Source organism: Thermobia domestica, chromosome 7, assembly GCF_964235325.1.
Source record: "Thermobia domestica chromosome 7, izTheDome1.hap1.1, whole genome shotgun sequence".
Classification (NCBI taxonomy): domain Eukaryota; kingdom Metazoa; phylum Arthropoda; class Insecta; order Zygentoma; family Lepismatidae; genus Thermobia; species Thermobia domestica.
This window is the reverse complement of record NC_137460.1, coordinates 302843032-302915120: the sequence shown is the minus strand read 5'-3', so window position 1 is coordinate 302915120 and position 72089 is coordinate 302843032. Positions and strand designations below refer to the sequence as shown.

The following is a 72089-nucleotide window of genomic DNA, read 5'->3' as shown; positions in this document are numbered from 1 at the left end:
TGTGGTATCTTTGTTTCGTATTCGTACGTCAGGTGTACGATCTCTTTTTGCGTCTACTCTATACACTTTCTACGGAATTTATTTACTTTCTGACCATTAAACTTGTCTTTTTGTTCTTTATTGGTATATTCATAAAGCTTAGTTTTCATTATTCATATTGTGTGTGTTATTACACTTCTTAAATTTTCTGTTTCTTTTTCGCAAGCATTCTCGTTTCAATAGCATAGGTGTACGAACACTTTCTGCGCTCACTGTATGTACAGTAAATACAAATTTATAATTTTTGACTTTACGAAGTATACAATGTAATTGTTCAATAATTAACATAAGCAGGCATTCATTAATTTATATTAATATAATAATTAATAAAACTAATAAGCGGGTGATTGATGACTCAGTGGTAGAGTTTTCATCTATGGTATTCTAACCCAGGACATGTGGGTTTTCGATGGCTAATTTTGTGTTCGAAAATTTTTCCGGTGGTAGGCCTACTCTTGGTTCCCTTTCTTATATTTGTTCCATCATCACTCATTAACGAATTTAGTTTATCAAAACTCTATAGCCATATATTCATTCTGTCCGTCAGTGAAACAAACAGTCTCAAGAACTATCTGATGGATTACCAATCAATTTTGGCCATGATGTACAGAGTCAATAGTTAAGAATCGAGTTCCCTGATGAATGTAATATTCAAACCGGAAGCGGTACAAATCAACCACTTCCGGTTTTAACGTTAATCATTATATAGTAAATATGGTAATAGATAGCGGGAAACGGTTTCCAGTAATCGACATATATAACATTCATGTAGATAGAATGTTACCCAATTTGTGCATCTGCTGAAAATAATGAGCTTAGGTATTTAGAGAGCATTTTCCGCTTTAGAAAATGTGTGCTTGGTAAAGAATGTAGAGAATTAGCTGAGTCAGGCATGTAGCTAGAATATGGTAATAGGAAGGGGGGGGGTCTGTCACGAAATACTGTGGTTATTTACCAGGGGCTCAATCATTCTAAATTATTTTTTTGGCAACATATATTGGTTCGTTTAGCCAAGATTTCTAATGGAGGGATGATATGAAATACTGTGGTTACACACCAGAGGCTCGATCAATCTAAATATTTTACTGACAACATACCCATATTGATTGGTTAGGACAATAAAATGAGGATATATTAGTAAGTATTTTAATAAGAAGCTATGAAGAAATCTCGAGTAAAAGAATATAAAAAAAGTATTGAAAAAGATATAGTCTTCCGAGGTCATTCGAACGGTGTCGAGAATTTTGCGTCTGGGAAATTTGCGCCCTACCTCAAGAACAAGGAAAATTGCGCCTGCAATGTACCTCCACCGGGAAGTTTGAGCCCTGCGAAATAAAAGAACCTATTCGAGCTTACGCATTTGCTCGGAAGGGCTGACATTACAGCATAAACAATCCTCCCCCCACAACCATGCCATTTGTGATTTATTTTCATTGTGGCTATATAAGGGGAAAATAAACTTCAATATAAGCCAAAAGAACACAACGGATCAACGCAATCACTGCTTCTTCCAGAGATGATTTTGGGGGAACACTGGCCTCCCCAGAGCTCTCAAAGTGCCCCCTCGGAGGAGACCAAAATAATACGTCTATAATATAATAATAAATAGAATAGTACCAGCAGTGACCCCCTCCGGAATACTAAGTGTGCCCCCCGGAACATTTTTTCTGAAAGAACGACTGAACGCAATTGTGTGTTTAAAGTGTAATTCCAGCAAGTAAACACACTGTACATAGTTTTCTTGATAATATTACTGAACTGATTTTACATTCACTTTCTTTTCTATATTTTGTGTCCTAAAAAGCCAAACAACTCGCAAGGATTGTGAACAGAGATATCTGGGTAGAGCTAGTGTTGTAAAAAAACGTTTTTTTTTCTGTGAAGTTTTTTTCAATAAAAAACATCGTTCTTTTTCATGTTTTTTTTCAAATGTCTGTTTTTTTTCTGGCAGCTATTATTTATTGATGTATGTTGAAGAATATTGAAATAATCAATAGAACTTGAGTCGAAGCCCTCATAACTTACAAATCGTTTGTTTCCTTGTACATATACGAGCAAAATCGTGTGATTATTCCTTTCGGACCCAGATCATTTTTGGCGTTTTCCTACTTTGTCAGTTAGTGACGTATTCCTCAAAAACCATTTACCCTATTGATATGGTTAAGACCTTGTTTTTTAGAAAAGGAATGTGGCTATTTTTTGGTGTACGTTACATTGCAGTGTTGCGAGCGGGTGGGAAATTACTGAGGGAAATGTAGGAGTGAAAATTTACAAAAAATCCCTAACCGAAATTCAAGTTTTTTTTGTATCTAGCACCACAGTTGCCATATGGGTCTAAGTCACCTAAAAGGATTCTTTGGTGCGTTGACAAGGTACAGTGAAAACCTGAAGTCGCTGGCTTCCATTCAAAGAGAGAAAGAAAAAAATCTGTTTCCATACACATGAAATTTTGACACTTTTTACGCCTCAAAAGCAAAAATCAACAGATATGCCGACGCTACAGCTTCTCTAATTATCCTATTTGAAACTTTTTATGGTGTGTTCTGTAGGCTAAAGAGAAGGCTTTCAGGTAGTGGTACATTTGTTCCAACGTAGTTAGCAAGAGGGAAATAATAGAGGGGAAAGGGAAATTTGCCGAATTTTTCACTTAAAACCGGGAATTAATTGTTTTGGCTGGAAACATTGCCATAAAACATACGTAAACTATCTGAAAGTAAACCTTGGTACCCTAAGAATGTATCTTACAAATATCATTGCGATATCTAACAAAGTAAACATGAAATTAAAAAAAAAATCTCATTCTAACTCAGAAATGCACAATTTTCTTACCAGTTACAGAACATGGTTTATTATAAGCCACAACTGTACTTCCCCTAATTATTCTACCGAAACTTTTTATAGTGCGCTGTGTCGGCTAAGGACGAGGCTTTCAGACAGTGGTACGTTTGTTCGAATGTAGCCAACAAGAGGGAAATAATAGAGACAAAAAGGGAATTTTTCCAAAATTTCCTCCTAAAATCGGAAATTAAAATTTTCTGTAGCTGGCAACAGTGCTAACAGACACACACAAACTATCTTAAAAGAAGCTTTGGTATCCCTATTATATACCCTACAAGTATTGTGACGATATCTAATAAAGTAAGCAGATCATTAAAAAATATTTCAGTCTACGTAAAAAAATCAATTATCTTTCCACTTAGAGAACAAGGTCTACTGTAAACCTCAACTGTACATCCTCTAACTATCGTATTGAAACTTTCTATAGTGCGTTGTGAAGGGCAAAGACAAGACTTTCAGATACTGGTACTTTTGTTCCTATGTAGTCAACAAGAGGGATATAACAGACAAAACACGTAATTTTCCCCTAACATCTTGGATTAAAATTTTCCGTAGCTGGCAACACTGCTACCAGACAGACGAAAACTATCTTAAAATAATCACTGGTACATTACTAATATATCCTACAAGTATCATGGCGATATTTAAGAAACAATGCTTTTAATTACCAAAAATATATTTCGATAAACAGAAAAGTAGGGAAAATCAAGAGTTAGAACCAAAATCCGAATTTTTTGTGCGTCCCTAATTACTCCACTGTAACGATATGTACCCGAGTTTGTTCAGTAAGAACAAATGTTCGACTGGCGTAAGTTGACTTGCATTGGGACGTATAAGTAGGTTTATAACAAAAATTTCGAATTTTTTTCAAAAATTTAAGGATATTTTAATTTCCGTAGTTGGCTACACTGCGCGCGAGCCCATCCAATTGATGTCAACAATTAGGTATCCATCCGACGTATCTACCTGACAAGTCTTAAGGAGGTCTCTCTACAACGAATGAAGCTACAGGGGAAAAGTAATAAAGAAATTCGAAAATTCGTGAATTTTTGACGGGTGAAATTTAAGAAGGAAATTCGACACACAGAAGAAGAAGAAACTAAAATGATAAACTATGGACCAACCATATTTGGCAAAAAAATATATACCGATATCTTAATTAGTGACCATACAGGAGCGGATTAAAAAAGTGACACACGCGTATGTGCCACTTTGGCCATGTGGGTCCGAAAGGGTTACGAGTGTACATTTAATTACATTTTTTTGACTACTAACTTGTGTTGTTGTAATAATTATAGTCTTGACTAATAATAATATCGTTGTTGTAAACAATCATAATCTCTCCTTTTTACATCTTAGTTCCAATACTGATGCTGAGAAATGCAGGGTGTTTCAAAATGAATATCGGGGAATTAAGTCTTCGTAGTATTTATTACATTTTACGCACAATTATAAACAATACATCAAATAAAAGAACACCTCAAACAGTTTTTGCTTCAAGTGTTCGATGTGAGCTTCATTCGTCACATGGCACACATTGAGTCAATAGGCGAGAAAGGCCCATAAACTTTCCGCCATATGGCACAAAACATTCAATTCATACAGGCGGTTGCACTGTAACTACATTCAGTCTTTGCAAAATTAAAACACACAAAGCTTTCTGGTCTCTAGTCTCCATCTTTGCTACTTGCTCTTACTAACGGCAGACAGAGGAAACAATGCATGGCATGCGTGTGTTCAAAACTGTTTGAGTCATTCTTTCATTTGATAATGCTTATAATTGTAAGTTAATTGTAATAGATACTACAAAGTTTTAAAACCCTAATATTCATTTTGAAACATCCTGCATTACTTCAAATTATGTCATTCTATATTCATGTCTTGTATGTACACTCATGTCCAAAATTATTGTTCCATGTCTATAAATATGTTGTTCTAGGAATATAATTTGATAACGAATCCGCCTGGTATTTCTTATAATGTTAGTGTGTGTATAATCGGTAAAGACATGTATGTGGAAAATTTCATGTCAAAACAGCAGTAAATAAGAACAATAAAACGAAAATGAAACTTTCTTGTCCATTTAACAACATTTTCTTTTACTCGTTCTCATTTTCGTATTTATAATTCTTTTCCTTTGAAATTTACCATAAATATACATTTTCAGATTATACACACAGCATCAGTATTAAAAGTACCCTGCAAAATCATTATCAAATTATATTCTTACAAGAAGACAGTTATAGATATGCGACAATCATTTTGGACATGAGTGTAGATATCATCGGGCCGGCCCAAAGCAATTTTTCGCCCGCGCAATGACGTAATTTGCCGCCTCCCTCTTTCTCCAGAAAGAACAAATCTTAAAAGTCACGATTTTAAGTATACTACTCCAGCATGAACAACGAAAGGGAGGAAAACTACACTCGCACTCAGAAAGGCTTATATACTTACTACAAATACAATATTGTTGTGTCTGTTTTTTTCTTTAAATATTAATCTATTATGTTAGTGAAAGATAAAGCAAATACATCTGAAAGATGGTAATCCATTTTATAGAATTCAATATCAAGTTTCAATCTCAACATATCAGTTTGCAATTATAGTGCAACTAGCTCTTTTACCTTTATTTCTTGATTTTCCTTCTACATCTGTTATTTTTTTAAAGTGTTTCCACCTTCAATGATAACGATCCTATTTGCGACAAAGACAAGAGAAGCTCTGCTAACTAACCAAAGGGGGCAGGCATTCGAGAATTGAGCTCCTGCATTTGACAACAATCAAGCAGTTTATTCTGGGATTTATTTTACCATTTGCTTTAGCACTGATCATGAGACTTAAACTAATGAGACCTAAACAGAATTTATGAATGTAGTATTCAAATAGAAGGTCAGCTTAGTAAATTTAGCTACCATGATCATGAAGTCTGTCTCCAACAAGAAATATTTATTTTAAATAAAATACTTATGACAGATATTGCAGCCCCGTGGAAATGCACGTGTTCACATGTGATAGAGCCAGCAATGCATATCATATATCAAGTCGACAAATTATTTATATATGATATTCAGAAAAATATTAGTAGGCAAATTAGTTTTAGTTTTTACCTTTAGACAAGTTATTTGCGTTTTATACTGTTCGTTATATTATTTTCGTACTTATTAAAGGCCTACTTTCACGAAAAAAAACAAACAAACAAACAAACAAACAAATGTTCATTTCTACTTTTATTTCTTCGTTGATATTGGTGAAACAATACAGAAACCCGGATTCTTAGTAGGTACACTACTCATATAAATTGTAAAATATTTGTACCGCATCAGTTTCTAGTGTTTAATTTATATTGCATTTTATGGTAATTACACCTACATAAAAATACTTCAGACTTAAATGACGTAAGATACATTACAAATGACTATTTGAAAAAAAACGAAATTTAGAAAAAAAACGAGAGGCAATGTTTTTTTTCTAAAAAAAACGTACATTTCTGAAAAAAAACGAACGGTTTTTTTTCTATTTACAACACTAGGTAGAGCCAAACAGCCTTTTGTAGATTAAATTATACTCTTTGATTATATTAATAAATAATTATATATCAGTCATTTATACTTTTATTGTAAATTTTGTAGTATAATGAAAAATTGTATTTGTATGGATTGCCCTTCAGTGAACTAAAATTGTATTTTTTTTCATTTGTTCGGAATATTATAACGGATGGAGTAACTCACTGAGACGATGAGAGGCAAGCCTAGTTCAAGTGTGAGTGGAAGTTACTTTACACAGTACAAAAATAAGTTGAATTGTAGGGCGCTAACATCCCAGTGCAAATATATAGCCGGCGCATTTTCCCCTCTTTTTGCGGTAGGGCGCAAACATCCCAGTGCAAATATATTGCTTGCGCATTTTTTCCTATTTTTGTGGTAGGGCGCAAATTTCCTGGGCGCAAAATTCTCGCATTCAAGGGAAATATAATGTCCGTGAAGTTGACAAGCCACTTATGTCAGACTCCAATTTCGACTTTAAACGTCGCTAGTGCTATGTTAGTGTTCGATAGTGACGCAAATCGTTAGCACTCCACAGATAACGTGTGCTTTTTAAATAATGGATATGTCTTCTAACTGCATGCCAACACGCCCACTTCTAAGAATCATCTCAAAAATGAGGTTAACCGTTAGAGCAAGTAAGTGCTCATTAGTACACATTAACATTAACGTTAATGCCTCCATTGTACGGCCCTTTGAGTAATAATTACACCACGTATAGTTTCAATGGGTCCCTATATTCTCGCGAACATTCTGACGTGCCCAAGTTAGTTACTTTTTTTTTTTTTTTTGGAACTATTGTTTATCTGTTATTGTTTATTGTTTATTGCTAGTCTGCAGAGTAGTCCTTACATTAATATGCCATTGTCCTTGATAATCATTGCGTATTTACAAGCAGTTTGTTATTACTGTTAGAAGATATCAAAAAACAACAGATAAAATCTACTACTTAACGGTTCATACTTTTCTTTTACAGTACACAAACGATTAATAATAATAATAATAATAATAATAATAATAATAATAATAATAATAATAATAATAATAATAATAATAATAAGACTATTCCAGCATAAAAGTTGTCAATTGCATCACACTGGCAACAAGCGACGCATATTTTAACTTCATAAAAATTCGTTTCTCACGATTTTCTGGAAAACTACGTATGATATCTTCATTCTGTCAAGTTGTTTATCTCAGTGTGATATATGTATTACCTCTGGACAATATCACAGTAAAACAAAAATTAAATATTAGGAGTGCATCGTACTTTTGGACTACATCTCATTAACCATGGGAAGATTGAGTAGTGTATACTTTAGGATGTAAGTTTCAGCTTAACGTGCATCATACATTCTTAGGATTACAAAAAGGAAATTTGTTCGTTTGCATTTGAACAAAATTCTTAGGATTACAAAAAGAAAAAATAATTTTTCCGAATTCCGGAATTTTTCTGAATTCCGGAATTTTTCCGAAATCCGGATTTTTTCCGAATTCCGGAATTTTTCTGAATTCCGGAATTTTTCCGAAATCCGGATTTTTTCTGAATTCCGGAATTTTTCCGAAATCCGGATTTTTTCTGAATTCCGGAATTTTTCCGAAATCCGGAATTTTTCTGAATTCCGGAATTTTTCCGAAATCCGGAATTTTTCTGAATTCCGGAATTTTTCCGAATTCCGGAATTTTTCCGAAATGCGGATTTTTTCTGAATTCCGGAATTTTTCCGAAATCCGGATTTTTTCTGAATTCCGGAATTTTTCCGAAATCCGGAATTTTTCTGAATTCCGGAATTTTTCCGAATTCCGGAATTTTTCCGAATTCCGGAATTTTCCGATTTTACTTTCCGGATTCCGGAAAGTAAAAATTCCGGAATTGGCCATCCCTAATATATATATATATATATATATATATATATATATATATATATATATATTTGGTCTAGGAATTAATTCGTGCGGGTGGACAAGAGATGGCGCAACGAACGGAGCGTCCCACAGTTCCGTGTATCCACACATGTGTTGCAAACCCCTGTCATCGCGTATCGTTCGTAGTATAGGGCAGTGGATTAAAGCGTCAACAACACCAGTTTGTAGTTAAGTGAACATGGCGCAATTTGTGCCTGATAAAGTGTTTTTGCGGGGTGTCCTGCTGCATTACTTTAACATGCAGAAAAGTGCGACTGAAAGTCATCGTATTTTGGTGGAAGTGTATGGTGACCATGCTCTAGCTGAGCTAACGTGTCAGAAGTGGTTTGCACGGTTTAGAAGTGGTGATTTCGGCTTGGCAGACCAAGAGCGAGCTGGACAGCCAAAAAAATTTCAAGACGAAGAATTGACAGCATTGCTCGAGCAGGATTCGTGTCAAACGCAGGAACAACTTGCAGCAGCATTAGGCGTTGATCAAACAACAGTCTCCAAACGCTTGAAAGCCATGGGAATGATTCAAAAGATGTCACATTGGGTTCCACATGAATTGAAAGACAGAGACGTTGAAAGACGAAAAACCATTTGCGAATTGCTGCTTCAACGACAGAGCAGAAAGGGGTTTCTGCATCGAATTATTACGGGTGATGAGAAGTGGATCCATTACGAGAACCCTAAACGAAAAAAGGCCTGGGTGAAACCAGGTGAACCAGGTCCATCACAACCAAAACGAGATATTCACTGTGCAAAGGTTATGCTGTGCATATGGTGGGATATGAAAGGTGTGGTGTACTATGAGCTGCTGCAACCGGGTGAAACTATGAATGGAGAACGTTATCGACGACAATTAATGCGTTTGAAGCAAGCTCTGGCCAGAACACGACCAGAATGGAAGAACAGACATGATAAACTTATTGTTCAACATGATAACGCTCGCCCACATGTCGCAAAACCGGTCAAAACCTATTTAGAAAATGTCGGATGGGAAGTTTTACCCCACCCGCCGTATTCACCAGACGTTGCTCCTTCGGACTACTACTTGTTCGATTGCATGAACAACGATTTGATTGGACAGCGGTTTACTTCTCCAGAAGATATCGAAACATGGGTCTCTGACTGGATCGCTTCCAAGGATGAGGACTTCTTTCGCCACGGAATCCGTACATTGCCTGACAGATGGGCGAAAGTGGTGGCTAGCGATGGACAATATTTTTCTTAAGGTATTTATGTATTTTGTGTTTGTACTACAGCTTCAATGTGTGCGTACCAACCGCACGAATTAATTCCTAGACCAAATATATATATATATATATATAGCCTATATATTTCGGTGCAAATGTTAAAATTTTAATGCATATTTTTTTATATTTTTCGTGCATATCTCGGGGTTGGTTTGTGCATGGAAATCCGGGCTCTAATAATAATAATAATAAGAAGAAGAAGAAGAAGAAGAAGAAGACGAAGGAGGAGTAGAATCCTGTATTCAGAAATCACAACTACAATGAAACTTGATCAAACTAGTTCTCACGGTTACTGGCACCTCTGATAAACCCTTTACGTACCAACACTCTGTACTCACAGAAATTGAAAATCCTTTTCTGTGTTTCGTGCGGAAGAGAGTTTGCTTGTGTACCTGTGGCGAAACTGCAGAGGAAACCTTTACAAGGTTCAATGAATTATTTCCTGACCGACCAATCTATCACAAGTACGTATCCGTTTTAGTACAGAAATTTCGCGAAACACAAAGTGTAAAAGATCGGCCACGCTCTGGTCGACCTCAAGTGGATGAGGGCACAGTGCTGGAAGTTCTTGGGAACGCTATTATAACACCCCAGCAATCCTTGAGTGAAATGAGTGCCTCCATGGGCATTCCCAACCCCACAATCGGCAAAATCCTGTGAAAATATTTGTTTCATCCGTATAAAATGCACACTAATCACGAGCTCGGTGAGGATTACTTTGATCGTCGTCTTGAGTTTTGTGAAGTAATGACTGCACGAATCGCTGCAAATAATCGGTTTGTATACAGCATTTGATTCAGCGACGAAAGCACATTCTTTCTTAATGGACGTGTGAACACCCAAAACATGCGTCACTGGAGCGATGCAAATCCCCATATTTTAAGAGGACATACTCAACAACTACAAAAAGTAAATGTTTGGGCGGGAATTTTAGGAAATCATATCATAGGGCCTCTGTTCGTTTATGGCACTTTAACGGGGAAAGATATTTATATGTGCTCGTAAATCTAGTAGACCCTATCAATACAATGGTTATTGAAACTGCTACGACTGAAAAGGAAAAGCAGAGTTTGATGCAGAAGGAATTATATTTCAACAGGATGGTTGTCCTGCATATTATGATCGCTTTGTGCGTCAGTATCTGGATCATAGATTCCCAAACAGATGGATTGGTAGGCGAGGAACAGTTGGGTGGCCGGCTCGATCCCCAGATTTCTCTCTAAATGACTTTTTCTTATGGGGACACGGCAGGCCCGTATTTATATATTTTGCGCCCCTGTGCTCTAAAGAATTTGCCGCCCCACAGCGCACAAACTTATGTCTCAAACAAGGAAACAAGCCGTGATTTTATAAACATACTAGTTCTTGTTGAGTAGCTGTTTAGGTATTACAAGTTACAGAAGTTACAACGTAATTTTAAATGGCCGAATTCTCTCAATGATGATTATAATGTGTTCTGCCAGAAAATAGGTGTTTGACCCGAAGGTCCTTGGGCAAGATGAACCCCTGGTAGTTTGCTGTTGCCTTCCATTGGATGATGATGACCTACGGATGAAAACGGGACCTACAGCTTAACTTGGTATCCGACCCACTTGGTGTCCCCCACCGGGAATCGAAGCCGGGACCCCTTGACTACATTGGGGACACATTCTCTCAATACTGGCATGTAATTATTCACGTAGGTTTCAATTTATTGTCCGAAGAAAATGCATTCTATTAATTCTTAATCAACCGTTATGACATTTTTATATTTCATGATTTCACTTGAATTGTGATTGAATTTCTTAAATATTTACTTTTTAATATTAAAATATGGAATTTGAAAAAGCTATTCAGTGTTTTTGACATAATTTACTTTTAACTTATCCCACAATTACAGATTATAGTGAGTTTAGTAAAGAGCATTTTATAAAACTTTATAACATCTAAGCTATAGCTTTAACCATTATCCAGCCAGCGGGGCCTCTCAAGTCCAGTAGCTTCATTTTTTTTTTCGAATTTCTCAATAACCATAAATATTTCGGTAACATAAAATTCTGAATTCTTTTATCTTTAGTAGAAGTTAAAGTCATGAACAAGGTTCAGGCTAATAGAATTGTAAGGCCCAAGTTGCCCGTCTACGTTAGAAAAATATCTTGCCCGTATAGCACCTATACTTATAATACAATAAGCTGTCTGTCTGTAGCGCTTTTCAGCTCGAGAACCATAATGGGTAGAAACATGAAATTTTGATATATTTTAAAGCTCTCACAGAAATGATCCAAATTACCTGTTCCAGGTTTCGAGGTCATACCTGAGCTGAGATATAGGGATGCAATTTCCCTATGAGAATAATATGGGGACATTTTAAAAATAATCGAAAACGACCAATTCCCAGTTATTGAGGTCGCTGAGATGAACATTCTATATTCCACAGTCCAGGGAGGGAACGATATTTTAAAAGTAGTCGAAACGATAGATATTAGTGTTGGATTCATAGTTTTCGAGGTCGCTGAGTTATCGATATCAGTTTTCATGATGTCAAAGTTCGTCCTCATCCTTGGGAGAGGATGACCTTTTAAAAATAATCAGATAAGCTAGCTAATTAATAACTACTGTAATTAGAGCAAATTAAATATATTAACATATTTTCTCGCACTTGCGCGGGATTCCGTGGGTTGCTAGTTTTAAATATTATTTTATTGTGAATCTTAAAACAAAATTTTGCCGCCCTGTGCTCGAGCACAGAATAACACTTACCTAAATACGGACCTGGGGACACCTGAAAACTGTAGTCTACAGAACGCAACCAACTTCATTACTGGAATTCAGGACCCGAATCACTACAGCTTGTCGCGAAATTCCACCATTTACTTTTTAGCACGCACGTCAGGAATTTGAAGATCGTTTATATTATTGTCAGGAGGTGAATAGTGCGCAATTATTAAGCTAAAGTTCAATCCAGTATTACACCATGTAATTGTACTCGGAATTTGATTATTGTGGGGCTAGGGGGATGTGTAGAATGGCCTCTGCATCTACACATGCTCAAACAACACAAACACAGACGAGGATTTTACGAACATCATTCAGATATTTCAAACGAATCACCACTTCATATACCTTTCTATTTAAAAATAAGTTGAGTTGAACACCATTTGTGATTCTAAGGCACGCCCTGGGGCGTTTTTTTTTTTCACGATAAGTAATTTATTTTTGAAACAATGAGAAAAGTGTTTGTCTCGTTTCCCATCTGATTTCCTGTTGTAGATTTCTATGGGTGGCTACAAACATTTCGATAGAAACTGTATTGACATTTTGACCGACCGCCATTTTGCATAGGGTTCGTATAGGGACTCGGGACTGGTACTATCTTCTTTCTTTTAACAATACCTTTCCAACGATATACTACTTGACCCCCTTGCCATTTGAAAATTTTGAGTTGGACCCCATCTGGAACTTCCAGGGGACCTTGCAACGACACTTTTTCACTCAAATCGTGTGCCCCTAAAAATAATGGGATACGTGTTCGCTGATTTTTCCATCTACCCAACCGTTTCCGAATAAATAACCCGGGGTCAGACTTTATAGACGCCCTGTATATAAACTTTCATTTGCAAACTCGGATGCAACAAAAATGCCTCCGAGTTACAAAGTTTGAGTTACATTTTCTCTTCCGTTCTGCCTTTATCTTTCCTTCCTTTTCTCGTTTGTCACTAGAGGACAGTGACGTGGCGTGACACTTTGACGATTGTTACCGGTTGCTGATACTACAAGTAACTCTTGTTTCTCAATAACAGAAAATCTAGTACTCACTTTTTCTTTCAGAGTATCAACCATTTCAAACTATAGGCATTGGCAAAGGGGTCAAATCCCACTTCATTTACTCTTGACCTTCTTGAACAATGTGACTCTTCAGGTTCTTTCATTTTTTTTACTAAATATTATTGAAACCTTTCTCTCAATGATCTTAGGTATTCTTCAAACTCATCTGTTTTCTTTCTGCAGTAACCTACATCATGAACTTTCTTTGGTAAGACATTGAACAAGATTTCTTATCTTGATGCTATAACAGAAAATAGTTCAAGTAAAAAATTGAAGTCAAAACTTTGAAAGGTTTGATAGAATTTTGCTACACAAACTCTGGTTTGAGAATCCTATTCGTCCGCTTTATCCATCATGGATTTAAAGACTCCTAACAGTTCATCTTTAAAGACATACAGCATATCATTTACCCTACTTCTATAGTTCCACACCCTGTGTTTGAGACTGTTGTCTTGTCTTGTCTTCTACACCCTTATTGGTGTTTTCTGAACGATCACTTTGCACCCACCAAGTTTTGTGCAACAAATGTATGATAAGGCATGATGTTTAGTTGATTACACCTGTAAAAATAAGGGGGAAAATTATTAAATTAACATGCAATTATGTTGATTTTTTTTTTTATATGTTAATGCCAGATTTTATTAAGTATTGAACCATTGCTTTTATTGCTTTCCAGTTGTTAGTACCAAGAATAAATTTATAGGAAAATGGGGAATGTCCCAAAGTCGAAATCAGTTGATGAAGTAATGTTGATCTGATGTCACTATATAGATCACACTCAAATAATATATGATTCAATGTTCCAATGCCCTTGTCACACCAACAATGGTATGTGTTCTTTTTCTTGATTTGGTATAATTTTGTTGGTATTAAGGCCGTGTTGAACAATAAGCGATAGTATATTATGACTTCACGTCTCGACCATGTGGATAATTGCTGTATTCGACTTGAGTTGCTATGATCCTTGATTTCCCAATATAATTTACCAGGAAGATCATTATTATTAATTCTCCATTGTGTGAAATCGGAATTTATGAAGTGGTTAATTACATTTTTAAAGTTGCGTGGTGCCAGTTTAATATAAGAAGCAAGACCTTCCTTACATGCATGTTTAGCAGCTAAGTCAATAATGGTCATATTCGGATCCAGGTCAACATGAGCTTTTCCAAATATTAAAGTTATATTAAAATTATTGTTCTTCATTTTTGTATATAAATATTTAATATTTAGTATGGTCCAAGAGGTATTTTTCGTCCAATGAGTTGAGTTCAATGCTAATAGTACACTTAATGAATCCGTACATATTGCCGTTTTAGGTAGATTATGTCTTTGAATATAGAGAAAAGCTTGACGGATTGCAAATGCTTCTCCTTCATAAATTGAGGTAAATTTCGGCAATTTATATTTTATGATTTTTGATTTGTCAGGTATGTATATTGCGGCTCCAACATGAGAATTTGGGAATTTCGAAGCATCCGTGTAGACTAAAGTTGTACCTTCTTCCAAAGTCTGAAGTGTCATTTGCCAAATATTTTTATAGATTCCTTTTCTTAGTTCTGGGTGATATATCTTCAAGAAATTTGGAAGGATGGGCGTTATCTGCGTTAAATTGACTTGATAGTCCCAGACAAAACAGTTGATGGACGGAACCTTTTGTATGTGAGCGTTGATGTGACTCAACCTCTTGAAAGCCTGAAAGAACCAGGGTTGTTTCTTTTTATATGGAGTTTTTCTTTTTCCCAATATGTCATTGATATAATCTAGATTTTTAATTATTTGAGAAGAAGATTTTCCCATTATATTTAAGACGAAACTGTAGGCTTGCTTCATGATGATGACGTGGATTGGGTTACATCCAAGTTCTGTTAGCAAGGCTTTTTTGGGGCAAAAGGAAGGCTGTGAAAAAATTAGTTTCGCCAGCGAGTAAATAATTTGTTCCAATTTGTTGAGTTGTGTTTGATTATGTGACATAAAGATGCTACCGTAAGAGATTTTTGCTATATATCCTTGTTTTAAAATGGTATTTAAGGAAATAGGATTGATACCCCATTTTTTTGATGATAAGCATCTTAGTAATTTTTGGTATTTCACTGCTTCGGCCAGTAAGTATTGTACATGGTGGTCCCAGGTTAATTTCTTGTCTAAAATTATTCCAAGATATTTAAGTGAGTTTTCCGAAGTAATTGTTACATTATCTATGTTTAAATTAAAATAGTTTGAAGACTTCTTCCTTGAAAAAATTACGAACTTTGTTTTATTCCAGTTAAGATCCAAACCGTTATGATACATCCAAGAATTAATTTGTTTTAGATTTTGTTCTAACTTTGGGATACTTGCTTTGATGTTAATAGATGGTAACGTTACTAGTATATCATCCGCAAAGCTTATTAATTTACATGGAGACCAATTTTTTCCCATTAAGTCCAAAATGTAAATATTAAATAAAATTGGACTGAGTTTGCTTCCTTGAAGGAGCCCAAGAGAAGCTTGTCTTGGCGATGAGTAAGAATTATTCAGCTTGATATAAACTTTTCTGTTAATTAATGAATTGTGAATTATTCGGATCATCTTCCCAGGAATTTGTATTTGATGTAATTTTTGTAGTAGTAAGTCTAAGTTCACATTATCGTAAGCTCCTTGGATATCCAGTGATACAACTAAAATATTTTGTCTTAAGTAGAAGGATTTGTAAATGTCTGCCGTAAGGAGAGATAAGGCATCATATGTTGAGAAGTTTTTCCTGAATCCAGTAATATTTGATGGAAAAATTTGATTGTGTTCTAGGAACCAAATTAGCCGATTCAATAATAAATTTTCGAAGATTTTTAATGAGCATGTCAGTAGTGCTATTGGCCGAAAATTATTGGTGTTTTGAGATGCTTTTACTTTCGGGATAGGAATTATTAAAATTTTTTTCCACTGTGCTGGTATCTTGCCTGAATTCCATATATTATTAAAGTAGTTGAGCAATATAGTGAGTCCGGAGGGAGGTAAGTTTTTATAATGATTGAAACAAATCCCATCAATCCCAGGTGTTGTATTTTTCCTTAGGTTATTAATTCCTATTTCTAATTCAGTCAGAGTGAAATTTTTGTCCAGTAAAGTATTTGTGTTACCAAATAAGTATTTTGTTAATAATAATCTATCATTGTTTACTGTACATGGAGTTAATTTATTATGAAACTGGTCATACCATGATGTATCAAACATTGATATATTATTTGTATCATTGGATTGATTATTTTTAAATTTCTTCCAAAAATTCCATATTTTAAACGATGATGTTCTTTCAGACAATGAGTTGCAGAAATTCTGCCAATGTTGACGTTTCACATTGTTAATTACACGTTTTGAGATAGCTTTCTGTTCCTGAAATAGTCTGAAGTTGTTTGGAGATTTTGTAGTAATAAAATTTTTGAAGAGTAAAATACATTTATTGATGTTTCGCTGACATTCTGTATTCCACCATATTGGTTTAGGAGATAATTGCTGTATATTGGTGTTCTTACTTGACGTAGATCTTCTGCGAAAGTAATTTTTTGGTGTTGACTGAGATGCCGACTGTTTGATGATTGTAAAGATGTCCGAATCGTTCCTCAGATTATGAAGGTTGTCTTGAATTATTTTTTGATATTCAGACCAATTAATATTTTGTGAAACATGCTGTAATTTAGATCGGAAGGTTAGATTGTTACTTTGGTTCGTACTAGGCGTTAGTTGTGACGTATGAGTTCTGAAGATTATGGGAAAATGATCACTATGACACGTGTGAAAGTATGTAGACCATTCAGTTTCTATATAGTGGACGTGATAGGCAAGGGTTAAGTCTGGAGCACTGAGAGAATCTTTCTGAGCTCTAGTAGGAGCGCCATTGTTTAAAAAAAGAAAAGGAGAGTCATTGAGGATGTTGAGAAATTTCCGACCAGCAGTGTCCGTTCTATTCGCTCCCCAGATCTTATGAGAGACTGTTGGGATACTTTTGTTGACTAAATAATCCAGAGCATTTTTTTTTTCTTTTTGAAGACTTCGAGGAAGAAGAAGCAAGTCCCAACACAATTTAAAAAAACAATTTATACCCTTTTCCAGCAGCGTAACTTGAAGCTTCAGTGCCCCCGCAACATTTAGTTATGCGCCCCTAGTTCCGATATATTTTGTGATCCTGGAGCTCGTGCGCCCCCTCCGCCACGAGGGTTGCAGGGGTGCTATTTACGCCTGTGCCCTTTTGTATAATCAACGGACTTTTCTAAAACTAATGGACATAAGAATGAAAATATAATTAACAAGAGGCTGCAGTTCCCTACCTCACCAACCATAACTGGAGTTTCATCGTATGTTTGAGCAACAAGTTTTCCGTATTGAAAATTAGTCAGACAGTTAAACTGCGGCACGATGAAGACGATTGCAGTTCTTTTTCAACACATCAAACTGCATCAAAGTCCAAATTCAACTAATAGTCTAGCGGCTAGAGTTGGAAATTTGTTGCATCGAAAATTTTCTATACTAAATTAAAAACAAAATATTTTCAACTTAATTAGCATAAATCCTAAATAATAATAATTACTCGAATTGGAAGGAGCGCAGGCAACATCTCTACTTCGCTCTAATTATCATTACCATTCCCCCTTGCTCTTGAAACAGTTCCCCTATAGCACAATGTGTTTCATCGAAAGGCATTTCGATATATTTAATGACACTTCAGGGACTGACAATATCTTTGCTCCTTCAGGCATAAGACAACCATCTAATTTATATACCGTTTAAACAGAAATACAATCTCAATTAAAAAAAAAATAATAATAATGCCCGTAAGCTCAAATTAACATTCAATGAGAAACTTTATTTTGAATCAAAGTAAACCTATATTAAATTTTTGTTAGATTATTCTATGGAATATATTCTTCTTGTTCACTGTTGCTGTATTATTCAAATTTAAAGATAACGTATTAACATACAAAAGTCGTGTAAAAATGATAGATTAACATATAAATAATGCACTAGAACATCAGTTTCACAGTAGCACGTATTAAATGCTATTAGTATGAAAAACCTGCTACTTATATTTGTCCGAAATTGTATGCTGTTAAGACAATGAAATAACCTTATGAATACTGAAACTACAGCCAAGTTTCTATCCTTAGAATGGGGAAGCAAACGAAACAGTATACTAGAGTTACCGCCCGCTCGATCCTCCACAGCGAGAGAAGAGCGAATAGACTCCTAAGCAGGCGATGAGTAGAATATACATGTTGATGATATTCTAGATTCTCCTTGTTTTGACAGGGAACGTTCCTATTTTTTCCTGTTCCACTCAGCCGAACGGTAACATAAGGGCTATTCCAAAAGTCCAAATACGAGCGTGCAGGATGATTGATTTTGAGTTTTACGTCCCGTTCTGCAGCGAGGCTATATGAGACGTGGACCTACTAATTAACGTGGAATCCGAACCACATGAGAGCGTGCAGGATGGTTCTGGCTGGCACGCTAAAAGGTGCTTCTGGAGTGAACGAACGCTATCGGGGTTCGCGTTACCTCTGAAATCTGCGGTATCAACAACAACAGTATGCTCCTATTTGGTGTTGGCATGTTGCATTCGTTCACAATGTAAATGAAGCATAGGCCATGCAAACTTATATAAAAAAAAAAAAAAAAGGAAAATGTAAACATCTTCCCATATCGATAATGAAATTTGAAGATATATGAAAACAACGAAAAACTGTAATATTTTTACCGTTACCGCCGGTAACAGCGGTAATACGCACTACACGTCCCTGCTAGAGGATCATCCTCAAGATCTTCTCAGAATTTTGGTCATCTTACCCTTGTTTTGAGTGTGTAATAATAGAATAAATGTTTCTTAGAGAAAAGGCATAGTGATATGAAAGAAAAATAGTTCAAACTACAAATGGACTGACAATAGTAGGGACCGGCGTATATCTCGCCGACTCAGCAAACATTTTTGGATGGCCAGAGGTCAATGACCTAGGAGCACTCCTCTAAATTTTGGGAGGAGTCTTTGACCCACCCGTAAATTTCGGTAAATTGACAAACTTAAAAATTTGAAATGGTGTTATAGGCCCAAGTTATGCACCTCTGTAAGTTTGGGTGATCCATCTCATTCCGTTCCATGGGTAAAAGAAAATTGCCATAAATTTCGGATATCCTTGAATTGTTTTATTCCTTTTGATAAGATCTTATTACTTTACATGATAATATGGATATGTACAGAGGTACTTCCTTTCATAGGATATCCTCTCAAATATTGGGAAGGATACCTAGGACAACCACTTAAATTTGGGAATTGTAAATAAATAAATAAATAAAAATAAAAATAATTGGTAAGTATTCTGTAGGAGCATAATATGTATCACTATTAAAATTTGGGTGGTTCAACTCCTTTGATTTCATAGGTTTAAAATTACCCTCCCCAAAAAAATTAATTTCGGAGGTTTTTGACCTCGCCTTTGATTAGGATTCATCACGTTATATGGTAACATACTTAGAGAAAATATTTTAAACATTCACACTAAGCCACAGGCTACAGAGCATTATTCTTCAATTCAAAATAAAGCAATATATATATTACAACGAATAGGGGGAGCGCACGTGCACCGATGCACCTCATAAATCCTGAAATATATAATTAAATTCTAGTAAATCCTTCCATCTGTCTTATTGTGGCTGCACCTTCCATTTTCCATTTTCTTTTATAATATGTGGGTAAATTCATGCACACCTGTAAATTTTCGGGAGGAGTGCCTAGGACCAATCGTTAAATTTAAGAATTATCAAAAACAATAATTGGTAAATGTTCTCCAGGATTCAAATATATATCACTCTAGGCTTGTTTATAAATTGCTTAGAATTCAAAATTTGGCAGTTTTTGTTGACCTCCACTTTGCTAATACCTTATTATGTCATATGTTCATAGGTGTGGGTAGGCTATAGGAGTCCATTTTTTTTATGACATGGCTACCTTGATGTCCTTCTCTAATTTTTTGGAAAGGGTACATAAGACCACTTCTTAAATTTGGGAATTGTCAAGACATAAAATTTGGTAAATGTTCTCTAAAACTCAAACATATATCACTACAAATTTGAGTACTCCTGCTTGTTCTTTTTTGGGGGTAAAAAAATTCCATCATATTAGTATTGTCACGTGGTCAGTTATTGACTTAATTTATGTTTTTTTTTTTTTTTTTTTTTAATGAGCGTTTAGCACATTATATGATGATATTGTTTATTGTCGTTTAATAGGACATGTGTACTTCGATACTACATTCTTAAAATTTGGGTAGTGTACATAGAACCATCTTAAATTTGTGATTGTCAAAAAAAAAAAAAAAAAAAAAAAAAAAAAAAAAAAAAAATTGATAAACGTTCCCTAGGATTCATATACAGGGTGTTACAAAAGTTTGTCACAAAATTTTGGAAATAGATTCCTCACATCAAAATGAGAAAAAAGTTCATATGGACTTGTTGTCAGAAGTGCATAGTTTCTTAGTTATAGGATGCCGAAAACGTGAAAAAATGAATTTTAAAGGTCCGTAGTTCCACTACTATAGGACCAATCGTAGCCGGGTCAAGAGGAACTAATAGGTGAACTGTCCAAATATCCATCTTTCAGAATCTTTGGTACTTGCACAATCATTTTTAGAGAAGCTGTTTGGGAGTACTTGATTACTCTCCACCTACCTCCCTAAAATGATTGTGCAAGTACTGAAGCGTTCTTAAACATGGATATTTAGATAGTTTACATACTAGTTCCTCAGTGATGTCTTGACCTGACTGCGATAGTTCCCATAGTAATGGAGCTATGAATTTCTAAAGTTCACTTGTTTCATGTTTTCGGCACCCTATAGCTCCGAAACTATCCACTTTTGAGCATAGGTCAATATGAATTGTTTTATTTTGATGTAAACAATCTGTTCCAAAAATGTTGACATATTTTTGTAAGACCCTGTATATAATTATGTAAATTTGGGTGGTTTAGCTTATTCCCATTCTATGGTAAACAATTACCAAAAATTCCCTTTAGGCTTGCTGTGTTGAAGGATTAGTAGAAAACTGAGATAAGTACAAAAATAATTATAAACATTCAGTAGCGTACTTCGAGTTTTCTATACTGGAAACATACTATACAGTATATATATATATATATATATATATATTCAAGCAAATCCTCCCCTTCAGTCTTAGCAGGTAGGCCGGGCCTACCCAAACCTTCTCTGGATCATTCGGAGAACTTTGCAAATGTGTGTCTCTGATATGTATATTCTTCAAATAGGTAGAAGAAAAACAGAAGCATGGGCGCAATGTAGGTTTATTATTTAATAAATATGACCTATGGAACGAAGAGGTTCAATACCGCATTCACAAAAGGTCCTCCATCTGCATCCAATTTTAGTTTGCATTCCTATTTCTGCGAGATGGGTCTTCCTAATGATTTTTTATCCGATAAGATTTCCAGTTAAAATTTTGAAAGTCCAGTTTCTACTTTCTTGTATTCTGGCTATACGACCAGCCCACAAACTTTCTATACATAATGATCCTGAGAAGGTTATAAATTATGCAGTTTCATGTTATGAAGCTTCCGCCATTGCCGTCCCTCTTGGGTCCGCATATTCACCTTAGGATTTTATTTTCAAATACTTAGTTTCCGTTCTTCTCTCATGGTAAGCGATCGTGTTTCACAACCATGCAACATAACAGGCACAATTATAGTTTTATTAATTTTAAACTTCAAGTTCTTCAACAGGAGACAAAATGTTTTGGACTAAATAATAACACGGCTTTCCTACCTTATTATTTAATAACCACGATGGAAAAATAAAACCAGTCAAATGGATATTATTAAAAATTAAAAGTAATCGATAATACTCCGGAGCATCGCTGGAGTCAGCGAGCGGGATTCCTGTCAGTCCTCTTGCTTCTGTCATTTCTCACTCTCGCATGTGGGATGGATATTTCTGATGGGTCTTCTCCATGTTTCCCTTTTAGACCTTACTCCCTGAAGTAATTTTTAACCATGTCTATCCATTTCCTTCTCGGTCTCCCTCTACTTCTCTCCCCACTCATTTCTATTGCCAACACTCTCCTGGCCACAGTGATTTGTTCACATTAGATGACAATACTACTGCAGTCGTCTTAGATATCTGTATAGCCTTGGTTGTTCCCCTCATCCTCTCTTCTTGTTATCCGACAGATATAACACAACATTTTCATTTCGGTAACATCTTTCCTGTACTTCCTTCTCCGATTTTCGTATGATAATGTGTACGTAGGGTGTATTTCTTGTGACTCCACACCCAGTACGATACAGGGGACGCTGCTAGTAATTGGAAGGGAACAGAATAGTAATGCGACGAGTGTAGTCTGGGAATGTTTTGTATAGACTACAGTACGTTTACAATGCCAGGGTGACTCCAGTCAACAACTATTGTGCAATTTTAGTAGTTCCGAGCGTACGGAAGTATCGTTTATGGTTACCGCCAGTGGCCTCCTACGTTCCCGCATTCCTCTTACACAATTGTCGCTGATACCTGCTCATCGTCACGTACTCCTTGGTGCACATGAAAATGAAATTTCTACTTTATGTTTTCGAACACCCCGTAAAACATGTTCACGATATTCCAAGGTTACGTATGTTCGGATCAGTACTACTTATCACACCTTCTGTAGTAACTTTGGACTACGTTCGTTAATTCCTACTGACTGTTCTTAAATTGTTTCCACCAGTGTTTTAGGCGTAATGTTTGGTAAATGATCTGTCATTCGAAGCTCGTAGCCATGCTGGTGTTCTCAGGCAGCACCCAGAAATTTTTGTTGGAAAGGGTCCAAATTTTTTTTCTGGAGGGAAGACTCCAATACTAAACACCACTACGTCTATGTAGTATTAAACGAGTATTATTCTGCACTCGAAAAGACGGTAAGTAATTGTAAAATATTTCCACAGATTTTTTTTTATGTAAGAGAAACAGTACAGGTGAAGTGTAAAATTAAGTTTTCATGCTGCATCAATCATTTCCCTGTTAAAGAAGTATAGTTTTATTAAGAAAATGAATATGGGGGGGAAAGTTCGAACCGGTGGATCCCTTGCGCCCCTGTCTGGATGTATACCCTATAGCAGTAATTTTCAACTTCCAAATGTGAGACGTAAGAGTTGGCTTTTACGATCAAAGGCAAGAGAAAGAGGACAGACTGAAGCAAAAAGGGAATGATGTAGACAGAAGACCAAGCTGGCAGCGTTAGATTAGTCATGAATTCAGGAGTAGTGTACCTGGAAAACCATCAACTACGCCTTGGTTGTTGGCAGCAAAGCTAGCGATGACTTATCTTTCTTCTGTGTGAGGAGCTAACAATCCAAATTATTATCAACTGTAAATGTCTGCTCTATAAAATGTATTTTCACTTCAATACAAGAATTAGGTCTGTACAAGAACACTTCAAGTACACCGAAATTATTTCCTTAACATATGCTTTAGTGACGAAGGTTCTTGTATCAATTACATTGTAATTCTATGAAAGAGAAAATAGATAAAGCAAATTTTAAAATAAGTTTATTTCGCGAGAAAATATATTTATTTTTTTAAGAAATAAAATACACAGTCAGTAGTGAAAATCTTATTTTATGTAACACATACAATGCTCTCAGTCTGTTATCTTCACAGAACTTTCATAGAAATGTTAACTTTCATAAACGTGTTTATAATCCAAAACCTGTCTTAAAGGTATTTATTACCGTTCATGATCTTTCTGCAATAAGAACACAATTCTGCAAATTATAATGCATATTTTATTATTTTTTACATTTTATTTTGTTTATTTACACACTTTTCGTGACTTACGGGAACAGATTCTCTATAAAAGAAGTAGGGAAGAACGGAATACTTAAGTATTGCTTGAAAGTTTGGTGTCAAAGGAAAAATGAAATTATAATGAAAGAAAACAGTAAAAATGACAACTCTTCACATCATATCATATTCGTTACGTTGTGTTCATTAGCGAAATTCTGAAGCTACTTCGTTCAACGTTGACTGATTTCTCTTACATACTATCAACCCTACAAAAATGTGAACGCAACATTCACTACCCACAAACGAACAAAATAATAACGAACTTTCATTTAGTAACCCGTTATAACTCAGTTTTACTGAAAATATGTACAAAAACTTACATATTATTCTTTGTATCTTATATAACTCAGCAAGACCTTCAAACATGCTGAAGCTTGAAACTAATCTTATCTTACGATAAAAATCCATCTTTTTTTCTTTTTTTTTTCAGTTCAGATACAGTTTAAAGTTATTATAGTTAAACCAAACTGTGAATAGAAAAAGAACCATCCTTCAATAAGAATTCAAAAATGTTAAGCGGATAAGTAATCATAGCAGTGAGTTTGATACTAATACAACGCACCACGTAGGATGTGCATTTTCATTTTAGAACTATACTAAAAGTATGTTAAAATCTGCATAGTACGTATTCTTTAATAAATGAAAAATATATAAATTAATCACCAATCAGAGCTTGGTTTGTTTTTAGAACGTTTCAAATACCTAGCTGCAACCGTCTGCTGAGATGCTGGTTAGAACTCAAAAATGTTCAACACATCTCTTGAAAACACTTAATCTTCAGTATGTGATCTTGATTTAGCCCTGTGGATATTTTGTTCGCATTGAAGATATTTAGGTGATAAACTAAAAAGAACTTCTACACATATCCATATACAAATATCTGTGATTAAAACATACTATAACCTAGAACTACTATAAAACCGCAAAGATATGCACAAAAATGACGTGAAAAAAATAATCCCACGATGCCAAATGAAGACCATATTTGAAACTAAGGATAGAAATTTTTTCAAGAAATGTGCGGAACACATCTGAAAAGGGTAAGCGGACAATTACACGAAAGTAACCGAAATAATCATAAAAATAAACCTAGTACCAATTGGTATTTCACAATTTTTCGCGTACAAAGAGCAATTAATTTGCGAGTGTAATTAAGAGTGACCCATTAATCTGACCAATTCTACAAACTCGACAAAGCACATATCTCAAGACAGAATCTAATTATCAACATCTCAGGCATACACATCACTATTTGGACATAAGTTTCCAGAGACGTAGCAAAAGTGTGTAATTCTTTAAAACAGAAAACACTAGTCTAGGTGATGAACTCATCCAAAAATTAACACGATAAAACTAAAAAACTCTTGACATTATGAACATTTCAAACCAACTGTTCAATACAAATCTTTTTGGAAATCCCAAATGGATGACGCTAAAAGCAAGACCATGTGTAGAATTAACGTTTTTAACTTCTTAGAAGTATTCACTTTGCTTCGAAAGTTCGTGTAACACACACACACACACACACACAATCACACACACACACACACACACACACAAACAGTTCGAAGCCTATTTCTTGGCGAATGAGATCTTCATAGCGTGCGACGGCGTTATCTTGAATCCCTGGAGAGCGTCCTTCGCTGCAGCTGACTGCATCTCGTTATCAAATTCGACGAAAGCGATGTCGTGTCGGTTAGGCACCAGTCGCACCTCCTTGAAGCCAGGGAATCTAAAGAACAAATGAAAAAAACATGTAATTCAAAGTCCGTTGCTTCTTTCACTCTCACTCTAATTCTATTCAGCAATCATATGAATACTGACACGCGTTGCAAAATGACACGGCAACTGGTGTTATTCTCTAACTCACGACTGAAGAGACGAAAACTCTGACCTTCTAGCATAGAAACTGACAACGTAATTCTACGTTTGTTAACTAGTACCAAGGAAAGCATTGAAAAGCCTGATTTCGATGTTGTAAAACAGCACCATTAGCATGTGTTAATGGCAGTATTTTACATTGGTGAAGATTGTTGATGCTATACTATAAGCCCTTGCAAGATGGAAAATAAATTTATGATTGAAGAAGACAATATTGGGTATGTAGAACTAACAAGTAGGAAAATAGGTCGGAGGACAGCTATCTCTGATTATGAATATGAGCAAATCACAGCTTCTAGTATGACGGAAAGTCAGCCCGAGTCATAACTATGAAACGAGTGTGTGGTGAATAATTTGAACCTGGGAGCAAATTATGGTGTAAAGAATTCACTTGTAATGCAGAGACAAGTAAGAGATGTGGTTTGTAAGCTTAGTGGTGCAGTACAAGTCTAGGACAACTGTCACTAACTTTCATAAATCAGCCACTAACGTTCATAAATCAACTTTGTGCCACGCTGTGTAGTACTGCAACGTGTTACAATACAAGAAAAAGAAAGTCCAACCTGGGCTCATAGACGATTTCAAGAGGAAAGAATAAGTTGGGTGAAAGAGCATGTAATCTGAAAGGAGAAAAGGAAGCGAGTACCTTCACTGATGTTTAGATGGGCCAGATGGATGGGCATATTGTTGACATGATACCAGAGACAAGGATCAGATCTTTTCCAAAAAGGCAGTAGGGTGGTAAGTCAATAATGGTCTGGGGTCGGTTCGATACACCATGGTAAGACAAATCTGATTTTTCATTTCTTGTCGTATGAAGCCCATTGCGCCATAAGATAACCCGCTTCCCTTCGCTAATGTGATTAGTGGACCTTTGAGGATGTTTCAATAGGACAATGGTATTAAAGATGAGCTAATTCTATCAAATAATAATTTTAACACAAAAGTGTGTATGTAATGGATTGGCCTACAATCACACCGAACCTGTATTCAATGGAAAATATTTGGGGTGTGTTACGACGACTGGAGCTAGACAATACGGTAATATCAAGTCTTGGAAAGATGCTATTATTGCTGCATGGAATCCAATTAACGTTTCCACTTTATACGAACTAGTGAATCGCAGGTTTCTTCGCATTTTTAAACTAATAATGAAAAATGGTTTACACATGGGGTACAGAAGTATACAATAATCGTGTCATTTTGCAACAGCGCACCTGTTCGTATAAACATTGTTTTTAGTATTTCTAACCATTTTGCCATATGATATACGTAGTAATTGTTTGATTTACTGCGATTTATTGTCAGTGTTTTACTAAATATCCCATCATACTTTTCTTGTTTTACGAATGTTTTTAGTCCAATATGCAATGGACGTATCACTTGCAACGCACCTTACATTCCCTTATTGCTCCTCCCTCCAATACAGACGGACATTATGGGTAAACCAAGTTCACTGAAAGGGTCGTTCTACGAAAATAATTTGTAAGCACTTTAGTAGGTAGACTTGTACGATGGAAGAACAAGAATCTTGGCCAAGACTGATGGCTGCCCAATTTTAATATTAGTTAAGACGAAACTCCACAAATTCTATCTCTGTAAAAGTCAAAATATCCATGGTAATTTAATTACCACACTAAGTTATCTTCCAAGCACATCTTGGTTCCCGATAGGTATTTAATGTATATGTGGATATTTCTGATGCTTCTGGCATTGTAACAAGGTCTTCACCCAAGACACACACAATATACTTTCAGCACAACATTCAGCCTTGTTCACAGCTTATTTTATTTTATGTAAATATAAGCAATTCATATAATTAATCCAAATTCTGTAAAAACTATTATACATAAGCAATGAAATTATATTAAATGATGAAATCCTTAGTTTAATGTTACATGATTAGACTGTGTAAACTAAAAAAAAAAAATTTTAAAAATGATAAATAAGAGCAAATGATTGGAAAGTTTGTGAAATGAAGTGAAAGGAAATCCGCGAATACGATGTTTTCCACCACAAACCTTCATGGCTATCGTTCTAACCATACATCGCCTTTGCTTCGGGGTTAACCCTAACAATAATGTAATTAAACAAAAGCTTCTACATTAAAGTAATGAAAGTCTGTACTGTGGCGTTGCATAGACTTTAGAAGAATAAAAATGTTGCGGGCCACAGCACTAAACTTTCTTATATGAAATCATGTTCAGCATTTCTTTCAGAAAACTTTGTCTGGGAGGCAAAATATAAATTTCAAGGGGCTGTACTGGGATACTATTTTGTTATTTTGATAGTCGCAACAGAATTGTTCTTAATTCGGGGGACGGTTGTTTGACTAGGAGGGGCTTAACCTCGCAGAAGTAAGCCTAGAAAAAACACTGATTACGTTATACTGCAATTATTAATGTAAACATTTACTTATAAAATATGAACAAAATTTTAAGATATTCTCGGAACACTTCCAAGAGTAAACTACAGCTTATAGCCATTTCCATCAGAAACTACTGATACCATATTTTAGGGCAATTAATGAAATATGACCAAAATCGTCAGAGTTGTATATGAGAAAATTATTACAGAAAAATCTCACCCCTAAGAGTAAACTATCCCTAACGAACTTTTCCTGAGAAATCACATATGCCAAATTGTAGTATTGATAATGAAATATTTACGAAATATAAATAAAATATCATGAACACTTTCTGAAAAATTGTATCACACCAAAAATAAACTAAGCAGATTTTTTTCACAATACTGAAGTACAGGGTTCATTATGAAAGTAATGAGCATTGCTTTAGAAAAACTTTTATTGTTCCGATTGTTACAAATCTTTAAAATTCCTCAAAATACGATTCTTCTGCATCGATACACTTCTGGAGACGTGTTTTCCACGCCTGGAAAGCATCTTTAAAGTCCTCGGCTCAAATGGCTTTTAAAAACCTTGTAACATGGGCTTGAATGTTCTGCACGGAGTCCCAATGTCTTCCTTTGAGGTGTCATTTCAAACGGGGAAACAAAAAAGTCACTAGGACCCAGGTCAGGACTATAAGGGGGGTGGGGGACCACTGGGGTTCTGCTCCGGGCCAGGAAGTCGATGACGGTGAAGGCGGTGTGACTTGGTGCATTGTCGTGGTGGAGTTTCATTGAGTCTTCGATGTCACTTCGAACGCGGGCGACCCTGCGTTTTAGTCTCTTGAGCACTTCTAGATAAAATCCTGCGTTGACAGGTTGTCCTGGTGGCACAAACTCGAAATGGATGATTCCTCGAACGTCGAAGAAGACAATGAGCATGGTTTTGATTCGGGATTTGCTCATGTGCGCCTTTTAGGGGCGACGGGAGGATGAGGTGTGCCACTCCGCACTCTGCCTTTTGGATTCTGGATAGTATTCGAACATCCAGGATTCGTCTCCAGTTACGACCGAGTCTAAAAAGTCCGGATCACTTTCATACAATGCTAACAACTCCTTGCAGCGCAAACCTCGAAGTTGTTTTTGTTCGTTCGTCAACACCTTCGGCACAAGCTTCGCACAGACCTTTCGCATTTGCAGGCCCTCGGTCACTATCCCATGTACCGCAAATGTTGACATGTTTAGGGTGTCCGCGATTTGTTGAATGCTCACACGCCGGTCTGAGCGCAACACTTCACGCACACGGTTAACGTTGTCGTTGGTCCTGGCCGTTGTTGGGCGTCCAGAACGGGGCTCGTCGGCGACCTCCTCCCGACCCTCCTTGAACGACTTGTGCCATTTTCTGTCCTGGGATCTTGACAAATACTCCTGCTTGTAGGCCTTTTTCAGCATCTGGTAAGTTTCCGTAGCATTCTTACCCAACTTGACGCGAAATTTTATGGCGTAGCGTTGTTCGAGCGAACCCTCCATCGTGCCGTGTTACAACTTGTAAAAACGTGCTTCACGCGGATCGACATCCACACGCTGTCACTGCTCGCAGCAGACTGACTCCGGGCGCGTTTGGAAGGACAGACTACCCACTACTTTTTCCGCGCCGGCAGCGCGCGCTGCAGTGGATTGTTGAGTCAGGGTAGCATCATGCTCATTACTTTTACAATGAACCCTGTATAAACAAAATCTGAGAAAAATCGTCCAAAAAGAACTTGTTCTTAAGAGTGAACTATATGGATTTATCTTGGAAAAATGACTCTGCAGGCGGGTGTACACACATCAGGATGGACAAACTCACAGTTAAAAAAACCCGGCATGTAGGGTCCATGAAATATGTAAATCCGTTGAAATCTCGAACTCGATCCTTTTTTCTCTTATGATGGCTCAAAAGTAGAAGTGGAGAATGGAACCCTTCGAAATGTGGTGCAATAAAAAGAATATTGAAAATCAGATAGGTAGATGAAGTATCGAATGAAAGACTGTACCAGAAAAAAAGGATTATAATGTAGACCATTTCGAAAAGAGAGAGAGACTGACTACAGACAGTATTAGATAAAGAGGAATCATGAAAATGACTATGGAAAAAATTTTTAAAAAATGAAATCTTGAGTTTAACGTTCCACACTTATGTCCTTTAGGCTAAGGTAGACGATAATTAAAGCAAGTGAATGATGGAATGAGAATGTGGGAGTACCTGGACACGATGTTGTCCACCACAAACTTACTTAGCCGGAGATCAAACTAGAAACCCCACGCACCAGAGGTAAGCGATCTATCACTGAGTTACAGTGCCCCATATGGAAAAATGAGAGGAGGCAAAATATCCCAAGGAAATCTGCAACTGAATTATACGGACCAAATAAAGAGATGTATAGAAGAAATCTAGAAGGAACTTAAAAGTGTGGCTCAATATACGGAACAACAGAAGCTTTGTTAAAGCGCTCACCAGATTAACTCAAGAAGCGAGAGGAAACCGACAGCTTCTGTAGAGAAGAATGGAGTAGCTTGAAAAAAATGCTCAAAGCTACTTGCCACCTATATCAAAAAATGTAATGTAGTAGAAACATATTCAATCTTGTACAAACTTGAGTCCCCGCATGGTTCGGAGACCACGTTAAGAACTAGGCTCCGTTCTTCGTAATCTTGATGCAGGCCTGGCTCTACCATATGTGCAACACTTCCACTAAGCGGCAAAATCTGTTAAGTATATTATTTTAAATATTTCTTGTTGGAAACATACTTCATGATCATGGTAGTTAAATTTACTAAGCTGACCTTCTATTTACATACTACACTCATAAATCATATTTAAGTGGCATTAGTTTAAGGTCACATGAATAGTGTTAAAAGTAAATGGTCAAACAAATCCGAGCACGAATTCCTTGATTGTTGTCAAATACAAGAACTCAATTCTCGAACAGTAGCAAACACCTGTTCTATTTAGTTTCACAGTTTCGGTATGAAAACTAGTCGTCTTTGTCATAAACAACTTCCTTATCATTCAAGGTAGAAACAAGTTAGTTTTTTTTTTTTTTTTTGTTTTTTTTTTTTAAATTCAACAGATGTAGAAGGAAAATCAGCTAGTTGTACTGGAATTGTAAAAGAGCTAGTTGTACTGGAATTGTAAACTGATATATTGAGATTGGAAGCTCAATATTGAATTCTATAAAAAGGATTAAAAGGATCTAAAAGATAGGATATAAAAAGGATCTTTCCTCTGTAGGTGTTTCGGCTTTATTTTTTTCTAATACAATACATTATTATTTAAAGAAAAATCAGACACAACGAGATTGTATTTGTTGTTTACGATTTTCTGAGTGCGAGTGCGTTTCCCTCCTCTTCGTTGTTCATGATGAGGTAGCATACTTAACATCTTTTGTTTTTAAGATATGTTCTTTCTGGAGAAAGGGATGGGGCGTTAAATTGCCTAGGGTTGGTCATGCTTTGATGCTGCACAAGTAAAGGAAAATAAATTAATCTGAATATACTGTGTATCCTTAGGATAAGAATTCAGTTCTCAATTCCCGGAAAATACAGCAGTCTTCGAAGACTCCACAAGGTCTGTGGACTACGAATTAAAGGTTCCTACTGCAAATCACAACTGCCATGAGGTGATCAAATATTGAAACCATTTACGAAACGTTTCTCTCCATTACATCACAAAAAAGAATAAAGACTTAGACCTTCTATTCTCATCCCCTAAGCAAAAGTCAAAATGCAAAAGTATTCAGACGAAAGTTATATAAAGTACAGAAGTGATGGTGAAAGGACTTACTGGTTGAACAGCATAGACAGCATCATTTCATTCGTTTCCTCTGGAAGATTGGTCAGGAACAAAATCTGGTTTGGTGGTTGTTCAGGCACAGTCGACGATGTTACGGCTCCCACTAAAAAATACAATTAAAACATTTTATGAATAATACAGTTTTTTTATTTAAGGACCAAACAAGAAAAAAGAATACATATTTACATACATCGATTCTATTTAAAATGTTGTTAAAAAGTCAAAGAAACTGGAACCTAAGGAACTAACATTAAATATAGTGGCACAGTCGTGTCATTACACATGTAAATTGTTTGTTGTACACAAATATTTTTCCATGTAATTTTTGATTACCTAAATAGAAATTTTACATATCACATAGATGAATGCAACATGCAAACGTCCGAACCATTTTTTTTTTTCAACTAGTAAAGTTCATGAGATTTAATGATTGACAATGATCATATACACGCCGGCGCAGAAGAATATGAGTTCTCTCAGTAGCTAGATAACTCAATTTTTACACTTTGAGAAATACCCCTCTTTACACACACCCAAGAATATATCGTAAATGGTTGAAGATCTCACTTGAATGTCTGGCAATTCTTGAAGAAAGAAAGAAAGAAAAAAAAACTGCCTTTCCCAAGACCACAGTAGGTTCCCTAAAGAACTAATGCTTATACTAAAGTTCATTCAAGGAACGTTCAGTACCTCATGTAAACAAATACACGTGGTGATTGTTTCATTTTATTGGTTAAAGAGCCTTGCCGCATCCATGCGGCACAAGAAAATAGTCCATTGTCAAGTAAGCTGTTTTTCAATGTTTTCGTTGCTTATAAGGCTCATTACCAGAAATACAATTTACTTACAGTAAAATAACAGAAACAACACTCTATCTAAAAAACTAAATTTAATTAATGCAATAAAAGAGAATACGCATGCGTAGAAACTGGGTTTGGCCCACCTTATGCGCGAATCACAGTTTACAATATGGCTGCGTGCGGGGAATATGCAAATCGCCGACAGGGTACAAGCACGTGCTTCTCGAAAGAAGCGGTGACCGATAGCCAATCATTCGATGACTGGCGGAGTAATACCATTCTACAATGTTTACATCAGGATCAGAAGGTTCGTTGAATGAACTTTAGTATATAGTGTCCATGCTTAGATAAATTTCTAATTACGTAATTTATTCTAATCTGTGGAGATTCACAAGCCCTCATCCGTAGCTCTACCCCTAAGCAGTCACCATATATGCATGCTCACATCTCCGCCCTCTTTCTTACAATCCCTAAAGATGAATGCGAAGTCTGCATTCGAAACGTGGTATGTCAATACTTTCACCTGGCTGATAGTCCGATAAGAATTACTAAAATAATTTGAGGAAACTGAAATCGAATGGACTTTTTAAAAACATTCACCCATAAGGTCAAGGGAAAAATAATCTTCAACTTAGCATCTTTGAAGTACCGATAATGCAATGGTCAAAATGCCCAAGGTTTGATACATTTGTAACTGCGCTTTTCATACTAACTATGCAATAGAATGGCATTATTTTAAAGCATAATCGCCCATGGGATCACGAGAAATAATGATCTTTAAGGATCTTTTACGTATCGCTTATGCCAACAGTAAAACTACTTAGGTCTGGATGCATTTCAGTTACTGGTTTTATACAAATTTGAGTATCCTGGGTTCAAATGAACTATTTATAAATATACCCCGCATGAGGTCGCGACAAAGGTGATCTTAAAAATTGAAATATAGATAAGTATCTCAAATTTGAGAATTTTTATCATCTCATGGACGCATATATTTAAAAATAGTTAGACTAAATTCAGTATCCTCTAAGTAGTATAAAAAGTGCAGTCATAAATTTATCCAAACGTGCCCAACTTCACCATTGCTATAACCGGCATTAACATATTGAAGTGTCTTGCGTTCATAATAAGAAATAGGCCTATATAAAGGTTTCGCCTAGATGATTATGCAACCCGTAACTTTTACATGTTTTGTAGTTTGCATATTAGTGTTACTAACAGACAGATGTTTTTGCTTTTTAAGTAGCATTTCCCATTTTCAAACAGGTCATGTATGAATTACGACGATTTTTTTTGATGTGGAAAGAGACTGATAGATTAATCCACTATCTCACTGTGAAATGTGAGAATTTCCTTCACATCAATGGCAGTGTCACTGTATTTAATTTCGATCTCTGTATCTATTTGACGTCAAAACGTAAAGATATAATCCTAACACAAAGGTGTAATATGTAATAAAATGAAGCAAAATTCATGCATTTCGGCAAGATTTCTTTCGCTCAAAGTATAAAGAAATTACTCTACCTTGCGGTACAGATATAGGTTGCCCATAAGACGGCACTGGCCCTGGACCAGGCTGTACAGGAGTAGCGGTCACCTGCTGTTGCTGCCTGGCCTGTTCTTTGGCTGCCTTTCGCTTTGCTTTCTTCGACTCCACGGCAACATCCTCTACGCCACGCTTGGGCTTCTTTGGCCGCTCCTGGTACGTTCCTTTCATTTTGGCTATCACATCGGAATCTGTCTTCGCATACTGGATCCTCTACAACAAAAGAACACATGTAAGTATTAGTCACGGCGATTTAACGATCAAAAAACTAATTAGTGCAATAGGTAAAAATCCCTATCACGGGAGATATAATTACAGTAATAGGATAAAACAGCATTGTTTGATTTTTAAATGTTTGTAACAGGGAAACAATGGTATTAGTAGTATATTCTCCGTATGTCTTTCTGCTGAAAAAAAAAAAAAAAATGTTTAACGATTGTTATTGTCGTGTAATAATTTACGAGTTCTATGGTACTTGTTTCATCCAACAGTGACGGAAGTTTCACATTGATGAAGCTGAATTTATTTTTTAGTTTAAGTATATATTTTTCCGAGCAAGTAAATCGGAAAATTTAAGCGATATTATTATTCAGAGATTCAAACTACTTTTAATGATCAAAATGTAGGAAAAATAGGAATGTTTGGTCAACAAGAATTTTAGGAAACCTGAAAATGGATCAAAAGATTGCAACCGTTGCCAATAATTAGTTTTGGGATCACAAAATTTTTGAGCGGCCTCTAAATCGAGTTTTCGTATTTTCTACGGAATAAGCATATCATACTGAGTTAAGTGATAGGGTTTGACTGCATTATATGTACTTCTCCTGCATACAGGAAAATTTTTGATTGAAAATACATTGGATCTTTTGATTCAAAAAGTTGGAGTAAATAGAATCACTGTATATCTTCTTTCATACATATACCCTACATACTTTATTCTTTAAAAAAAATAAATAAATAAATAAATAAATAAAAAATGAGAGATGATTCTGTAATTTGCATAATATTTATAAATTGTTATGTTTTCCAAGACATTATCAATTCTGCTACTTTTCTTTCTGAGAATACATAAAAACTGGGGTTTGTTCCTTTGCAGTATCTTTCACTCATCTGAATGAAGTAATGGCTGAACAAGACAATGTCTCACGTAAGTTACAATAACAGTTTATTATAACAAAATTGGTTAACGGTGGATTTGAAAAGCATGTTCTATGGCCTTCTAATAAATCATCATTCCGAGCATTAAAAAAAAAAAAAAAAAAAAAAAAGCAAGTTTTCCAGTTTTCATTCTTCCTAACTTTACTTGTTTATGGTCTAACTGCGTTCAGTACTTCTTAATGTAAACTAAAAAATATTGACTGAACTAAATTCAATGACATAACGAACTCTTGACGAGGGAGAAAATTATCAATGATATACATAGATCAGTGGTTCTCCTTTCTAAAACTGTTTAAAAAGCTTCAAGTAGTAATAATGCATGCATCAGAAAACAACTGGCTAAAATTCTCGAAGATTCTTTTACACACTGTAGCATCCATCTACCCGACCGTTTTGTCCTAAAAATTTTGGCTTCATTTGGGAAGCTCCGAGATAAAATATTTTTTTATTACTGGCCACGAGTTTTGACTATTTGATTTTCGGTTTAGCGTCCCTTTCAGCTGCGAGGCTATTTGAGATGTAAACCTACAGCTTAACGTGGAATCCCAACTACACGAGCTCCCGCCGGGAATCGACCAGTCTCTCCCACGCCAAAGGCACCAGGAGTTTTAATAACTTAGAATTTTTAGAAGTTTTCATAGAAAATAAAAGTAGTAAAGAATGTGTTAATATAATCCGAAAAAAGAGCAATAGAAGCACTGTAATTGAAAACAATTTAATATAAGCTGCTCAGTTTTAACGTAAGAACTACTTTACTTGGAATCCTAGTTAACCTCTACGATCTAGATCTTTGCTCTTTTTTTTTTTCTTCTTTCTTTTTAAAGGAAAATTGCAGAAGGAAATTATAATGCCATAAGGAAAGCACAGACAAAAGCGTATTAAATATACAGCCTCCAGATGAGATGAGATTAGACGTGAAAGTAAATCTGAGTTTTACGTTCCACGGTTATGTCGGTTAGGCTAAAGGAGACGGTGATTATGAGAAATGAATGAAATGGTGGAATTAATAAAGTGGGAGAAAACGGGAGAACCGCGAGAAAACCCACGCACACGGTGTTTGTCCACCACAAAGTTCACTTGGCGGGAGCAGGGTTTGAACCCGGGACCCCATGCAGCAGAGGTGAATGCTCTACCACTGAGCCACCGCGGCCCTTAGACGTGAAAGATCCACCATATAGCTCTAAGTATGGTTGCCAATATAAATTGACTATAAATTATGTAGTGTATTGAAACTTCTAACAAATTGCCTTAATAAATCGTTTACAAGCTTTGTCAAGAATATTTTAAATCCTCTTCCAATTGTTTTTAGGCTGAAGATGGAAGCAGGGTCTTCCGAAAGCGCTACTTACATTTTTTTTTCTATTGTAGTACTAATCCACTAAAACCCATATTCACTTAAGTAACACAAGCTCACTACACGTAATTCTTTACAACCTTTGCAAATGCTTTTGAAGACTTGTAATCCTCTGCTAGTTCTTTACAGAACATAGTTAAATCCATCATTTATGAATATCCTATTACCACTCCTCGTCCACCAATACTCACAGTATGCTAATAGCAAGAGTACAGCATTCAGTTAGGAAGGAAAAAGAGGGACGGAACGTCAAGATGGCGAAGTTGGCCATCTCTTAATTGAATCAATACTTTTGAAAAGGTCATGAGTCAGAAAATTTAGATTTTGCTTTAGTCCAACTTTTATTTACTTATTTTGGAATACTAATTACTCACATGTTGTTCATTTTATACAAAAGTGGGTCATTTCACGTCTATCAGGAATTTGAAAAATTAAAGTATTTTTTTTCTTTTCTTTCTTTCTTTCGATTTCCTCCGTATATACTGGCAGGCGAGAAATAAGAGGAATGTAAGCTTAACTTTACCAGACATACTACACGAATCGTTATTTACTCCTCCTGTTATATTTTAGAAAACAGCTGCTATGAAACATTGATACTAGAAAGTTTAAAACCCATTTCAGAAAGAAAATCAAAGCTGGATAGCAATCCAAGCATATGTCTACAATAACTTAACTCTTAAACACGCTTCTGAGAAACTTACCATTGGTTTATCGTAGAAGGGGAATCCTTGCATTGAGCGCAGTGCGTTGGTGGCGCTGTTTATCTCTTTGAAAATTACGAATGCTTGGCCTCTCATTTTCAACGTCTTTAGGGCTACAATATCCAAAATCTGACCAAATTGGGAAAATATAGCATATAAGGATTTCTTTAACTCTGCAAAAGAAGAAAGAAAGAGAAATATATTAAACACACCGGCAGAAAATCTAAGTTCATTATAAAATATATCTTCTTCCAATACAAAAATAGGGAACCGCAATTATAATCTATATATATATAAAACTGAAAGTGACTATGTTCCTGACGTAATAACTCCAACACCCAACCGATCTCGATCAAGTTTTCAACATAGATGAGATTCGGGTCCGGGATGTTAATTATCATTATTATTTTGACGGTGCAACTTAGAGGAGATATATAAAACGATCGAGAATGAGTGATATCAGTGTCGAATCCTTAAGTTTTCGGGGTAGCCGAGATGAACAGTAAAACTTGTTATGCCGTTTAAATGGAAATTCAGGCCCACAACTTGGCGAGTAGGAGGAAGAAAGATATAAAATAATCGATATCAGTGTGGAATTCATAGTTTTCGGGGTCCTTAAGATAACAGTGACACTTCCGATGCCGTTTAAATCAAAATTCTGCCCCGCAACTTGAAGGACGGGGAGAAGGGAAATACATAAAAATGATCGATATTAGTATAGAATAAATAGTTTTCCGGGTCGGTGAGATGAACAGTGAAACTCGAGGTGTCGTTTAAATCCGAATTCAGTCGACAAAAAAATATTTAATTTTTAAGACAAAAAATATCGTCTATCAGAGAGCGCTTCAGTAAAACTGACTGACTAACGGAAAATATTACTAATTTTTCTTATTTTAACCCAGCGAAGCTAGCAATTGACGATACTTTGCTATAAAATTTTCTGTTGAACTAAAAAACGTCAATGTCTAAGTAGTTTGGATGAAATTTAACTTTTAGATTTAGGTTTTACATTTTTTTAAAAAAACCTAAAGGGGACAAATGATTATGAAAACTGTTGGAATGAGTTTGGAGGCAATGGAAAATCAACGGACACGATGTTGTGCATCACGAAGCCACATGGCCTGGACACCTGCCGCCATAGATGAGCTACCGTAGCCTCCCTCTCCCCTGATTGGATGGTCTCTCACTCAAGCTTATGATCCAGTCCTCATTAAGTTTCTATCAGCACCATTCAGATGATAAATTCGATTTCAGAGAACACATAACTAGGCATGAATGTGAGATTCAACGAAACACTTTGTGTCCTGAATGTTCTGGCCCTCGCTCATTTGGTATGAATTTGGAAATATATTTTCATGTATACAAATTTTCGATCTAACACCGTTGCTAAATCTTCTAGATGTATTTATGATTATTTCAATTAATGCAGAATTTTTATTTACGGCCATCTTCAAATTGCCTAGGCGTGTGCTAAATTTTAGTAAGGCAATGAAATTACTTTCTACGATTAGAGAAAACGGCCATTTTTTTCTATTATTTCATTTTACTCAAAAATTATGATCTGTATATATATAAGAAAACTCCTGAGTGACTGATCAACGCCCAGGCCAAACTGTTTAATATAGAAACTTGAAATTTAGATAGTGCATAGGATTTGTAACAAAGACCACTAAGTACGAACTTCAGAAATTTGGTGTGGAATGAGAGTGAAGTGAGAGTTACAATTAGTATCCGATGTTCTTGTTTCGGAATCCCTTAAGATTAGAGACGAACTTTGGTATTTAGACTTTTCATTTAAAATAATGAAACAGTTTTATTTTTTTCTTTCCTTCTTTGACCTAGAATAGAAGAAAAACAGGTGGGAGTGGTTGACTAAAATGCTCATACGAGGCGTTCAAACTTCAAGTTTAGTCGAATTCTGAAAGGTGCAGAAGGAAGAACGGAAGATGTCTTCGGCTGTAATACGTACGGACATTTGCTAGCTCACCACATTGTAGTTACTGGAGAATTCTTCTAAATTTATCTTATTGTCTGCTTATGGAATTTTGTACAAGCACACGATATAATTCTACTTCAGAAAGTTCACTCGTTACAATTTTTTTTTTTTTTTTAGCCTATGTTTAGCAGAAGGGGTCCAGCTCTTTTTTGCAAAAAATGTTACAATTTTGGTAATTTCTGCTCACATTCGGTTAGTTTGGGGTAGGGTTGGTTAGTTTAAGTTAGGTTAGTTTAGTTTATGTCATATTAGTGTAGGAGTCCCGCATAATTTTCCAAAAAAATGATATAATTTCGCTTATTTCTACTAATATTACGTTAGTTTATGTTAGGTTAGATTTGGTTACGTTATGTTACGTCTAAGTACTTGTATCACTCATTTCTCCTGTAAATTTTGCGTTTTTTGTGTGCTTCTGGACCCCTTGTACTAAACATACCCCTTTTTTTTTTTAAATTAAATAATGGCACTGTTTATGCTATATTAATTGTATACCCATTATATACACACAGCTATTTAATAATTACAATATAATCTAACTGAATATTAACGGGTGAAAACCTCAAATATAACAAAGCCTGTTGATTTTACTGATATAAATGGTTTAATAAAAGTTAAAACTAACGGTAGCTGGATTCAAAACTGCAGCACAGATATAGGTATGCAAGCTCTACTCCTATTGCACTTAAACATACAATCCATAAGAAATAAGCTTGCTGAACTTGAAACATTTTTAGACCTCTTTCCTTGTGAAATACTCTGTGTGAATGAACACTGGCTCACGCCTGATGAGAAGTATATGTACGTACCAACGGGATATGAGGTAACAACCATTTTCTGTAGAGAAACATCAATACATGGTGGTGTAAGTATTTATGTTAAAAAGGAATTATTAATTGAATATACTGTTCTTAATCTACACCAATTTTGCATCAATCAAAATTTTGAAGTAGTTGGTATTTTATTTAAAAGTATAGGAATAATAATTGTATCTGTATACCGAACTCCTAAATCAGATGTGGATGTTTTCCTCAATGCCTGGGAAAAATTAGATAACTATCTCAGTAAGTACAAAAATTACAAATTATTTTATGTAGGGGATATAAATATTAATATTTTACAAAATACACATGTAAAAGCAACGCTTTGTAATGTCCTTCGGTCTCATAATTTCTACTATATTAATGACGAACCTACAAGGGAATTAGCATGTTTAGATAATATTATCACCAATGAAAAAAAGAATAGCGTATCATGTGGCACTGTACAGCCTTCACTGTCTGACCATGAAGGAGTATGGCTTTTGTTTCCAGTGAAATCACAAAAGACTCGAAACTACTGCGTTACCAAGAAAATTAGATTATTAGGTGAGACTAATGTAAAAAATCTAAGATCTAGGTTAAGAGAAACTGACTGGAATAATCTTCTTGTAGAAAGTAGTGGCATCACAGAAGCCTTTAAAAACTTCCTGGGCACATTAAAAGAATATTTAAATGAGTGCTGTCCAGAAAAGACAAAAAAGATTAATGTTTGTTTAAATAAACCTACTAAGAGAACTCCAAAGTGGTATACGCGAGAGCTTGAAACACATAGGAATAGAGTAATTACTTTATATGACATAGCTAAGACGACGAGATCAACGAGAGATCAAGAAAAGTTTAAAGCTGCTAAAAGAATGTACAGAAAAGAAATCAAGGCTGCAAAGATTGCAGCAAATGAGAAATGGATTAATAGTTCAAAAAATAAATGCTCTGCAGCTTGATCAATAATAAACAAAGAAATTGGAAACAATGTTACAAAAGATAGAACATGTATACCTCCAAGTGAATTTAATAAATACTTTATAAATATGAGTAAGTGAGATTAATGACGATTCCACGGAAAATACGGGTAACTAAATAGATTTTAGTAGTATGCTACCATTACAATGTAAAAATAAAATTAGGTCTCACTTTCAGTGGAACTTCGTAAATGCCAGAACTGTTTACTCAGTTGTCAATAAATTGAAAGTATCCAGTAGCGAAGACTGGTATGGACTTTCTAATAACTTATTGAAAAAAAAATATTGACTTAATAATAGAACCCTTGGTTTACCTACTAAATTGGATGCTCTTTGAGGGAATTTTTCCAGATTGCCTAAAATATACTATAACTGTACCAGTACATAAAAAGGATGATAAAAATGAGGTTAAAAACTATCGTCCAATCTCTTTAGTACCGATAGTTTCGAAAGTTTTTGAACAATCCATCAAAGATCAACTATCAACCTTCTTTGAAGAGAATGAGCTTTTTCATTCCTCGCAATTTGGATTTAGAAAAGGTCGTTCCACAGTTAAAGCTGTTGAAAATATAGTATCACAAGTATTAGACTGTTTTGAAAATAATATGAATGTTTGTGCAACACTATTAGATTTAACTAAAGCTTTCGATACAGTGTCACATGATATACTCCTTTCAAAATTGCATTATTATGGGGTTAGAGAAAAAGAACTGTCTCTGATTAAATCTTATCTCAGTAACAGAAAACAGGCTGTTCGCGTTGGTAATTCAATTTCAGAATTTTTGCACGTAACAACTGGTGTACCACAGGGAAGTGTCCTGGGGCCATTTCTTTTTCTAGTTTACGTTAATGATTTTCCAAGTTTTCTTCCTTTTAACAGTGTTTTGTATGCTGATGATACAACTGTCTTAACCATTGATAAAAATTTAAAAAATATTCAAACTAAAAACACTCAAATGTTAGAAGCGTGTTCAGTATGGCTAAATTGTAATAGGCTGCTATTAAATGAATCAAAGACGGATGTTTTGTATTTTCATCTTAATAACAACATACATGATTTGAATGAGTGTCATTCTGTAAAATTGTTAGGAATCCACTTGGATCCAAAGTTAAACTGGAACATACATACTGAAAATCTATGTAGAAGACTATCTAGAGTTATATATTTATTACGTAAACTAAAAACTGTTGTTAGTGAAAAAATACTTCTGTCAGCTTATTATGCTTTCTTTCATTCTCTATTGCTCTACGGTATATTATTATGGGGTAATTCAACTGGTGCTCAAACCGTTTTTAAATGGCAAAAAAAGGCAATAAGAGTGTTAAAGGGACTACGTGATAATGACTCTTGCAGACCTTTCTTTAAAGAGATGCAAATCATGACAGTGCCCTCAATGTATATCTATAGCTGTCTCATGTATATTAAAGAAAACTTGGAAAATATCAGTACCCGAAATAAAATTCATTGCTATGACACAAGATACGGAGACGACCTCGATACACCATATTTCAGGTTAAATAAAACACAAAAGAGTTATAAATACACTGCGATGAAGATGTATAATCTTCTACCTACAGAAATTCGTGGTATGTGTAATAGAAACTTCGAGAAACACTGTAAATCTTGGCTCATTGAAACAGATGTGTATAGCGTTTTAGAATTTGAGAAAGAGTTAAAAAATAAAAAGTGACTAGTTATGTACTTATATATTCAATGTATATATTTTGTATAATCTCTTGACGTTGTCTATTGCAACAAATGTTGTTTAACGACAATAAAAATATTCTATTCTATTCTATTCTATTGACGTGAATTGATTCATCTGGGAGTATGTGAATTATTCTACCGAATTAGCTTTCCGAAGTACCTTGTAGAATTGGTTCCGGATGGACGGACTCACTTGAATAAACTAGCTACAATATTTTTCCCTTCAAACACTGAGGATGATTCTCTGATAATCTTTTTGATGAGAGTTCACTACAGCAACAAAGAAGAACCACTTACCATCCTTTTTTATCTTCTCGTTTAAGTTGTTGATGTAGATTGTATGATTGGGCCGAATGTCCAACATGATTTACCCTTTCCTATAAAAAGAGAAATTTACAATCAGTAATCAAAAATTAAGTGATGCAAGAAAAGGATGTTCAAAATAGCAAGGATGGGCAGAGATTGAAACTCAATATATTTTCCAAATTAATAATTTCTCCTCTTCTGATACGAAACGATGCAAATCATCTGGAAAGTAGTTGAGTTAATTGAGTTTAACGTCCCTTTCTGCAGCAGAGCCATATGAGACGGGACCTATTGATTAACGTGGAATCCGAGGCACATGAGTTACCGCCGGGAATCGAACCCGGGTCTTCCACACCAACGGCGCGTACGCTAACCGCTTAGCCACGAAAGAGCTCTACAAATCAACTAGAAGGCAGATTACAGAATAGTTTTAACTGAAAAAGTAAACCAGCTACTAGAAATAAAATTCAAGTACGTATGGCTACAGGAAACCACTGGTGTAACGATCCAACTAAGCTGCTACTATTTAAACTCATAACAATGAAAAGTAGGTGTAAATGATCATACTCTGCCAAAATCAAACTACGATCATTGATCCGCTGAAACTCAGTTTATGAATAGCCTCTCCTGATTGAACAGTCTTCCTTTCCAGAATGATCTGTTTCACTAAGACTGGCTTGAGTCTCACATGACTTCTATTCAACAATCACAAAGCTAAACTGATCAAAATAAAAGTTATTGAAAACTCTTGCTTGCAAGTACTAGTCAGACTATTTTGCAGTCACAGTGTTTATACGAATAAACAATCACTTTGCGACATAGTAAACATATCAATACATTTATTTATTTATTGTTTATTGGCATGTCTCTATTCACAATAAAATAAAAGAGCGACATCTGCTGCTGTGAAAAAGGGTACGTATGTGCAAGCCAATTCAGGAGTAGCACTGAACAAAATATATTCCGGATCAAAATTTCTATGCTTCACTATGTCTATATTTATTTGCTTATTTCATTTCATTCAAACTGGACAGTATGGGCAGTTTTAAAAGGACAATGGCGTACGGGCGAGTATCCATCTGCAAGTAAGATTTTTATTCCAAATACGAAACACAGGTGGAACCAAGTTTACATGTTTGGCGGGAAACAATAACAAAATTAACAAAACTACTTAGCGGTGTACCAAAACTGAGTCGAATGAAAAAGATCGTTCACGATGGTGGTGTTCGCCACTCACGACTGGATTTTTCAAGGTCTGCTTACTGAACTGAACACGGAACATTATTAACATTAATTAAAATAATAATATTTCAGAGTCCGATTCAAATCAGAATTTGTGCTCAGTCTTACTCAAAACAAATGGGGAGCAGACTAGTGTTACTGCTTCGCAATCGAAAGATCTTGGATTCGAATCCGGACTGAGGTCTCTCCAGAACTTTCCCTCGAGTTTCGCGATGGAATTTTTAATTATACGCCTTCCAGATTAATTACTCGGAAGTCGTGTAAATGTGTCTGTGCAGAGCGTACCTGAAAGTTTAGAAATAAATAAATATTTGTAAAACAATGTGACCTGACATTTGCCCAGCTGGCGAGGCTGGTTACCGAGATACAGGTGGCATCTCTCCCCCAGCAGCCAGTGCAATACTGGGAGATCCATGCCGGACCTTGCCAGATCTGTATCTCATACTGTTAACTCTTACTAGGGACATCTGTCACCATCACAGGCTATCAAAGTGAAATAATAATAAATAAATAAATAAATAAAGTTTGAAATAAAAGTTCACTCTAAAATTGTAATATTCTAGAGAAATAATATCTATGATAATGTAAAATACCTGGAACTACATGTAATTTCGTCAGTTTCCGACGTTACCTTATACTTCGAACTCGGTGTTCAGCTACGTAGATATGTCGGACCACATAGATATGAATATTAATTCAACCGTGACAGGGGTTCTGTAATGCAGACACTTGGTCATCAAAGCACAAAAGGAACTGTGGTACAATCAATGTGGCATGATTAACTCAAAACTGACTTCCAAGAATGATAATATATGGCTGTTCAGGAACCGGACTGAGGAGTGGCTGATGAATCACCACGGTAAGCTCAAGACCTGGGTTCGAATCACTGTGCAGTCGTCCATTTTTTCACTGTGTAAGAATATGTCTTGTTTCGTCTTAGTGTTCAAAACGAATGGGAGGTTGTAGTTTTGTTACACAGCATAACAAGTAGGGCCATCAACCGAAAAAGAAGAGAAAGATTGAAAATAATACTACTTCTTTCTCCGTCAGTATCTGACTGACTTAAGAATACAACGCCCCTAGTGAAGAATACATACAACACACCATACAAGAAACTCATTTTGCATCCGGCGTTCCTGTTGAAACTTCGTTAATATTCAATATTTCGGAAGAAATTACTGAGCCATTTGTTGCTACTTGTTTTGTAACACAGAAAACACTCAGTAATTATAAAAGGAGTGTTCACGCCCCTGACCCTAGCGCGGGCCAAACTATTGATTAGGAAGTTTTACTAGGGCTGCAAGGAAAAGTTTCTGCAAACTACTACTACATATTCAGCTATTACAAAGTTCAGAAAAATAAACTCAACTATGTTTACATTATCTTGGATTGCTTATTTAACCCTTGACATTTATTTTTCACAGCAGATTGAAGTAGTATCCCCAGAAACTGCCGTTCGGTATCCGTCAACAGCTGCTCCAGGCTACGCAATTCGTTCGCCACGTGTGTTCCGTACAGAATGTGTGAAAACAAAAATACGACATCAGATGTTATATCAGTTCAGGAAAGACAATGAGTCATTAATTGAATATTTGTGTGACTATCATAAAATATTCCGTAAGAAAGGCATGATAAAATGATGTGCTATGTCAAGGCAGGGTCCAAATTTATCATATAAATGTCGCAAAGCTGTGCAACACGCAATGCATACATTTTACGCCATATAATCGCTTTTCCCTATTCTCGTTTACGCGTATACCCGCCGTCGCTGGCGCGCCTGCGCCCTACGGACGCATCCTTTCGTTACACCTTGGCCATCTCTAATGCACTCCTGCCCTAACTTGGCATTTCATTTGTACATCTTGGCCACCTAGCACAAGTCGATTCGTGTTTTAAGCACTGTAGTTCTTATGCCATACATCCACATTGTATTTTATACTGAGCCCTCTTCAAGTCAATCTGCAACTAGTAACGGTGCTCCTCATTTAGTGCATGTTATGCCAAAAGAAAAACAAATTTCATAAATATTAGGAAGCATTTGAATATCACGCAAGAAAGAAGTATTTTGATTTCTTTTATCATTATTATTTCACTGGGACATGTGTATGATAGAAGCACTACTCAGAAACCTCCTCTAGAAGTTTATGTACGCAATGCTACAAGAATTCATTGTTTTAGTACATTCTGAGTACTGTGTACTTTGGAATACTTTAATAGTTGGACGGTACTAATATGGTGCTGCTTTACTTTTGGTACACCACATTTAGGAAGAATTACAGGTAAAATTCAATAACGGTACTTTGCATGAAAAGACATATTTACAAAGAACTTTATTTTTCTTTGAAGGCGATAGACTTAAATGCAAAGTAATACAGATATATTTTATGCTTGCCAAAACAAATTTGTTTTCACTATCCTGGTTAAAGCGTATCATCCCACCATTCCAGAAGCGCCCGCTCCCGTCGGACGCACCCGCGTGTTATCCCACCGGCCCACCAGCATCGCCCTTCCCTGACCAGCTTAGATAGGCCTTCAGTGGCCATCCATACTGCAAGTGATACTGCTTGTCCCTTCTGATAGCTGGCTGTACGCACGTGGTGCTTAATGCTACTGTGTTGCCAGATTTTGCGTGGAGTATGGAAACACGAAATTATTCACTGCAGGTAAATCTGTTTCGTTTCATAAAATAAAATTACACAAAAGAGACCTAAAAATAATGTTCTCAATAAGCAGTAGGTCCACTACGCAAGTTGACATTCGATTAAAACAATGTACATTTGTTTATATTCAATTTCGCAATATGCGAAAAGGAAATGCTTACATTCCAGACCGAGAGAAATGAACCACTACAATTGCCTGAATGTGCTGTTGCCCTAGAAATAGTTCTTGCCTGATTGCTATGACCACGTGCAGGAAGGAAAATAACACAGGAAAGAAACTGTCAGAAGGAACAAGTTATATAAATCCGGACGCTGCATATATACGGAAAACGTAAAAGACCTAATTTCTCAAAAATTACTTCCGATAGCCTACTTAAATCTTATCTTCGCCAAGTAAGATACTTCCATGTCGCAAAACGCAAATCGTTTAGGAGACAATGAAATGGACATCAGTTAATATATAATATGTCATCAATTCTTTCGAGTTGTATGGCAAAGTAAACCTGCACGACTAACTTTGCGCTCTAATGCCATACAAGGAAGGTTCTAGAATACTGGTCCGTACACATAGGGTAGGGTGGGTTAGTAACCAGATTGGTTCCTTTCTTTATCAAAGCTGAACATTCAACTCATAGCAATGCCGAGCGAGCGAAAGCGAGTGAAGGCGCGTTACTAACCAGGTTCATTATTTTTGTCATTACAAATCAATGGATACGAACCAGCGTTCTATAATCCTGCCTACTACATAGATATATACGGATGTAGGAAAGATTAACCGAAGCATGAAAATAAGAAAGATTTATTCATGACTAACAGTGTCAAGTAAGTATTGGAAATGAAACAGGAGTAATTGTAGGTAAGGTATTACTAAAATAGTAATATATAATTAGTAATACAACGTTAACAACAGGTTCATGTGTCTCCTATCCGGCGCCGCCATCTGTAGAAGATTAACCGTTGTGATTAACAGTTAAGAGTGAACGATGGAAATGGAATAGGAGTAAATCTACGTAATATTAAAATATCAATAACTAGGCCTAAACTGTAATACAACGTTAAAATCAGGTGCTTATGCGTTTAATACGGGCCACCACCTGCGGAAGTTTAGCCAAAATTTGGTATTGTTAAACTGCACCTGCACCAAAATTAGTCACTTTGGGTTTACTCGAGCAGACGGTTCTACCAAAAAGAAAATTTATACGTAAAATACGATGTGAAACATATTTTCTAAAGGAATGAGAGTGAATAGAAGTAATTGTCAGTGCGCAGCATATTGAAATGAATTTTGAGTGATAGTGAAAGAATTCTGAGTAAGCTTGCTTTTTCATTATCCCCGTCCGTGTGCTCCCTACGGACACCCCCCCTTGCTTCCGCTCGGGCTCTTGTGTTGCGCTCCTGCCATGACTCGCTTAGCATTTGTGCTTTTTAGTGGTCATCTAGCAAACGTTGGTTCGTTTTATGCACTGTAGTTTTTATGACATAGGTCCACACTGTACCTAAACTGCGCCCTCAACTCAATCTGCAAGTAATAACAGAACTTCCTCATTTAGTGCGTACTCTGCTATAAGAAATACCGAACCTCAAAATGTAAGAAATGTGTCAAAATTTTGTAGAACAGTCTGCTCGAGCAATGCCGTCACTTTAGTCGTCTGCTGAATTGTGATCCTTCAACTTTTCGATCCCGATGATTCCATTCTACATAAAAAATTTTCCACACTTAACCTCTATGAACATTTCTTGTGAAAATTTAATTATGTTAGAAATGCGTGCAAGACCCCCGGCTTTGGAACTGAGTTGATATGGCACATACGAAACAAATCATTTATCAAGAAAAAAAATAATACTATCACTAACTTTATTTTCTAAAAGCACAGTAATTTCCACCTGCTACTCGTGCTGAAATATAAATAAATACTTACAATCTCAGAAACTGATTACCATACCAGAACCAACAGTAAAATAAATTTATCTTTCTATGCACCACAGGCACGCTCTCTCACGTTGACGCTCAGTGCTGCCAGGAGGTCGCGAAAGTTACCCAGCAGATGCTATGCTCAAAATCCACCAGATGCTATTCTACATACCATACATTCCTAGAAAATGTTCGTTTTATAGTTAGATTTGTTAACTTAATGTTATTATAGATTATTACTATTATTATCAGTTGATTTGGTATAACATCGTTATAAGTGATTTCTCAACTTGTTTACTAAATTCGCTTCTAAACAAATATTGCACTCTGGGTTGGACATTATGTCAAGACAAAATCGCTTCTACTTGATTGTACAGTTAAAATTTTCTTTTTTGTTTCAACTAGAATAAGTAATATACTAACTAAAGTGGCAATACTGGCTTGATCATCAAGTGATAATTCCCATATAAAATATAGCAAACTGATTTATTTATTTTATTCACAGTAGTGACAACGACAGCTTTATTTTTTTTGGCAGGGGAAGCAGACGAACAGAGGCATGTTTAGGGGTAGTTATTTTCAGTGGTGCTATTCTAATTTTTTAATAAACGGTTTTCTCTCTCTCTCTCTCTCTCTCTCTCTCTCTCTCTCTCTCTATATATATATATATATATATATATATATATATATATATATATATATATATATATATATATATATATATAGATAGATAGATAGATAGATAGATAGATAGATAGATAGATAGGGTATTTAATAAGTAATGGTCATAAATTAAACCGTAGATAGTACACGCCAAAACTAAGAAAAAAATCTTAGTAAACATGTGTCCGCAAACGCTTCGTAACGGAGATAGGGGCTGTTGAAAGTGTGGGAAAATGAAATTTAGAGACGAATATCTCAAAAAGTATGAATAAGACAGAGGGCGGTCCAATGAATGACCATCGAAGTCAGACCTGCGCTACGCAGAAATGCATGGTTGATAACTCTGCAATGCGCGCACAAGGGATTCTCCAAAGAAGCGGAGAGATTCCCGGAAAATTGTCCAAGTAAATGGGGCTCGAGATGAACATCGAGGGCGAATCTATCCACCAGTAATTCATAAGTCGTGGTACCAGGTCGGAAGCTCGAAAAGATACAAAATGGCAGACAATGCTTACGTGCCGTGTGTGGTTGCATAACCAGCAGTAAATGAGATTGGCAATCGAAGAAAGGTGGTGGTGCATGTTGTGAACTACTTCAGAGCACATTCCTAAGACGAATGCACATGTACAGAGTAGCCCTTTACTGTACCAATACCAAGGTAAAACAAACGATGCGCGAAAATGAATGAAATGTTCGAAAGGAACAATGGTGGAACATGCAAGCCAGCTAGAAATACTGAATCGGGGTTGCAACAGACGGTGAGCTCACCTCTGTTGCAGGTTCACATCCGCTGAAGAGCCCACTGAATGCAGTGGTTCTGATCCCAGATTTTCCAAATCGTAGGTTCCGTCCTTCGAAGCTCCAAAGCTCTTTTAAAGCGACAATAACTCATTCAATCGAGCGCTTGTAGGTTGCTCATTATTTGGTTCATTCCTTGTACGTATACGTAAAGAAAAAATGTCAATCAGCTGGTAAGCCAGGAAATATGGAATGGAAGAACACTACATTATTTCGATTACAGACGTGAATTGGAAACACGCTTGCCTTTCCACGTTTGTTTATTATGTTGCCTGAAGGGTTCTACTACAGGTCTACATGCTTTTGTCTTACCGGAGTAGTCGCTTGGGAGAATGATTCAGAGTATAGAGGTTCGTTGTCTTCACTTGTCTTTCTCGCCTACAGTGAATGTAGTAGTTCTGTGTGTTGAAGAGGTATCAAATGCCCGTGCCTTTACAGTGTTGTGGATGTACTTACTTCAGCGTATTGCGGGGAACAGTGCAATAGTTTCAGTAGTGTTGCAAAGCCACGGGGATACTATTGTGCAGTGTTAATTCGTGCTATTAGTGTGTTGCTAAATTATTGTTTACCTTGCCATTGATACAATGTACAGTAATATTGAGTATGCTGACATGCACTTTATGTACGGCAAAGCAAACGGGAATGTCGTAGAGGCCGCTAGGTTATATCGCGCAACTTTCCCTACGAGACAGCAACCAGACCGAAAAACATTTATCAGAATACATCAGCGGCTACGAGAACATGGGAGCTTTACACATTGTTCCAGGCTGGGAAGGCCAAAGACAGTACGTCTCCCTGAATTAGAAGAATGCATGCTATAGGCAGTGGACGAAAACCCAGGAACGAGCACAAGACGTGTGGGACTTTCCGAACGCGTATCCAATGCTCTCGTATGGCACATTCTCCATGAACAGCAGTTGTACCCATACCATCTGCAACGTGTCCAACCTCTGACCCGCACAGACATTCCGGTGAGAATGCAATTTTGTCAGTGGCTTCGCAGACAAATTACTGGCAATCATTATTTCGCTGATGACGTCCTATTTACTGATGAAGCACAATTCACCCAGGATGGCATTGTAAATTTTCACAAATCTCATGTCTGGGCCACTGAGAATCCACTTGCAATAGTGGAGTTAGGACATCAACGTAGGTTTTCCTTAAATGTGTGAGTAGGACTTAGATGATCAGCTCGTAGTGCCATTCTTTCTTCCTAATGCATTAATTGGGATCCCATATTTGAGATTTCTCCAACACGATTTGCCGCTTCTACTCGAAGATATACCTCTCGATAGGCGTCAGCGACTGTGGTTTATGCATGATGGAGCGCCAGCATATTTCTTCAACCGTGTCAGAGAACATTTACACGCCCGATTCGGAGGAAAGTGGATAGGACGTGGGGGTCCTGTTGCTTGGCCACTGCGCTCCCCGGACTTAAATCCTTTAGATTTGTTTCTCTGGGGCCATATGAAATCGCAAGTTTATTCTACCCATGTTGCAACATTAGAAGACCTTCGAGAAAGTGTTGAAAAATGTTGCGGACATATTCAACAGGATGCCAACATGTTATCACGAGTACGTGAATCTTTGCGAAGACAGGTACGAGCATGCATTCGCATGAGTGGACGACACTTCCAACATTTAATTTAATGATAGAGGTAAGTTAATTTCTCATGCAACTCTTCTGTGGTTACACATTTGGGTATTTACTGTTTACCTTATGATTAATACTGTACACATTACCAACATGACGATTTCTGTTTGTTGATATGGACAAACACGACATGTCCATCATTTTTCGCTTGTTGTAATACACTTATGCGTTCAACATGCGGAATGTTTCATATTCGCCTCCCACATACTCGAATGTTGTCACATTTTCCCATTGCAATCCAATTTGCTGATATTAGTTAAGTTAACTGCTTAGCACACAATGCTTCATCAGTGCCTTTCATACCGTTTGATTTACCTAAGTGCTGCTACACTTGTACGTATGCATTAGTTGTCGGAATTCTTCCTGGAGACATTTACAACGTACATCACCACACTTCGATTGTCTCCCTCATTTCCTGCTGGTTATGCAACCACACACAGCACGTAAACATTGTCTGCCATTTTGTATCATTTCGAGCTTTTGACCTGGTACCACGACTTATGAATTACTGGTGGATATACTCGCCCTCGATGTTCATCTCGAGCCCCATTTCCTTGGACAGTTTTCCGGGCATTCCTCCGTTTCTTTGGGATATAAACATAAAAGCAAGCTGTTAATGAAGCCAGAAAGCAGTATACTTCGTCAAAAATCGAATTGACTGTTAATAAGTGTAAACAAGCTTGGAATGTAATTAATTCTATAGTTAAGTGTAATCGGGACTGTTTTTACTCCAATCCAGAAGATTTTAGTAATTATTTCGCAAACTCTGTAGATGAAGTACACAATAATATTGAAAAACCTGATGTAACAGCAGTCAATCTAATGGAACAATCTGTAAATCCTATACACGATAGCCTTGTATTCAGAAATATATCTCCCCAAGTAGTTCTCAACGTTGTAAATAACATTAAGTGTTCAAACAGTGTTGATGTTTATGGATTGTCGAGAAATCTAATTTAAAAAGTTATTGATTGTATTGTACTGCCGCTTACCCATTGCATTAACCAATGTCTAACACAGGGAATCTTCCCCGAAGTTTTAAAATTATCACGAGTTGTGCCTGTATGTAAAAAGAGACCCGAAAAGTGTCCATCTAGTTATCGACCAATTTCTCTGGTACCAGTCTTCTCAAAAAATCTTGAAACTGTGATACATATGCAGTTATGTGATTATCTTGATAAGTATAACGTAATTAGTGATTCACAGTTTGGTTTTGTAAAGGGTAGATCTACTGTTGGAGCGATCGATTCGTTAGAAAAGGTTATTAGAGGCTTTGAAAACAAGGATTTTATTCAGGCAACATTTTGTGATTTAAGCAAAGCCTTTCATTGTGTTGAACACACAATTCTTAAAAAGTTAGCGTACTACGGTATCAAGGGTTTAAGTTTTGGATTATTCAAGTCTTACTTAGAAAACCGTAAACAAATTGTTTTTGTAACTAATAAATATGATACTCCATCAGTTAAATACGAAGTACCCCAAGGTTCAGTACTTGGGTCACTTCTATTTTTACTAATGATAAATGATCTACCCTACTTTTTATCTGCTTACTCTATATTATATGCTGACGATACGACCTTCCTAAATACTAGTCCTAATCTTAGTAGACTTAATTCTATAACTGAAAATACATGGGATCAGGTTGTGATTTGGTTTAAGGCTAATGGTTTTTTACTTAACGTGGATAAAACTCAACATATGACTTTTAGTCTAAAAGAAGTGCCTGTTGAGAATAACTCAACATGTGTGAAGTTTCTAGGTATATATATATTAACAAGTTATCGTGGGAACAGCATATTAATTATATTTCTGGAAGACTCTCAAGAGTAATATATCTGCTAAAACAACTTAAAAATCATATTCCTGATAACTATGTCAGTTCGGCTTACTTTGCTATATTTCAGAGTATAATTTTGTATGGTATATTATTTTGGGGTAACAATTATCATGTAAATAGCATTCTTTTAATACAGAAAAAGGCCATCAGAACTATTTCAAACGTAAACAAATTAGCTCATTGCAGACCTTTGTTTATCAATCTTAAAATTATGACAATAATCAATCTATACATTTACACAGTACTCCTCTATATAAAAAGTAATCACCAAAATTTACAACTCAGGCAAGACACCCATTCGTATAATACTAGAAGCAGTAAATTCACAAATGTCCCATATCAACGACTGTCCAAATCATTAAATAGTTATGAGACAATTGGAATAAAACTGTATAACAAGTTGCCTGCATCGCTAAAAGATGAACATATAGATAGATTTAAAAGTAAGTTATACAATTGGTTAGTTGCAACGCCCTTTTATTCTTTACAGGAGTATTTTAATTGCTCAATAGAAGTGTAACGTATTTTGTAATCTCGTGTTGAGCTTGTATATAAAATGCATATTTTATTGTAATTTATTTTGTAATGTCATTTCATCATTAATTTAGTTATAGATCATTATTTATTTATACTTACGTATCAATATTGTATCACATTTTGACGTTGTCTATTGGTATGTATAGCTTAACGACAATAAAATTCTTTATTATTATTATTATTATTATTATTATTATTATTATTACCGCCGGGAATTGAACCCAGACATCCCGCGTCCAAAACGCTCACGCTACTCATATTACGTTTGTATTTATATAGTAATTCTCTACGGAAGCACTTCACGACGTAACACCGTGTTGTCATAGTGAAAAGTTTCAAATGTGGTGAGCTCTCCATTCCTACCTAGACCTATACTGAAAATGGAATAAGATCATGCGCTATTCGGTACTCCGTTACTACTAACCACAAAGACAGCAGATGATAATCATGTAACGTTCAGTGCTGCCATCTTACTAGAACAGAAATACCGGACATTAGAAAAGTTCCGTTCTTTGTTGGACACCCTTTATAAGCACATAAAGATATGACCGACCTTTGTGGATTTATCGTAAATTAAAACTACATATTATCTCTCTCTCTTTTCGTTTCACTTGCTCCAAACTTTAGTTTCGTGGCTTCCAGCGCCCACAAAAGGTCATCATAAACCATACAAGCAATCCCCGTTTCCACCGACCGCTGGGAAGATATCGGGGGAGAGAAGAATGCTTGCCGTAAAGATTAGTGAATAAAACAAATAATCTGTGAACTGTTACAACGCCCTGTAAAGCTGCAAGCGATTACGGCTAAGAATTAAACGTGCGATTAAAATTGTGAGTACTATGTATTATGATTAAACAAACAATATACAATAAGTAAACTACGAGCAAATTATATATTTAACAACCTGAGCGCTCAAAACAATTACTTGGCCTTTAACTTTTATTTTCTTAAAATCAATTTACTTTGTTCAGGTGGCCTTCTCGATTTATAAGAATGATTCTTAATTCTACTTACAGTTTGCGCTGGCGGCATGGAATGAGAGTAGGTGATAATTGCATAACACTTGCGTTTCACTATACACTGCACAAGGAGGGTAGGGATTAAATCAGTCGCAGTTTCCTCTTCTGGTCTGTCCTCTCCACAGAAATCTGTTTCTCAAATCCAATCCAGTAGTTCATATGTCATACGAAAGAAAGCATCCAATAGTTATGCTGTTCACAATAGAATTATTGTTTGGAAGTGCTCCTGCCAAGGTCCACTGACTACATCGAATCACGTTTAAAACTAGCTTGTAGCCCTTTTTCTTTTCGGCTACAACTCATAAAATCACAAAATGAATTTAGATTCGAGGCTCGTTCTATAATTACACAACACCGATACTTGGTTCCTTTTACTTCAACTTCTTAGGAAGAACAACGGGCACAAAGCTCTGGAATCTTAAAGTCAGGTCGACGGGCTAGGTGCGAGCCTGTGTAAAAGTCTACTCTACGTGCAGGACGCACGACAGGTGCGAGGGCACCCCTGCCTAACCGAGTCTCTTCAATAGACTGACTTGCTTTTTTCACCAACCTCTTGTGATGCTTCTCCAAAGGGAAAATCCCGATTTTGACTTGAAACGCAACCAACTGATGCAATGGCTAAACTTAGCGATGAGACTTCTTGCTGGAATGTTCTGTGAAGCGATTCTTCTTTCTTTTTAACCATAAAAGGACTGCGGGGCGATTTGATCGAAGTTAGTTGCACACACACACATTCAAACATATATGTATATGGTTGGGAAGAGAGAGAGAGTTCTTGGAAAATTTCCATACGAGGCCTGTTCATTAATTTTGAAGTTTACACTGCATAGACTGTCTTTCTTTTCTTGATTAACACAATTAATGAGCGTCAAAAAATCCGTAATAAAGAAAGAAACTAAAACCACTGGTTCAGGTTTTCCTGTCAACATTTCTGTAACACGTAGAAATCACTCGTTAGAAATGCCCACCATATAGCTGGGTATAGCTGGCTATTGATGTTATAGGTGGGAAGAGTTTTTTAAAATGCAATGTTGACAGTTGCTAACAGCAGAATAAACAGACAATTAATATAACTTCCCAAAATAATTATATCATCGAATGTTTGACGGTAATAATACAAAATAGTGGAAAAACAATTTTAAATAAAGACAATAAAGTGTGGGACAAGAATAAACAACCAAAAATACCATTAAAACTAATGGAGCTTTTGCTCGTTTATTCTTGTCCCGTACTATACATAAAAATTCAAGTCTTATTGTAACAATACTCTTTCATAACCATAGTAGCACTACAGTAGTAATCGCGTTACTTTGCCTAACTTTTTGGCCCCTGGGTCCCTGTCTCAGGACCCATGGTCCCTGGCCGGGGTCAATGACCTAGGGGTACCTAGGACCACCCCCTAAAGTTTGGCAGGGGTACATAGGACCACCCCCCAGGACCCATGGTCCCTGGCCCGTGTCAATGACCTAGGGGTACTTAGGACCTCCCCTCTAGATTTTGGCAGGGGTACATAGGACCACCCCTTAAATTTTGGAAATTGCCAAATCTAAAAATTTGGTATGGTAGCCTAGGACCATAGTATGTACCTCTATCAGTATTGGGTGTTTATGTCGTTCCCTTTCATGAGTAAAAAATTGCCAAAAATTCAAATTTCGGGGTGTTTTTTGACCTAATTTATCCCCTTTGATGAGGTATTATTACCCTATATGGTTATATGTGCATATACAGGGATTCATTACCTTTCATAAGACATGGGTATATTGCTGCACCCCTTGAAATTTTTGGGAGGTGTACCTTGGCCCACCCTTCAATTTTGGAAATTGCCCAATTTAAACATTTTGGTACAATAGTATGTATTACTATAAATTTGGGTGGTCCACTTCGTTCCCTTTTTAGGGGTACAAAATTGCCAAATTTTTAGTACAACCACATGTTTGGTTTTTTTGGCTCATTTTATTCCCTTGGATGAGGTCCTATTACCTTATATGGGTGTATACAGGTGTTTATTTCCTATTGTAAGACATAGGTACATTTGTGCATCCCTTTAAAAATTTGGCAGGGGTGCCTTGGCCCACCCCTTAAATTTTGGAAATTGCCCAATTTAAACATTTGGTATAATAGTATAGAACCCTAATATAGATCACTATAAATTTCGGTGGTCTACCTCGTTCCCTTTTAGGGGTACAAAATTGCCAAAATATAAACGTAAGCATTACGTTGTACCACGTGTTTGGTTTTTGACCTAATTCATTTCCTTGGATGAGATCCTATTACCTTATATGGTTATATGGCCATGTATAGGAGTCCATTCCCTATTATGAAACATAAGTACATATGTGCACCCCCGGGAATGGTACCTTGGCCCGCCCCTTAAGTTTTAGAAATTGCCAAATTTAAACATTTGGTATCATAGTACTGGACCCTAATATATATTACTACAAAATTTGGGTGGTCCACCTCGTTCCCTTTTAGGGGGCATTTTGTTCCGCTTTAGGGGTGAACATGGATACCTTGCAATCGTCCCGAGTTTGATTCTTGGAAATGTTGAGTTTAACGTCCCGCGAAAACGGTGAGAAATGATAGGACGAAACAGGAACTTACTTGACTGAGGATTGAAGCAGGGACCTCATACAGTAGAGACAAGCACTGAGCCATCGTACACGTGTGTTGATTACTATGCAATGGTCCCGAGTTTGATTCTTGGTGCTAGTGTTAGAAAAATTTAACGTCCCACTTGAAACGATGATGAGAAATGAGAAAACATCATAAACTTACTTGCTTGCGGATTGAAGCAGAGATCTCACACATCAGAAATAAGAGCTGAGTCACCATGGCCCATTGAGAAGTTCAGTTTGTTGATTACTATGTCATGGTCCCGAGTTCGATTTTTGTATTAGTTTAAGAAATGTTGAGTTTAACGTCCCCTTGAAACGATGATGAAAAAATGATAGGAGGAAACATGAACTTACTTCGTTGTGGATTGAAGCGCTGAGCCGCCGTACTCCATTCAGTGCGAACAGTTTCGCGTATGAAAAGAAGACGAGCAGATTATGTTACATTACACATTTCAGTGCGAGCAGTTTATACTAGGTTTATGTTTCATATAGAAAGATAGAAGATCTGCGTTGTCATCTTTTTTACTTCGTGTGCAACTTTGACCTTGAAGAAAACCTTGTTGACTCAGTGCAATGCATTGACGTATACACATAATCTTATTGTTTAGTTGGCTGTATTTAGAGATGAATCAGACATGTAAGGTTGCTGGTTCGAATCTAGTTGTGTTCGCTGTAACTCAGGGTCTGAGCGATACTTACCGAAATTTTTCCAGTGTTGCCAACACTATCAGAATGAATCGATTCATTTAGTCGGAGCAGTTTCGTGACGAAAACTGATTTTTGTTTTGCACACAAAATTTTTTTCTGAAACAGAATTTTGTTTGTACATAAAATTTTTTTCTGAAACAGAATTTTGTTTGTACATAAAAAATTTTTCTGAAACAGTTTTTGTTTTGTACACACAAAAAAATTTCTGAAACAGAATTTTGTTTTTCGTACACAAAAAATTTTTCTGAAAACATTTTTTTTTCGTACACAAAAATTTTCTGAATCAGTTTTTTTTTTCGTACACTAAAAATTTTCTGAAACAAAAATTTAGTTTGATTTTTTTTCCCGCAAAACATTGATTTATTTTATCGGTAAACTGATTCAGAAAAAAGAAATTGAAATCGCAGTACAGGAAAAAGAATTTGATTTTAGGATGTGAAATAAAAACACAGAATCATGTTTCTGTACATTTATTTTTAGCATGTGAAAATGAATACAGAATTTCTTTTTTCTTCAAAGGAAGACGTGTCCGTGACGGGTACAAATTCTGTAAAGAGAAAATAAAACATATGAATATGCATGATAATATTTATTTTGTTTCCTGTGAAAGAAGAAAAACAGATTATTAACATCGAACTAACTGATCAAGAGAGAGTGAGGTGAGAAAAGAAACGCAAATGTGACGTACCTGAATTCCTTTTTTTTTCTCCACGGGTTTCTGCAAGGTGATGTCATCTGAGTTTTTGTCTTCGCTCGTGCATCGTTGAAGCATGTCCCGTGTTGCGTTGATTCTTTGCCCCGTCTTTGGGAGGTGATGTTGGTGGGATTAGGGAAAAATATGGCTGTTATTCTGTTCTGGCTTTTTTATACCCATAGGGCAATGTCTCGTATGTGTCTGGTATTAATCGGCGTTTTTTATAGTTGAAACTGTACTTCTTTTCTTCAGGTTTTGTGACAAGATGATGATCGTGGGTTCTGTAAATTTTGTGCGGCGTGCTAATGGAGATTTTTTCACTCGATTGATTTATGATCATTTGCTCCAGACTATTAAAATTTAACTTTTGACTTGCAGTATAATTGAGTGTGAATCCACGAATTTTGCATACATAACTGGTTGATTTCGTGTCGGGGTCGTAGATTTCCAAGGCGTACTGTTTTGGGCCACCAGACACGAATTTTTTAATGTATGCTTTTGGTCCAATTGATTCAAGTTCATTTGACATTGAACCAAGAAATACTTCTGGTTCTATTGTGGTCTCTGATGGTCGCTGCGTGAATATCACGGAATCTGTATCGAAATATAATACTCTTTCTTGCAGCAGTTCTAAATATTTGTAGAGTTCCAGACGAGCTTGACACGTTGTAAATGCTCCAAGGACAACATTAGCATTGTTATTTTGTACTGGAACATCATCTTCATACTGCCAATAAAGGTATAACATCGAATCGTTAACAGGTAAAATTTGGTTGACTTTTATGTCTGGAGCAGTTAATTTTTGATACAGTTCTTTGGGGTCGTTAATGATGGTCGTTTGGCTGAAATTGTCTCTTATAGCGAGTCGTCCCCAGAAGGCATTCAAACAGAGCTTTGCAAGACTACGACGTGCTGAATTTGTCATTATATTTGCTGCATCCAAAGTTATGCCTTCACGTTGTTGTACCACTTGAATATACTGCTGCTTTTCTTCTTCGGTGACGCAATTGGCAGGCCAACCAGAAGCTTCCAGCTTAGATTTCAAAAATGTGTTAATGTATTCGCTGAATAATCCGCCAGTCTTGGTTTCTGGATCATATACGGTGATGTCGTAATCCCAAATTTCGTAAATTTCAATGACTTGATACCCAAGTTCAATGGCTTTTTGAATTTCATAGGACACCCATGTTCCTGTTAGACTTCGTTCACTGTCCGAATGTGTACATTCAGAATCTTGATTTAATGCTGTGGCACAGGCAGCACAAAGTGGAAACAACAACTTCTTATTTGAACGAAATGGCAGCACTGGATGAAACACATTTCTGCTAGGCAAAATCTTCAACTTGACCAATCCTTTGACATCTTGAATGTCGGGCATTTCTGGATCTCCCTGTAGATATATTCGTGGATGCCCTATTGGATACCGTACACATTTATTCACATAAGGATACAGGGAAACGATATCCAAGAATTTTATTTCTTCGCCTTCATTTTCATTTGCGACGTGATACAATTTAATGGCATTAACACGGCCACCATAGAAACTGTCTCTTGGATTTAATGGTGTCTTATTAGTATAAGGATGTGTGCTTAAAGAAGAGGCCAATGCTGGATTGGATTTTAACACTTGACGAAATTCACATTCCCACATTTCATGTACTTTATATCCCATGGATCGTAATAATTTCATTTTACGCTGTGTTCTCTCGTAGCGATAGTTCATCGTTTCTTCGGAATTCTCATAAATGGGCTGATCACGGCCTGTAGGGACACATAGAAGACAGCCATGGAATCTGCACCCTTCAAATTCATACACGTGTTCCTCTTTAGTGTCGGGATCTTGGTAGTAGCCGTCCAGATGAAAACCAGCAACATAAACTTCTTTGCCTTTGGCCGCATGTAGAATTGAATGACCCTCTTTTTCTTCCATGTAGGCAAGCCACTGCAAAGCAATCCGTGACTGATTGTTTCTGTGACGATATCCTCGTGCAGGAAGAATGCTAATAGTATTGGGTTTTAAGAAATTTCGTCGAAATACTAAATTGCACGCACTCGCCAAAGTGATAGTCTCCAGGAAAGGATTGACGTGAGTTTCTTGTTCAAAAGTGGTCATGAAAGATATACAAGCCATTCGAAGTACGTTGACGTCCTGGACACAATAGTTTACCAATTCTTCTTGGAAAATAAACGTATCGTTCTGGTGTTCGTTGTACCATGTCATGAATTTCTCTCGTTCATCCACTTTCATTTCATCTGCACCATAATAATGGATGTCCGGTAATTTTCCCACATACGTTTGATTTGCAGCAGTATTAAAAAAGTGTGGAAAATATCCCTTGGTCGCGGGTAAATGAAATGCCTTGGATAATTTACTTAAAGCCATTGGCATGAAATTTAAAGAGTCAATAAACGATAAGTGATTCACTTTCATGCTTAAAATTTTTGCTCCGTTCAAGATCAAAGTAGGTTTCAATTCATGTTCTTCCACTAAAGATTTAAGAATAAAATGACCATCATATCCCTTACAGTTATGTGCCAAAGATACAATAAGTTTGATGTTGGGTCGTGGTTGACGTAAATACGCAAGAAAGGCATTGATCGGATCATCTTGAAAAATATGTTCTCGCTGTCCACAAACTTCACACGGATGATGTATATCTTCATCTTGAACACAGTTGTAACATACTTCTTGGGCCACCAGTAAATTGGGCTTATGAATGAATGTGTCTTCATCGAAGAAAGTATCCTGTGTGGCTTCGATATCATAGAAGACAATCATAGCCTTCTTGGCATGTAACACTGATGGAACTCCAGGTTTTAATTGAGTCGTATCAGGCTTCATGTAGCATTGGTGGGTAGACGTAACGTGTTTATGGCACACATTACAAAAATAATCAGTACAATCATGTTTTCTTTCCCCTGTATGGACAAACGAATAAATGCGTAGACATTTGGCACACTGTTTCACCATCTTGCATATTGGTTGGCCCTTATGATATGGTACAGTCAGATGATTTGTATAGCATGTTTCACCATAAAATTCACGATTGCATTCTAGGCACTGCTTCTCCGTATTGGTCTTACTACATGGCGGTTTCTGCAAACATTTCTCACACATGGCCGAACAGTTCTTGACGTGTGCAGTACGATGATCATATTTTTTGTGGCATGCTACACAATAATACACAGTAGAGAAAACGGCCGTTAATGATGTGATGATGTCATAATGTGAATTGATGCACATTAAATTGATTGGAATTTTGTCTTCGCCACCCGGCCCTTCATACAGAATATCTTCTCCGGAAAAGCTAGTGTATACGGTAAGTTTATAATTTGTCAAGTAGCGTTGCAATTGTCGTAATTCTTCCACGGATCCCCCATGGTCTAAATTCACTGATGATCTGGACAAAAGTTCATGTACGGCTGGAATAACAACACACTTGCTCTGGTTGTGATATTGTCTGTACAGTTTCTTGTTCGTATCCTTATATTTCTTTAGGCCAATAGCAATCACAATTGCATACGCTAAACATTTCTTGTCCGTGTTTTTTACTCGTAGAATGCCTTTCTTGCGTTTTAATAATTCGTCGTTTGATAAAAGACCTCGACGCACCAATCCAAATCCACGGGGCACATCCACATGATGAAAATGGACAATGAACGGTTCGTTCATGAGAAAACTATCGTTACTTTGAAGGATGCGATCAAAGGATGCCCATAAAGTCTCCAGTGTCAAATTACTTGCATGCCGGAAAGATAGATAAAACGGTTTGTTCTTCTCATCGTGGGATAAAATCGATAATCCAACCATCGATGATTCGTCGACGTTTTCCAATAAGTAATCCAACATCTGTTGAAAGGAGGTCTGAACCCACTCCACAATATCGGTGCCACTGGTCGGAGCATTAATTTGAATTTCCAGCATTCGTCCTTCAAGATTAAAACGCCGATAATGTCTATTGATTTCTCGCAAGACAGTAAAGCCAGAAGTAGCCATATTCAAATAGGGAAAAAGGTAAGGTAAGCAAAAAAGGAATAGGCAAAGAAAAACAAATATCTAAAACGAAAAGAGAAAAAAAAGCACGAATTAAATTGAATTCAGAGATCACTACGTTATCAAAATGACTACACGATCAATCCTAAAAGAATGATCATATCTCAAATAGTTCTACTACTGAAACGTTTTATTGTCGTCATACTGGAAATCAAACCCGGACCAACATCAACATGTAAATGACCTAAGTTTCTGTAGTGATAAAAAGAATGAATGAAATTGTTTTTCTAACTATGCTGAAAGAATCATTGTAGTAGTAAGCATTTTTCCTCTGACACTGAACTTTAAAACGTATGACGAACATGAAACGAAAACAAAATCTCATGCGCTTGCTTTTTTTTTTTCGAGCTAAGACAAGAAAGACTCGAATTCGTTTCTCGGCGGGAGATCAGATCCCACATTAAACTGTAGGTCCACGTCTCACGTTGTAGGGAACAAAATCGTGCGTAGTTTCTTTGTTTACGTTAATGGTAACTTTCAGAAACTGAGCTAAGTGGTTAGCGTTACGTTCCTCTGGCACGGGTTCAACACCCAGTATGCGATCAGATTCAACATTAAGCTGTATTCCTAGCCCCACTACTGAAGGGACGCTAAAACCAAAATCAACAATTTTCTCGTGCCTACTTCTAATGTGTGGGATGTGGCCCGGGTTTAACACCCAGTATGCGCTCAAATTCAACATTAAGCTGTATTCCTAGCCCCCCACTACTGAAGGGACGCTAAACCAAAATCAACAATTTTCTCGTGCTTACTTCTAATGTGTGGGATTCCTAATTCGATCCCCGGTCAAGTAAGTGAGGGTTATTCTTCCATTTGCTAAATATTTCGTGTTAAAATAAAACAATGATAACAATGTTATCCTCATGCAAAAGCACTCCATTGATGTTAAGAAAACGCAGTCGATACTTACCTCAAATTCAAGGAACGGAGTAAAGTCACGCTGTCACTAGAGGTACATCTACGTTCATTCAAGATCTTCGTGGAAGTAGGATTTGAAAATGAAATTAAGAATTTTATTTAGGTCTGAAACGTGTTCAACTATAAAGTGACAACACTATCAGCCAATCAGAAACGAGGAAAATGAATCAATGACATCACGGAGAACCAATGAAAACACAGCTTTCATCATGTATCATGAGCCGAAACGTGATGTAAGAAGCAATCTGATTGGTTGTGACATTATTCACGTTTTTTTCTCCTTACACATCAATCGTTACGACATCTAGTATCGCAATTTTGATAATGACATCATACCGTTGACTCGTTAGTTTCTTACGACATTCAAATTACCACATCTAAAATGTGATTCATTTTTCTTAAACTTGATTGAAAAAATGTAACACTCATCGATATGTTACGAAACTGTCTTTGACATAAATGTAAAGTTGAGCTTTAAAAGTCCGTCAGCTGAGAAAAAATGCTGATGTAGTATAAGCAGATTCTGCAATTTCACAATAACAAGCTTCTATGCGTAACAACGAGCAGAAATGTGTAGTAATGTAACATAATCTGTTCATGTTCTTTTTATACGCAAAACTGCTCGCACTGAAGTTGGCATGATGGCTCAGCGTTTTTTTTCTGATGTGTGAGGTCTCTGCTTCAATCCGCAAGCAAGTAAGTTTATGATGTTTTCTCATTTCATCGTTTCAAGTGGGACGTTAACATTTCCTGAAACTAGCACCAAGAATCAAACTCGGAACCATTGCATAGTAATCAACACACGTGTACGATGGCTCAGCGCTTGTCTCTACTGTATGAGGGCCCTGCTTCAATCCTCAGTCAAGTAAGTTCATGTTTCGTCCTATCATTTCTCACCGTTTTCGCGGGACGTTAAACTCAACATTTCCAAGAATCAAACTCGGACGATTGCAAGGTATCCATGTTCCCCCTAAAGCGGAACAAAATGCCCCCTAAAAGGGAACGAGGTGGACCACCCAAATTTGTAGTAATATATATTAGGGTCCAGTACTATGATACCAAATGTTTAAATTTGGCAATTTCTAAAACTTAAGGGGCGGGCCAAGGTACCATTCCCGGGGGTGCACATATGTACTTATGTTTCATAATAGGGAATGGACTCCTATACATGGCCATATAACCATATAAGGTAATAGGATCTCATCCAAGGAAATGAATTAGGTCAAAACCAAACACGTGGTACAACGTAATGCTTACGTTTATATTTTGGCAATTTTATACCCCTAAAAGGGAACGAGGTAGACCACCGAAATTTATAGTGATCTATATTAGGGTTCTATACTATTATACCAAATGTTTAAATTGGGCAATTTCCAAAATTTAAGGGGTGGGCCAAGGCACCCCTGCCAAATTTTTAAAGGGATGCACAAATGTACCTATGTCTTACAATAGGAAATAAACACCTGTATACACCCATATAAGGTAATAGGACCTCATCCAAGGGAATAAAATGAGCCAAAAAAACCAAACATGTGGTTGTACTAAAAATTTGGCAATTTTGTACCCCTAAAAAGGGAACGAAGTGGACCACCCAAATTTATAGTAATACATACTATTGTACCAAAATGTTTAAATTGGGCAATTTCCAAAATTGAAGGGTGGGCCAAGGTACACCTCCCAAAAATTTCAAGGGGTGCAGCAATATACCCATGTCTTATGAAAGGTAATGAATCCCTGTATATGCACATATAACCATATAGGGTAATAATACCTCATCAAAGGGGATAAATTAGGTCAAAAAACACCCCGAAATTTGAATTTTTGGCAATTTTTTACTCATGAAAGGGAACGACATAGACACCCAATACTGATAGAGGTACATACTATGGTCCTAGGCTACCATACCAAATTTTTAGATTTGGCAATTTCCAAAATTTAAGGGGTGGTCCTATGTACCCCTGCCAAAATTTAGAGGGGGTGGTCCTAAGTACCCCTAGGTCATTGACACGGGCCAGGGACCATGGGTCCTGGGGGGTGGTCCTATGTACCCCTGCCAAATTTTAGGGGGTGGTCCTAGGTACCCCTAGGTCATTGACCCCGGCCAGGGACCATGGGTCCTGAGACAGGGACCCAGGGGCCAAAAAGTTAGGCAAAGTAACGCGATTACTACTACTACTTTCTTTTATTTCCATTTTCTTCGGGCTTACATTTAACACTTTCTTTAAAATTCCCTTACTCTCTCCTATTCAACAATCCTCTGCACACACACACATTAGCATCCTTCTATTTCATCATTCTCTGTCCCCTTTTTTCTGGTAAAACAAATTCTTTGGTAGAGTATCGCAGCAAAACTTTTGTGATTGAAAGAATACCATGGGGTTTGTGTCTTGAAATACGAAATAATTTGTTAGAATTCTTCCCAGCTTTCATCTCATCATCATCCACTAGCAAGTTACTTGACAAAGTATCGTAGCAAGATTTTTGGCATTGAAGGAATTCCAAAGGGTTTGCTAAGTGAAATGTCAAGGAATTTGCTAGAACCTGGTTCTCCGGCGTAAGATCGTATGGTGCATATGATCTTACGTTCCTCTCCAGTTAAACGTAGGCCCTCACAGACGGTACAGATCTTGACGAGGTTGTGGGGCTTTCAACCAACTTCTGCCTGCACCAAACTTTTTAATTTTCTATGAATGAAAAATAATTTCTTGTTTTTTTCTTTGCAGATACACAAAAAGTCCAGAGATACTTTAACCAGATATATAAGTTACAACTGGTTACAGTAAACTGGTTCGAAAGCAAAAATATTTGGAAGTTACCAGATAAAATTAGTTAAACTACTATGATCGTAACCTTTCTGAGGAGACTCGTAAACAAAGAAAAATACTAACATCTACTACAATAAAGCTTCGGATGGTTGAAAGAAAGATAATGCGAAATGATTCAAAAACAGATACACCGGGAAAGACACTAGCAGAACTAAGTGCTCTAACAGTTTTGTCAAGACAATTTGACTACTAACGATAAAGAAAACAGATGAGAATCGTGTAACGTTCAGTGCTACCAACTTACTAGAAAAGAAATAGCGATCATTTCAAAAGATACGTTCTTTACAAGACTTGGAGTTGTCAAAAAAGTAGAAATTCTGACTCTCAGGTTGAGGGAATGCTACGCCTTGGTAACTTAAAATGTGTAAAGACTTCTGTGTATCGAAAACGTGAGAAATGACAGAACTCACTTTTTCTCAAATGATGACAACTTTACATTATTATCATTTTGCGGTTTCACGGCAGTATTTGGACGTAAAATTACAAATCAGATAACTGATCCCTTATCATAGACATAACAAAGACAAGTCTGCATGTAATTCTTCACAAAGAAAATAAACTGGTAAAAATAGTAAATGGAAATATGCCAAGAAATTTCAATTTCTTTCCGTAGGTATCAATGGGTAAAAGGAGAGACTGGAGACTAGTGGATCCATGGCGGTCAAACAACCGCTACAGCAATCGTGAGGATAATTGGGCCCTAATGTGGGCCTCTCAGCAGCGCATGAAATCGTCAAATATGCAGGCGTTTCACGAGGATACCCTAAATGATTGCACTGTAGGCATTGGCTCCAGTAGTTCAGATCGGAACACCTGAACCTTTGTGATGAACCCCGCAGTGGGCGACCATAGGTGTTTGATGACAGGTTACTGAAGGTTTCGGAGGAAACAGTCAGACTTCACCTGATCGCAAGGGGAAGATGTACAAGTTGAGCAGGAAGGTATCCTATACATTGTCAGTAGCAAAGAAGAAACAACGAATGACAGCCTGTTCGTCGTTGCTGCCTCGCCACCGCAACACATCCATATTCTGTTGGTTGCTCACGAATGACGAAAAGTAGGTTTAATTTGTCCCTTCCAGGCGTAGGAGGCAACGGATATCACCACGTAAGTCTGTGCCTTTCATCCCAAGAACATCTCTACAATTATGCAAGATCATGCTGCGTGTTTGGTGGAGTAGTTGCCAAGTGTGCATTACCAGCTCTTACCATCAGGGCACATGATCGCTGCAGTCTGTTTGCGCAGCATTTACAGCAAATGTAACATGAATTGCAACATTAGGAGTGAACATTAAATAATTACAAGAGTGTAAAATCCGAGATAACAAAGTACATTATTCAGCGACTTGACTCGGAGACACAGTCATCCACCATACTCACTGTACCTACCGCCATCAGATTAAAATCTGTTACATCCGTGTACAATCACCTCTGTGGGAAATTCTTCAATAACGAGAAAGACCCTCGGCTCACATTCACGGATTTCCTTGGGTCAAATATCCTCGAGTTTTATACGCAGAGCATTGCGTAGTTGTATGAACGTTGACAAAGGGTACTGGTGCCTAATACTTACTACCATGCATTGTATATCTGTTTCTGATAATCACAAACGACAAGAAATTTATTTTATCTTGTATTTTATATATATATATATATATATATATATATATATATATATATATATATATATATATATATATATATATATATATAATACAAGATTAAAAAATTTCTTTTATTCTAATTTTAATAGCGTAATTTTAAACGTAAACGTGTATATGTATGTAATTTTAATAATAATAAAAAAACTCATTGTTCCGTATTAGATTTCACACCACACACACACGTATATATATACGTGTGCGTATATATATACGTGTGCGTATATATATACGTGTGTGTGTGGTGTGAAATCTAATACGAAACAATGAGTTTTTTATTATTATTATTATTAAAATTACATACATATACACGTTTACGTTTAAAATTACGCTATTAAAATTAGAGTATTCCTTTCTTTACAGATTTGCTTTAGCTACTTTAGGTGATATCAGTATGCTACAATTTATTCATCGCTTGTTCTAAACTTACCAACTCTCAAAATTAATTAGAGTGTCTGTTTATTTCCATTTCCATTTCGGCCTCCCTTTGAATGCCTTATTTAAAGGCTCGACCTATAGTCCTTTCCCTATAACAGTAATAAGGTAGATTTGTGAATGATTTAACAGTTTTCGACCTATAATTATACACTGGAAACATTGGAAAATATCATGCACACACACACACACACACACACACACACACACATATATATATATATATATATATATATATATATATATATATATATATATATATATATATATATATATATATATATATATATATATATATACATCATAAAATTAAATACTCTCCAAAGTAATGGTATATTATCTAAACTTATGTAATTGCTGGAGATAAAAGATTGAATGAGACCCAGGTAATTTCCTTTTTTCAAAAGGTAGTTTGTTGTACAATTATGTTGATTGGATACATAATCTCCTTTGATTTTTTAAAAGATTTATATCGTTGTCTTGTATAAATCGAATACGAATTTAGTTATTTCCCAGTTTTCGCAACGAAAATCATGTTGATTGAAATTGGTAAAGTATGAAACAACTTAACAATTTATTGATTAGAATATTTCTTTTCTCTCTAAATAATTCACATTGAAAAATTAAGTGATTGATTTTTCCATCTTCCTGACCACACCAGCAGATGTTAGTTTCTCTATTTCGTGTAATGTATAGTGTCTGTGGAGTTAATGAGGTATTGAAAATTAGACGGTAATAGAGAATTATCTGAGGTCTTGACCAAGTTTTTGTTAAATGCTATGTAATTTCTTCCTTTACATCTGTATGATTCCAATAGTGTCGGCCTGGACCATGTCTAATCTGTCTTCTCCACTGAGTAGTCGTATCATTCAATAGTTGCCTGATGATATATTTAAAATTGTTGTAAGGAAGCCGAATATTTGTGGATTTTACCATTTGTACTGCATTTTAACTTAAATTATCCCCAACTTCGTTACATTTTATCTGGACATGAGCCTTTGTATATAATAATTTTGTTTCTACACTTTTATTGTGTAGTGTAAGATATATTTTTTAACTAAGTTCTCAGTGGCTTTTATCAACCACTTTGTATGATTTAAGGCTTGAATAACACTTAATGCATCCGTACAAATACAGGCGCGCTTGATGTAATTTTTAATTGATAAGAAGGCTTGCCGTATAGCAAAAGCTTCAGCTTCAAAAACGGATGTACCAGTAGGTAATATAAATTCTTGCTGTATATTTAATTTAGGAATTATTAAAGCTGTTTCCACTGGATTATCCTTTTGCTTAGATGCGTCTGTGAAGATTAGAATAAAATCTTCAGGCAAGGAATCTACATGAAATTTCCAAATATTTTTGTAGGGATTTGGCAAATTTTTTATGTCTATTATATTGCATTAATTTGGGATTACAGCTGGAATTGTAAGCTGACTGCATATTTAAAAAAAAATAGGTATTGAAGGTGCTTTAGCAATTTTTGGTCTTAATTCCTTAATTGTCGTGAATATATTATAAATCCAAGGTAAATATTTTTGATAGGGGACTTTCTTATTTTAATTTAAAATTTCTAACGCCATTAAATTGTGAATAGTGATGGAAGACGTGTTTGCCATTCTGGATAGTTAAAAATTAGCTGTATGCTTAAATATAGTTATTTCTAAAGGAGTATTATTGGTAGCTTCCAATATGCCATTTTCAGACAGAAAGAGAGCTTTAATAAGAAACTTTTGGCTGCGTTGTATTGGCTTAATTGTAGTTGATTATAAAAAGAAGAATAATTGTAAGGTAAAAACATTGATCCATATAATATTTTCGCCATTAACGTTTGTTGATATATTTGATTTAGAACATTTGGTTGGACACCCCATTTTTTCGCAATAAGACTTTTTGGAATGTTGTTATATTTAGTAGCTTCGTTGATGAGGAATTAGGTTTCCATGCTAGCTTTGAATCTAAGATTAGTCCTAAATATTTTATTTGTGAGGATTTTTTAAATTGGTATTCATTAACAGTTATTTGAAGTATTTGATTTTTTTTCTGTGAAAATTGTATATGGAGACTTTTTCCACTTGATGTCCAGGCCATTGTTAAAACTTTTTTTGCTGAATTAGATTGATATATTTTTTTCTAATTTTTGCTGCTGTTTGCAGGTTATCAACTATTTCTTAATTTAAAAGATCATCTCCATAAATATATAAATGAGTTTTT

General features: G+C 36.2%; 1 protein-coding gene across 1 annotated transcript; it reads right to left on the bottom strand.

Annotated features, from left to right (window-relative positions):
• Nucleotides 1–23925: 23925 nt before the first annotated feature.
• Nucleotides 23926–49601, bottom strand: snf (U1 small nuclear ribonucleoprotein A snf). The gene is made up of 6 exons (XM_081766847.1): nt 49469–49601; nt 43639–43718; nt 37861–38033; nt 34626–34860; nt 32293–32404; nt 23926–25971 (listed from the first exon to the last, which is right to left on the bottom strand). The coding sequence occupies exons 2-6, from the start codon at nt 43703–43705 to the stop codon at nt 25812–25814; spliced, it is 747 nt and encodes a 248-aa protein (XP_081622973.1). The 5' UTR covers nt 43706–43718; nt 49469–49601; the 3' UTR covers nt 23926–25811.
• Between the last annotated feature and the right edge of the window lie 22488 nt (nt 49602–72089).

Excerpts from the sequence above, each read along its gene's own strand:
- snf (XM_081766847.1), bottom strand. The coding sequence starts at position 43,705 with ATGTTGGACATTCGGCCCAATCATACAATCTACATCAACAACTTAAAC. Across the intron at positions 38,034-43,638 it reads CGAGAAGATAAAAAAGGATG|AGTTAAAGAAATCCTTATAT; the intron begins GTAAGTGGTTCT and ends CTTCTTTTGCAG. Across the intron at positions 34,861-37,860 it reads CCTTCTACGATAAACCAATG|AGGATCCAGTATGCGAAGAC; the intron begins GTAAGTTTCTCA and ends CTTTTGTTGTAG.